Source organism: Pollicipes pollicipes, unplaced genomic scaffold (genome assembly GCF_011947565.3).
Source record: "Pollicipes pollicipes isolate AB1234 unplaced genomic scaffold, Ppol_2.1 Scaffold_5724;HRSCAF=6776_pilon_pilon_pilon, whole genome shotgun sequence".
NCBI classification, from domain to species: Eukaryota; Metazoa; Arthropoda; class Thecostraca; order Pollicipedomorpha; family Pollicipedidae; genus Pollicipes; species Pollicipes pollicipes.
This window is the reverse complement of record NW_023596746.1, coordinates 25500780-25572043: the sequence shown is the minus strand read 5'-3', so window position 1 is coordinate 25572043 and position 71264 is coordinate 25500780. Positions and strand designations below refer to the sequence as shown.

Genomic DNA, 71264 nt, shown 5'->3' with positions numbered 1-71264 from the left:
CTTATCGTGCTTTCAGGCATACACTGCTGTTAACACGACGTTGGCACGCATATTACAGACGTGTTAGAAGCAGAATATGTTCGGGCTGTCTTGCATGAGCTTAGCATGTCTCTGAGATCGTGCGGACGAATCAGGGTGGGGGGGGGGGGGGGGGTAAGGGGTGGTTGTTAATTTTTAAAACTGGAATCTGGAGCGGATAACCTTACCTCAAAATGACATTTTGAACTGGAAGGTATAAAAACGCCTTCTACAGGCAAAGCAGAGGGAGGAAATCACACGCATTAGCATACAGTTCAGATAAAGAAAGGGGACAGAAGTCATGTTAACAGTCTCCAATCTCCATAGACGTTCCGCAACCAGTGGGCATGACATGACAGCCAGAATACCCGAAGAGATGGAGGGCGGGAGACAACTGGACAGGACAAGACAGGTAAGCAACCAGGGCAGAATGAGAGAGGACAGCGCATAGAGCAGGATAAAAAGATGATAGCAAAGGGCAGGAGATAAGTAGTAGAACAGGGGACAAGGTAAGTCAGGACAGGGCCGGAGATGACATGACAAAACAGCACAGGAAAAATAGGCAGAAAAAAGAGGAAGACACAGCACAGCACAGCACAGTACATTGCATTTTGGTAGGCATTGGAGACCTCCATGTTGACTTCAAGTATTATCGTGTCTAAAAATGGGTTGCGGCGAGAAGGTGGCAGGTCACACGGTCTAACCATATGTATGCAGCTGCGGACCGATGCAAAAACTTTGGGTTGGCCTCCCCATGTTGATAGGCCTGTTCTAGGGGTTTACTTTCCTATTTAGTAGGGAATTCCGTAGCTTCGCCCCTCCCCAACTGGGGTTCCAATCCCCGCATTTTGACAAATAGTGGGCCAAAGGCATGGAGAACAACATTGCTGGTGTCAGTTGGGGGACATTTTGGTTATTTTTTACTCTTCAGCTCACTCCCCAAGAAGTTTGCTTTACTAAACCCTGGTTTGCACAGGTTTGTTCATTTCCAGGCAAGTTATTTAGCAGTCGCCACGTGCTATTTTGCCCCCACTGTTTTCATGGCTCCCCACTGTTGTTACAAAGACTTCTAGGCCAGAGAGAATGTCTCTTATATTAAACTCAAAGCATTCATGCGCGATTCACACCAATGCCCAGCATTGTTGCCCTTTTATATTCAAGCCAACTTCAAAAACTCGTACCCGTCTACGCCCCACCCTGTCGCGCGTCACAAAGGCGTCTGTTTACGTTCGGTATGTCGCGGGCCTAACAGCCCACCAAGAAAGCTTATGTCATTTAGTAGCTTTGCAAACACGTTTCTTCACGAGTGGCGAGTTTTTTATCTACAGGTAATATATACGCGCCTCCGCCAGAATGTGAAAGAAGAGCGCCTCATCCCGGGCCATCTCCATGTCTGCCAATCCTGCTGCCATCTATCGGCGAGTTTTCATCTGAGCGCATAGACACCGCTCACCAGGATGACGAGAAGTATCATCATGCATTCACGGCCAATCGTTTTATATCCATGGCTTTATGCTTATTTGAGACAGAGCACGCACGTTACACGATCAAACGATCATGCAGCGGTGATAAAACACACCAGGAACAAAGAAAAGCGCACGGGATCAACGATATCATATTATATTAATCTCGGCATGGACACTGCACGGCTCTGGGGGACAACAACGACGGGTGGTAGGCGGTTCCAGGATGAGGCATCACGATATGGGAACACCTGCGCGGCATGGACAGTCAGAAAGAGGACAACTGCAGCGAGTTGGCAACCTTCGACCGGGCACCTCAGGCCAGCAAAAATATAATTTTTTAATCTTAACACCTCAAAGGTCACAGCTTTCTGCCCGTGCGCGAGGGTAAAGGGAGTTCCACCGTATCCTGTTCTGAGATTAGGATGTCTTAACTCAGTCAAAAAGTCCGATTCCATCTTGGGTGTCCTTATTGATATCAGATTCGTCACCATCTCACATTTACAAACTCGCCATCGGAGCCCACGCTTTCCTTATCATCTCGAATTGCCTCTCAGTCTGGGCGCATGGCCGCTGCCCGCTATCTCAGCTGGTTGCAATAGGTGAATTTAGCGGCGTGGGTCGTCTCGTGGGCGCGGGGCCGGGATCACGTTTCATCGGTCTTGGAGTTGCTGGGCTGGCACGGCATGATTTCATAGTTCATAGTTCATGGTTCGTTTATTAAGGGGGCTTCCGCGTGGTAGCTATTCTGTATCCAGACGGTTTGATATAAGAACGCTCAATAATAAAAGCATACGAGAGGCATATTGCTAAGGCCGGTATAAACACACGCATACAGTCACACTACCCAGCCATAGGGCCAGCATCTTAAAACAGACAAGAAGGCACGCCGTGATGGAGCGTGGGCGACCGCCGGTATTTTAGTATAAACTAAACACACTGACAAGGAACAGATCGTTTTCATACCGTTATATACGTATGCAACAGGTTAACACCGCTATCCAATTAAGAATAAATTTGTTATATAAAAAAGACCCTTTATGGACATTTTTTAACCCATGCCATTAATTCACCCAAATTGCAAGACAAGACTAGGCCTGACAACCAGCAATGTGCGCCGGTTGATAGCGTTGGCTGCCGGCTGCAATTATTGTGCACTTCGGTACTGTGTGGAGCAAGGCGGGCTTCGAGGATAATTTCAATATAGGATAATTGATCTTGGATCATGTTAGTGTCTGTACGCCCTGTAACTTCTGTAAGTACTGCAAGCAAGCTCTGTAAGAACGGTAAGTAAGCCGGTAAGTACTGCACATCTATAAATAGGGACGCTACAAGTTTACGATAGTTTTGTTTTGTCGCGTCTGCGTCGGCGATGCCACAAAATGTTTTAATATGTTTTTTTAATCGGTGGAAAGAGATCTGGCATCATATCCGTTCGTGACAGAATGATCTTGCTTATAGCCAGTTAAACACAAGTTTATCAAATTATGCGTCTATACAAACATGTTTTGAAATCTCTGCTAAACATTTCGAGCCGAAAATCGCTGCTGAACGGATTGTGGTTGGAAGCTAAACACTAAAACACTGTTTGAAAATGTTTTTAAAAAGTTTTGAACCGTAACTCTTCGTAAAAACGGCTAGTGTGAACAGCTGTTAGACTGGCGCGCAGGGCGTTCTCGCACCACACGACCTCGTCCTGGAACTGTCTGTCGCCGGCCGTTGTGGCTTCCCGAAGCCGTGACCTGCACATGTCTGGACTTTACCAACGTGATACAGACGATAGTGCCTGCTTTCATGGGCTCTAATACGCTTTTGGTGTCTTTTAGCATTGTCACATCTGTATCTTTTGTTGTACAATGTAAACGCGACTTACTCTAATCGTACATCACGCCATAGATATTTAACGATTCGTGACGAATGCATGGTAATGATCGTGATGGTGGCAGCCAAAGTCAAGAGTTCTACTGCAGCAAGCTGCGATTAAACTAAATGATCTGAAAAATATTTGACGAATGGTAGCTTAATGGGCAAAAACTCCGTGAGGAGGGTCTGCGAATAGTCGCTCGTTGTGAAAGCCGCTGTCACCTTAGAGTAATATTCAAGCTGCAGCCGGCGTTTGTTTTAGAGACCTCTAACCGACCACCTGTGATTGATATCCTCCATTCATAATCATTTTTCTGTCCTTTCCGGGTCAGGATGCATTCACTCAATGAATCTGGGCCAGACGGTGGTGGCCATACGGTGTTGGTCAGGCTGTAGTCAGTGGTGGTTCTGGTCGTATCGTGTTGGTCAAAAGGCAGTTATGAGCGCTCCCAGTTATGTGACGTTGGTCGAATGGTCGTCAGATGGTGTTCCTGGCCGTGGTCCTGACCTTCTGCAAGCTTCGCATACTTGTGTGTCTGTTTCTGCAGTTTGGTTTGGTAGTAACATGCAAGAATTAGATGTCTCAAGATTGTTAACGCATGCTTTGAAATTTTTCACTCCTTTTCAAACCTAGCTATCGCTCCAGGTTTTTGTACTTTCTTCGCAAGAGTAGTGCAACCCATTTTTGTTGGTTGGGACAAAGTTGTAAAACCAATATGACACTTGAATAAAGAGAAATAGATGATAAATCATGTGTTGAATAACTGCCGTTCTCGTAAATGATCGTTTCTTTATGAGCCTTGGGCTACACCACCATGGGGCGCGGGAACCGGGGATGGTGTAAGGGGTTCCAAAACCCACAACGTTCTCAAAGTCTGACGTTGGCCCCTTAGGCGTCGACTGGAAGGAAATACCCCCCCCCCCCCATAAAAAATCATTCCCTCACCCTCCCAGCGTGAACCGAAGTCCGTTGCTCCACGACTGCGCAAAATATCATCGTAGTGTCGCAGCTTCTTCAAGCACAGCGCATAGTATCATCCAGACAAGTTGGCCGTACAATGTGTCAGTGTAAAGATGTGTGCATGCTCAGAGGCAAAAGCTTTACAGGTTGATGTGTCATGCATTTTATCCCGCAGTTCTACTATGGCTTGGACGCCCGATTTCAAAAGCATTTTGTTTGCCTGTGATGACATAATAACACAGCAAATCCGAACATTTATTATCGTGTCAATAAAGCATCCCAACGACACGCCGCTTGAGGGTTGCAGTGTTCACATTCTCCTTCCAGGTGTGCACCACCACTGTTTATGGTGTGGCTCTAAGCGCAGCAAAAGTTCCTTGACTTTATGCATTTAGACTGGCAAAAACGACTTCGGCATGCACAGGTAAAAAAGTTCACTCGCCTACACCCCATTTGGTGTAAGACTCAGGATATCTTCAATCCTATCATCGTACTGACATTTTTGCCATAGTTCTTAGGCTGGTAGATTGCTTGAAAGAATTTGCAACAAGTGGATTGAGTTGTCGTTCCATAGGAAGCAAGCCATATCATTTGTGGTTACATTGTGTCTTGATTCATGCAAGCAACTCATTCTTTGGTAATGTTTTTACAATATGGACACCTAGAGCATATATCATCAAAGTGATATGGGAGCATTAGGCATATGAGGCAAGAGGGACGGGCTGCAACATATGCTTTTCAGTGGCATGAATGATAGAAAATCCTTGAAGCCATTACTGTTTTGGAATTATCATAGACTTATTGGCTGACAGGAATGAAATACAGTTTAACTTCCCCAAAAATTCATAGCATGCCGAATGTACCTGAAGATATAATCACCAAGCTGCGCATTTTAGATATAGCTTCCTTTTTCCGGGTGCAGATCACGTTGACCCCTACTCTGATATGGGAGCGGGTGATCCATCCCCCTAATGTATTTAGGGTGCTTCTTCTGGCATGTTTTGCAACTGCGCCCAAATTTTCAGCAGCCTATGATCACCCATTGCTCTTATTTTGCTATCAGAAACGTCTTCTTATCTTTTCTGGTTTCGCAGCAGCGGCGGTTTTTGAGAAACACCGCACGGCAAGCTACGGCTGTCCCGGACGGCAACCGTCAATGCCGCGGTATACCCGCGACCGGCCGACATTGTTACATTCAAGAAGTCAAATAAGATAAATATACCCCAAAACATAACATATATACCATTGTGTTCAGAATAAAACAAGGAGCACGCCTGTTTCGTGTACTCATAAGTCATGCTCTGATCGGTATCATGTCAAGTTGAAAAGTGCGATTTCTGGAAAAGTCGTCCTTTAACCTGCCATAATGGGATAATGGGGTTCTGGGTTAAACTTGGAGGTTTCTACATTATGATCTTGGGGTCAAATAAGGCCAAACACGGCCAAACTTCAGATTGGCGTCTGAAATGCTCTCAGACCTCCTCATGCGACCTCTGTGAGATCATATATATCTTCTAAGCAAGAGGCCGGTGGTGTTCAGTTGAGGTCAGTAACCTTGCTTGACCCTTGTTACGTCAAGGTGGCCGAATGCATCCAAGAACCCTCCTATTTTGTTATTCAAATCAGCACCAGGAGTTACGCCAGGTGGCGTGTTCCTAAAAACCAAACGTTGACCTGAGCCGTTCAAGAACAGTGACCTAGCATGACCTTTCAAAAGCTCACGGTATATGTCTGTCGCGATCCCTGTGATTAATAACTTCGACCTGAACACCAGAAACTACCCTATAGATCAAGGTCTCAAGTCAAAAATAGGTTAGCTTTGGCCTCGGTCTAACCGTCACACCGGACCCTAGGTCAATGCAATTTGTTGTAATTTTAAATTGGATTGGATTATTGCCTAAGACAAGATCTCAGATACGTATGGCTTCATCTAACGCTTCTGTTGTTGTTGTTGATTTGAGTTTATGGGCGCGCCGACTGCGGTTGTCATTTGGCGCCCATAACGAGTTTTGTTTCACATATCTAATAGGCCGCATAAATGGTCCCAAAGTTGCTGTGTTTGAGAAACAAAAAGATCTGTTGGGATTCCAGAACTGGTGAGTTATCTCCTAGCATATTACAGAGCAAGTCATGCTGTCCAAAGTAACGTTGGCGTTCTCTCGCGAGGCGCGGACAAGATATAAGGGTATGGCGAACGGTAAGGACAGCGCTACATCGATGACAGATGGGCTTATTGGCTCCCTCCAACATATAGCCGTGGGTTGCGTACGTGTGCCAGATACGTAGTCTGCAGAGGATCACCTCTTTTCGCCGCATTTTGCGGAAACAAGAGAACCGCTGACCCAGCTCAGGTTTTATCTCTCTAAGCCTATCACCATCCGTCCGATCGCAACAACGCTGTCACTTGTTGTGCAGGAAGGTTTTTATCGCAGTTCACAGCCAGAACGCTGCTCAGAGAGTCCGTCAAAATGAGATGTAAGGGTTTGTCACCGACTGCGATGAAACATAGCGCCTTAGTGGTTGCTATGAGCTCCGATGTGACCACCGAAGCGTTTGGGGGCAGTGAAAACGACCGGATGACGCCACCGCTCACAAACGCACAGCCTACACCATCCGAAGTTTTAGAGCCGTCCGTGTAAGTATGCGTGCAGCCTTCATATAACGCTATACGCTCAAGCGCTCTGGACCTCATTATATCTGGCAGCGCGACATGTTTTCAATGTGTCTGTGAAGGGTGAGATCAAATGTCAGGGAGGACTGCACAGATAATATGATCGCTTGACCTTTCGAATGGGAATTTGGTGTTTCCGCAGTAAGGCTTGTATCCGGGAGCCAAAGGTCACAGCATGCGCCCGAGGTGCTTGGCGAACAAAATGTACAGCAGGCCGCGGAAAAACTGCGTGATATGCGGGATGCCACGGGAACTGTCGCAGCTTAAGTGCATAACGCATGCCGAGCATTTTCCTCCTCGCTGATAACGGCGGCTCGTGCGATTCTACAAGAGGCTTCGGGTAGGAGATGTATGGAACGCCCCTGTGATGGCACGTATAGCAGTGTGATGGATGGTGTCAATGCTCCGTTTGGTGGGCTCAAACACGCTGTCATAAATAAAACATGCATAGTCCAGCTTAGAGCGTATGATTGCCCGATACAGCAGCAAAAACGTGCTCCGATCTTCGCAGCAAAAGCGGCAAAAACGTGCTCCGTGCTCCGGCTTCCCTCTCACCGTTTCAGAGGCAGAACGGCTGCGACAGGTTCAGGAAAATCACCAAATGTGACAAGCTCAGGGATGGAAAATTAGAAGTAGAGTTCGCTAGTGGTCTGGAGGCAAGCGGGGCCATAGCAGCCACGGAATTTACGTATAGTGTTGGGGATGAGACTGGTAAACATGAAAAGACCGTGTCAATATCAGCAACACCACATATAACCAAAAATTCGTCCAGGGGCGCAGTCAACTGTTTTGATCTTCGTGACGTCGCCAAGGACGAGATAGTCGAATAACTCTCAGACTTTGGCGTGACGAGCGCTAACCGGGGAGGATTCTCACCAGACGGGGAGGTGAGCTGTTGCCCACCAGCAACCTCATTCTGACGTTTAGTTACACTGATTTGCCGTTCTCGATAAGTGTGGGATACGCTGCAGTGAAGGTTCGCCCTTATGTGCCACACCTATTGGTAGCACCTCATGCGGTGCTACCAATGCCAGCGATTTGGCCACACTAAGGTCCACGGTCGTAACCGCCCAGCATGTGCGTCATCCGAGCGCACGAACAAAGTTTGCACCTCTGCTGAACCCCACTGCGTCAAGTGCGGCAAGGACCACATCCCACACACGACGACGACCGTACATTCCCGGCCTATGCGAGAGAAAAGGAGATTATATCGGTCAAAGGCTCTAAAAACGTCTCTTTTCGTGAAGTTCGTGAACTTTACAGCGACAGCCACCCAAAAATATCGTATTCGTCCAAAGTGAAAACTTCGTTGCCACAAAGTGATGCCACCGAACACATCACGGCAGTTCAGTTCGTGGGACTTCTGAGGTCGATTGGCCTGTGGGTTGTTCCCTCGGTCCGAACGCCCGACTCCCAGCCGGCACTTCAAGTTCTCTCTCAGCCGATCGAGCAGCCGGTAGACGCCGCTCTGCTGGCCTCCTCGTTGCGCGCCGGATCACCAACGGGCGACGGTTGGACGACGGCTCGGCGTGGTCGGAGTCCGCGCGCGCCGCCGGTCGTGCCTTCGTCTGCGACTCAATCGGTCCCTTCGCCACAAACACCTCTTGCCAGTGCCTGTGAGCGTGTGGAGGAGACGCTGGAGCGCCAGGAAGCTGACAGGCGCGCCCGCGAGGCCAAGCGAGCGCGCTTGGCCGAACAAGAGCGCGTTAAGGCGGCAAGCCGTCTGTTTGGGGCAGACAAAGAGCCCGTCCCCCGAAACAGCACTCCATCGCCACGGAAGCCGGTGGTCCGCCGCGGAAGCCGGTGGAAGCCCCCCACTAGCCCATCGAACCCCGGTAGAGGCCCACCGATGGGCCCTGCCCCGCCTCCACCCCGGACTGGGTACGCTGGCGTAAAGTGTGCCCCAGCCGGCCCCCCTTCTCCATCTGGCGGAGGAAGCCCAAGGATTCGTCCTAGGGTGGGGCACGGCCCCCCGGAATTAAGCGGCAACTCTCGGTCTGAAGCGTATGGGCACACAACTGGCGCAGCCGAGTTCTTTTAAGCCGGGACTTGTTTTAGCGTTTAACATCTTACCGCCTTTTTAATGCGTCCTTTTACAGACGTTTTTACAGCGGAACTGTAGAGGAGTAAGGGCAAACGCCTTCGATCTCGAGGCTGTCGTTAGCAGGGTCTCTCCTGCAGCCGTGGCGCTGCAGGAGACCAAGCTAGCGTCTGAGCATTTCGCAGAGTTTGCTTGCTCGCAATGTTTCGCAACGACGTATTAACGGAGAGCATTGCTCACAGTGGTGTCCTTGCAGTTTATCATAGCGTGCCAGCGAGGAGGTTAAGCTTGCGGTCCACACTTCAGTATGTGACTGTGCGGCTTTACTTCAATCATCGTCACATCATTGTTTGTTCACTTTACCTTTCACCAGGCATCGTTTTTCCGTTGGTGCATCTTAGATGTTTGCTGTCTGAACTGCCTCCACCACTTTTTCTTCTAGGCGTTTTTAATGCGCATCACACCGCTGGGGTGTGACGTCACCAATGCTTGTGGGGGGGGGGGGGGGGCTGTGTGATAATTTTATCCACGGTGCTTCACTGTGTATTTCAAACACAGGAACTTGTACACATTTTACTATGCCATTCGGTGAGACGTCAGCGCCAGACTTAAGTCTCTCCAGTCCCCAGCTCGTCCAACACCTCGAGTGGAGTGCCGGAGATGACCCAATGGGAAGCGACCACTTCCCAGTGTGGGTCCGGTTTAAGAGAGGTGGATCGTTGGGTATTAGGCCACAACGCTGGAATTGTAAGAAAGCGGACTGGTGCAAATTTGAGACCCGGCTCGACGAATCGTTTGTAACTGAGCCTGAGAGGACGGCACCCTCTATTGAGGATTATGCTCACAGACTTTTAGTGTGCCAACAGTTGTATCCCACACACGTCTGGCGATCCCCGGCGTACTCCTGTTTCGTGGTGGACGGAGGAGTGCTAGAGCGCCATCCGGGCGCGTAAACGTGCCTTTCGGGCTTTTGACGCCAGGAGCAGTGTAGAAAACATGATAGCCTTTAAGAAGGCGAGAGCTTTTGCTCGGCGCACTGTAAAGGAGGTGAAGCGTGCTTCCTGGCATGCTTACTTAAGGACGCTGAACCGGTTCACGCCAACATCGCAGGTTTGGTCTCGGATTAAGCGCATATCGGGGCAGTTCTCATCCATGGCTCTTCCGGTACTATGTGTGAACGGACAGCCCGTGACGCGCCCGTTGGATGTTACGAACGAGATTGCCAGGGCACTGGCTCACCGCAGCGAAGGTGACAACACTTACTCACAGTTTGTGCGGCACCGAACGCAATGCGAGCAATCCGCAGTGGATTTTTCGACGAGTGAGCTACGTTCCTTTAATGATTCATTCACCCTGGTCGAGTTGGAATGGGCGATTGCCAAGCTTCGCAACGTGTCAGAAGGTCCGCACACTGTGCACAACGACACGCTCGAGCATTCGCCGCCTTGCGTGCATCGCGCTCTTTTAGCGGTATTTAATGCGCTTTGGGCCAGTGGTGACTTTCCAGCCTCTTGGCGAGAAGCTATTGTCGTTTCCATTTTAAAACCGGGTGAAAGTGGACTAGATCCTTTACACTAGAGACCTATTTCTCTCACTTCATCGCTCTCTAAGTTAATGGAGAAGATGGTTAATGTCCGTTTGACTTGGTTTTTAGAAAATTACGGCGTTTTTACAAGCGTCCAGTGTGGTTTTAGAAAGAATCGCAGCACAGTGGACAATCTTTTAGTTCTTGACACTGCGATTCATATGGGATTTCAAGCAAACCGACACATAGGCGCGGTGCCCTTTGACATAGAGAGCGCCTATGACATCACATGGCGTCAAGGCATTCTTCTAAAGCTATACAAGTATGGTATACGCGATAATATGGACACCTTTCTTCAAAACTTTCTAGCTGACCGTTCTTTTCGTGTCCGTGTTGGAAACGCGCTCTCTGAGAGGCATCTTCAAGTTAACGGTGTGTCCCCAAGGCGGCGTTCTCAGCGTAGCTTTGTTCGCCGTTATGATCAACGACATCGGGATTGAGCTGCCACAGTCTGTAGGTCGTGCCCTTTTTGTTGATGATTTTACCATTTGGACTAGCGCAGCAAGAGCACCATTGATGGAACGCCAACTCTAGTTAGCTGTTGACCGTGTTGAGAAGTGTGGTACCGTGGACGGGTTCAGGTTTTCACGTAGCAAGACTGTAGCGATGCATTTTTGTCGTAGCCGGCAATTCGGTGACCTGTCTATCCGTCTGTATGGGCAATGCATTCCAACTAAGCCTGTGGCTAGATACCTGGGGTACACTTTGGCCGCCGACTTACATATTACGCACATCTTAAGACGCTACGTGAAAGCTGTTTTGAATTTTTGAACGTATTAAAATGTGTTTCGAGCACATCTTATGGTGGAGGTCGGAGCACGCTTTTGCTGCTGTATCGGGCAATCATACGCTCTAAGCTGAACTATGCATGTTTTATTCATGACAGCGCGTGTGAGTCCACCAAACGGATCATTGACACTATCCATCACACTGCTATACGTGCCATCACAGGGACGTTCCGTACATCTACCCGAAGCCTCGCACGAGCCGCCGTTGTCAGCGAGGAGGAAAATGCTCGGCATGCGTTATGCACTTAAGCTGCGTCCCCATAAAATGTGATATATTGTTGCCGGATATATTGATGGCTATCGATATTGATGCCTGCCTCTACCTTTATGTTTGTGTTTGAACATGACAAAGGAATGCTGGCAAACTGAGAGAAACACTAGCACTTATGTTGCAGGGGTGTACAAAGGCAAGTACTGGTACTGGTACTTCATTATGATCTTGCCAACATTGTGAACCTATTGAGGTATTACGGCACGTAATTAATCCATTGCATGTCATTACATCAGCAGGTCATTTTGGCAGTAGGAGCTGGTGTGTGCAGCTCATTTATGGACATGCTCAGTATAGGCTCACATTATATGGCTTTGCAAAATTGTCTTTCCCTAAAGAATTCCGAAAATATAGAACTGTATTATTACTGATGCACGTTGTACTGTCTTCACAAATCTTGTATGCAGGCGAGCATTGCTCCTGAGTAATCAATGTCATAGTCACTGCAGCTTACGTGGGATGCTGGGTGCTGAGAAAGATGGAAAAGCATTGCTGTTGGTGTCTTGGACAGCACTTAATGAAATGTTTATCATGAGTCATTTGTGCACTGTCAACTTCATCGCTTCCTTGCATTTTGCCCATCCAGCCATTGCTACATGCACTTGTCATGTCTCCAGCCTTGTGCAAGGTCAGCATGTTTGCAGTGTCATTTCATCACATGTAACAATTTTCCTGTTATTTTTTTAGTAAAGCAGCCTGATGGCTGCAGCATGTTGCACGACCATGGAAGTAAAAGATGTGTTTGCATCTTTCTCACCTGCTTTTTTCTGGATTCCCGAAGCAGGCTGAGCAAGCGGCGCCACGTATTGGTTGTCTCCTTTGCTGAAAGTGATTTGTATATTGTATGATGTGTTTTTGGTCAGTCATATGTCAGATGGAAAGTCAGTACAAGAGCGCATCCTTGACCGATCTTTTCATGCTGTAATTTATTATGAAAGCGGCATGGATTGCAGTCGAAAAGCCATCTTGTTGTTCTTTATGTCATGCCACAGCACAGCACCGAGATAGTGCCACAATGAAGCTATTGACCAGTGCCATTACACAATGCACCACGTTGGTTGAGTATTCTATGTCAAACCTAGCAAAAACAAGTTATTGGTAGCCCAACCTTGCCATCTTTACCATGGCAATAGCAATGCTTTGACAATCAATGCATGGCAACGTTACAAATTTGCTAATTTTTGCATGACACCACATTTCCGGTCACAAACAATAAAGACAATATTTCAAATTTATTAATTTTGGCACGACACCCCATTTCCAGTCACAAATAATGACAGTGACTACTGTATACATCACGTGATATCAATGTCAGGACTACAGCACTGCGCGCAACGATGGGTCGACAATAAAGTATTAACAAAGTCATCAACAGCAGAGCAATAACAGCAGCAGCACAGCATATCGTGCTTTGATATCAATAATCTGCCATAATAGCTGGCGATCGCTACGTTGCGCATGTCAAACAGTCCACGAAAGCTTTCCTTTCGGCCAGCGCCAAGACAAAAAAAAATCCACAAATAACCCACCCACTAATCCGCCCTCCGACACAGCCCCCGCGACGAGAATGGCCGGTCGGCATCACCTTTCGTGTGTTTCGAGGTATTCTTTAGGTCTGGCAGCCAGATGCTGCCAGGTTTTGCTGTCGTCACGAACCCATTTCATGACGCCATCAAACAATGACGTAATGGGCCCATTTTTATAAACTTTGAAATTTTGCTAAGTAGCGTCGTTTTTAAACCTTGAAAGCTTACTTATAGTTACAAGGAAGCATTTCTCATAATATCTGATGCCTAATTCAATGTCTTCAAATGTGAAACATTCCCTTTAAGGAGTATCACGCATAAAATTGTTATCGGCGAGTCATCTTATTTTCCTTTTCATACTTGTCATGCCTTGCCTTGCACAAGCACTGTACCATCCAAGACTTATCGAATTTCATTTTTTGAACTGTCACTTATGATTAGGCGACTAGGAGGCCCAACCCGAAACCCAGCAACAGCACAACCTCACCTCAACGCCGCCTGAGCGGAAAATCAGCATGTCGCTGCATACGCAAAGAAACTGTGATAAAAACGTAACCGAAAGAAGCTGGGATGTTTTCCATGCTGGATAAGCCAGCAGTCACTAGAAGAAGGCTGGGAAAAGGTATAGCATTTGACAGTTGAATTAAGCGTTATGACCCCAACAACTTTTTTAGCATTTATACGTAACACTTGGCACATAGCATCTGACATAAACATCTGACTGAATACTATTGTTTTCCCAGCGCCAAACTATAATACTCTAAATAACCTCTGGTCAGAGTGAGGTGTAGTTCAAGCTGGTCGGCCTGAAAGCCAAACCAGCTACGCACAAGCTTGCTAGTTTGCCCCAGGGGCCAGAGCCAGGTAACGAATGCCTCCAAAGTCGTTCAGACACAAACGCAAGTGTGTGATAGAACGAAATCGACATTTTTGCGTCACATTCGTGACCAGCGCGCATAAATCCATCGGAACAGACCTGTACGATATATAGATATAGATAGATAGATAGATGGATATATATATATATATATATATATATATGTGTGTGTGTGTCTGTGTGTGTGTATGTGTATATATATAAGTATATGTGCGTATATATGTTGTATATGTTTGTATGTGTATGTATCTAAGTATATATGCGTATATATGTTGTATGTATTTGTATACATATGTATATGTACATAAATATATATACATATATATATATATATATATATATATATATATATATATATATATATATATATATATATGCCTAGCGGAAAATATCACCTTCAACGTGCTCAGTCGGAGCCAAGAGTCGCGATCACTGCCGACGACTACGTCAATCCCGCTCGAATTTCTTTCCCCATATCCCCTGGCGGAGCCATGGGAAAACCAACGAGACCATGCCTCAGGACGGCTGAACGGGAAGGCCGTTTGCCTCCTCCGGCTTCGGTTTTTCGGATTATTGGCGCAGCGCTTGGGACACGCCTCCCCCGATTCAACGCTACATCCGCCCCTGGCCCTACCAACTGTCGGAACTGTCGTCACGCTCGTGAGTCACCGCTCGTGCCACCGCGCAGGCCCATTACCTGGCCAGCCCACCGCTGGAAGCGAAAGTGGGCCCATGTGAACTGTACAGCTGAGTGCTGCTTGTAGCAACGGTGCGTGACGCGACCATCGGCGCGACCCGCGCGGCGCACCAGTGGACCAGCGTTCGGCGTGGCGTGACCTGGACACGCGGCCCGCCCCGCTCCAGTGGCATGGGAAACTCGGTGGCCGTCGGTAGCGTGTTCACCTCCAAGAAACAGCGGTGAGTAGACCGGTGAGAGGGTGGGCAGGTGGAGTTCTTGAATGGGCTCGGTTCGGTTTTGTGGTGGTCGGCCCGTGTGATATGAGTTGTTGGCTGTTATTTGCAGGAAATGTTCCAGGTCGTGTAGTACCTGGTCTGCTAATACCGACATCGTACCGAAATATTAACCCTAAATAAACAGACACTTGTAATAAGTTTTCAGGCAGGCCAGATTCATTTCGCTATTGCCTCACATGTCGGGGAGCAATAACCAGAGGCGGATTGCGACAGTTGCGGCATGCTTCGCACATAGTTTGGATGTGGGCGCTTCATGCCCCTGAATATTGATTTACGTAAATGAAATAGGCTAGGGGCTTCACATTCATGCACTTCCAACAAGAAGGATTTTGTTTCACGTGTGTGTGTGAATACGCGTCGCTGGTTGGTGCCGTAACACAAACATTCCGAGCATCGCAATTGGCATGAAAGTTCCATCAATCTAGGGAATGACGTTGGTGTTTCTGCGAATGCAAAACATTACCTAGCCCATCCCTGCCAGGTTAAAAGTCACGTGAAAAGGTTTTCAGTGTGGCAACGTTTGTGGTAAGTGTATCGGTGACCCCGCCTCACCTCGCTTGTGCATGTGACGAAAGCAGCATGTCTAAGCGGTTGTCAAAGGTGCTATCATTTGTGCATGCAAGCGCCCATGCGCTTCGGTCTCTTAATTTTTTACGTGGATCACTTCAAAATTGCTAAAGCCAGGAGAAGAACGGTAAAGGTTCAAACGCTGTGAATAAATCCGGTCTTCATCCCATCTTTCAAAGCATTTTGTGACGCCCCGCTTATTCCAGTTGCCATATGATCGTCAGCATGGATTTACAATCACGTAGCGGTTCCCATACACTAATGCTGTATCATGCATATCATGACCCGGCGGCTGTGACCCCGCCTCACCTCGCTTGTGCATGTGACGAAAGCAGCATGTCTAAGCGGCTGTCAAAGGTACTATCATTTGTGTATACAAGTGCCCGTGCGCTTCGGTCTCTTAATTTTTTACGCGTATCACTTCAAAATTGCTAAAGCGAGGAGAAGAACGGTAAAGGTTCAAACGCTGCAAATATACTTGGTCTTTATCCCATCTTTCGAAGTATTTCGTGACGCTCCGCTTGTTCCAGTCACCATATGGTCGTCAACATGACTTACGACCACTTAACGGTTCTCATACACTAATGTTGTATCCGGGATGGTGTCATGTTGATGGCTTGACGCCTAGGCTCACTACACTGACCTTTCCTTCCGTGCAATGTCAACACCACATATTTCAAGTTGAAAAAATTTGCTATGGGATTCTAGAATCCAAGTTATCTCATGAGACCCCGTTCTGGGCAGAGAGAACAGGGAGACATGGGGCGAGGCTGTTTCACAGGGGGACCTAGCGGTGCCGAGGTGCCCAGTTTGGAAACCATCAAGATGTTCATTACTACATTTTCAACGAGTGGCAGGATATGTCTTGCACACGCCAGTCCTTGCGCTCTTGTTCAACAAAATGGACTGCTGGCGGATCAATTCGATTCATTCCGACTCAGACACACCAAACAGCACTGAGCTCGCTTCCATTGCAATCAGCATTCTGTGTCCAGGGTGTTTTCAGAAGATTTGCGAGCATCTTTTGAACATAAGTTAGTGATGATATGTCCTTAAACCAAAATGTTTGCGCCCAACGACCCTGAGGTGTCGGGAGGTGCCGGTAGTGTAGTAGTTAAACTACACGTGTGGGAAACCAACACGGGATTTGGTTTCCACCGACACCTTGGTGTGGTGTGGTCTTGCCATGGTGAAAGGCAGGCGGCGTCACACAGCCTCAGCAGCTGAGTATGTCGTAAAGCCCCAATGACAACAAGGACAACAGAGATCCGAGCTTCTCATAGGCCAACCAACATGCTAAGAGTCCTGTCCAAATGCTTGAAAAACGTTTCTGTAGGCTTCGACTGAAAGTGACTTGAATGAAAATGTTATCCACTATACGCATTAATACGCCAAAACCGATTTCAGTTTCAGTGAACCGGAAGTGTATGCCTCTCACTATTTATACTAAGAAACAAGATAAATATGGCATAGAAAATCGGTAATTTTGAGCCACCTGATCCCTCGACTTGAAAAACTTTGAAGCAGTAGGATTTCTAGTAGGCTTTTAGCTTTGACGCTGAATCTTGTCGCAGTACGCGAGCTCCTGGCTGGAGCAAACACTGGTGTACCACAACGCAACCGTGAGGCTCAACCACGTGCGGTCCAATAGCCACGATTGGCGAGGGCTCCGTGGTTGAGACTCAAGATCAGTCGAGTCTCAGACGGTATGGACCGCACTGACCACTCCCGACCACCCACTTCGCCGAGCCGTCCGAGCATGGGCGGAAGCGAACTCATGTTACATGTTGCGCAGTACCCCCGCGTCTAGCAGCTCAGGTTGAACGCTAATTGACAAAAAATGTGCTGAAATGAAGCAACAGCCTATGATTCTAAATGTCTTATACATTACGGGCTGCGAGACAATGGCCACTTTTGCCAGAATTACTAGCGACAGGAGAAGCGCCTGTAGCAGCCCCATATGAAAGATCACGAAAAGGTCACGTTCGGGTCTATTTCGGCTCAAGTTAACATGGTCAAGCTATCTCGACACAAACAATCTGATTACACAATGCGGGGTTTTCACCCACATAATTACACAACAACGGCAAAACCAATGCAAATTAGAGCCGTGTTATTTCAGCTATGTGGAGTGCACGGCAATACGAAGGCTTAGCTGGCGAGGTACCTGTGCAGCGATGTGATGCATGAGCGACAGCCCAGCACCGGCTGAGCACCAGCCATGGGGCATACACCAGCCGTCAATCATCGGCCAGTCGAGCAGCCAAACATTAGCACTCCATTTGAGGTAACGAAGCGTCTCTACTCTTAGGCTGAATCAGAGGACTTCCGTCTCTTGCGAGGAATCGCCATGCGTTTTCTGTCGTATAACACATGCAACCGCTGCGGGAAACAACAAGCATAGCTTATAGGGCTTTCTGAGGACAAACAGCTTGGAAAAACTGGTCCAATATTGGGCCAAGGATTCAGGTGCATAGATGCCTTTACCTTTGAATTCTATCCTGTGATATTGCACCTTATTGCGCGGCGACACACCTGCTTGATTCCACGAAGCGACGAATGACTTTCCCACGTTCGGGCAGCCGCTGCGGTCTGCCCCTGTCGTCAGCGTTGATGCCCAGGCCCCGGAAGTTCCGTCGCACCACAGGCAGCGCCATGTTCTCCGCGTTGTCTGATGCTGTACTGTTTGCGTCTGTGAGTTTGCTCACAAAAACTGTCTCTCAAGCCTGAAAGCACCGGAGCCGGGAGGCGACTGGTGATCGTGTTCATCTCCATGCGGTTTTGCAGCATCTCAGTAATCACGGTGATTTATTCAACGTGCTGGATGTCGCGCTGGTTACCGCGATGGCTATCGTCCTCGACCGCGCCGACTTGATCGGTGCGATGGTTTCCGCGCCTGGTGGCCGCAGCCGACCTACACAATCCCAACTGCTGACGCTTCTTAGAGTGGCGGAGGCGGCGGCATCGTCGGCGAAGGCGGGCCATATCCGCCACGGACATCCGCCGCGTCAGCGGACGATCCGGGCGATCGTACAGCGGTCTGTGAGGCTTGCCGGGACGGTCGGCGATGATGCCCCTCCCTGACAGCTGCTGAGACGTTGGCCCCGTCTAGTTAGAGTAGCTCACACCCCTGTGACCGCGAGGCACCAACCGTCGTTGTAGGCACTCCTGAATGGTTCAGATGCACTGGCCGAGACTAGAAGGTCAAACTTTCTGGATGTTTAATGCTAAAGCAAAATGGCGACACTTAGCTCAATCGAACACTCGGCCGCAATCGGTCTTGTCGCCTGTCAGCTGGTGTCTCGACAAAAGATTACCATAACTGTTGATTGTTTGGCTCCAGTGACAAGTGCTGGAGTCTTTCTACATCAGACCGTATTGCTTATTGCATGGCTTATTAATCTTGCTGCCTCCCGGCGACCAAATGCCCGGGGTTGCGTGCAGGCTTGGCGAAATACTGTACGTAAAGCATGGACGGAAGAGTCACGGCATGAAGCTTCATTGATCGGGACACTCGGTCGATGGATGACGTCACATCACTTGCTTAGTTTGACCAGTGGCGTAGCCAGGACCTGGGCAGGAGCCAAATCAGGTCATTGGTAGGCCATTTAGCTCAGCTGGTCGTTTCAGTTGCTTTATTGGTCCTGTTTTGGATTCCGAAGACGTTTTTAGGATTGGTGTGCAATTTTGACGCCACGGGCTCCCAATTATCCGATTTTTAGAAGCCTTGTGAGCCTCTTAAGCTGCCAAATAAGTACTGGGGCTTTCGGCTTGAGGGAGGCCCGGCCACCTTACTAAGGGGGGGAGGGCATGACCCCAAAAGCTTCCCCTTGGCTACGCTCCTGAGTTTGACCTGACCGTATATCTGACCCGTCCTGTGTTGGTCGTCAGCCCGATGATCCAGCTCGTCTTGTGACTAGGCGTCGGCGCTTAACTCTGCCTGATAGGGAATGATGCATGACCGCTGATGTTCCGACTGTGCTGGTGTCTCAAGCCTGCGTCCACACTCGACCGTCCGCCGGCTGTTGGCACATCTACAGAAGCGTCGATCTACCCGTTCGTTCTGGCATTTTGTCTCGGCGTGGACCAGCAGCATTCGTCCGAACTACACTGATCGATGGGTTAGCAAAATCGCGCTTTTCCGTGCCACGCTAGCCGCCGCAGCCCACGATGTTTGTATGTGGTGTGACCGAGCTGCGCGCCACCGCACGGCGCTGCCAACCTTTCGTGCTGCACAGCCATTGATCACCTCAATTATTCAATCGGACCATGATGTAAGCGGGTAAATGCCGCCGAATCGTTATCGGTCGGCGGCGGTGTCCCCCGCCGGCTTCAGTGATCGGCTGGCGCGCGGCTGCGGGGGCCGGCGCGCGTGGGCTGTGTTATCTGCGGCCCCGTGGCTGGCGCGTGAAGTCGACGGGAAGCCTGGTCCTTTGTGCGGTGTCGTTAGTCTGCCGTAGACCTCATCGGTTCGCAGCGCCCGGTGACCGTCGGTTTTAGTTGTCAGCGCCTGTCTGTCCCGCAGTGAGAGTGTGGAATCCACAGTGTGTGTCCTACGGCACCACAGTGGGCGCCCGAGGCCCCACAGCGATTGTCTAAGGCCCCACAGAAAGCGTGCGAGGCCCCAGAACAAGCTTACACGGTGGTTCGACAATGCGTGTCTGGAGTTGTGATGGCCCCACAGCGAGGGCCTGGCGGTTCGAAAGTGAGCGTTTGACGTGTCCACAGTGAACATTTAACAATTCTCAAGTGAGCGGCTGACGGTCTCAAAGTGAGTACGTGACAGCCCAGCAGTGCGCGCCTGACGGCCCCATAGTGAGCAAATGACGGTTCCAAAGTGAGCGTCTGATGAGTCCGCAGTGAGCCTACGATAGTCCCACAGCGAGTGTCTTGAAGCTCCACAGCGAACCTCATTTAGGTCTTAGAATTTGTCAAGCGAACCCATCAGAGCAGTTACTTCAGCCCCGTCACCTGAGGTGCCGTGTAGTGTAAGCCGCAGTGTCTCCGCTCGGCGTGGTCGCGCGATCGCCCCGGAAGCCAGGTGGCGGCCAGTGCGCTCCGCGAACAGTGCAGTGTTCCGTGCCGCGGTGGTAAGCCTTCGACTCACGACTCGTGCTCGGTTCGACTCATCTCCTGGACGAGCGCCCGCGGGCAGAGGACAGGGACTGCGGCGCCCTCTGAGTGAGGGACGCAGGCAGCACCTTCCTCCGTCGGTCGGCGCAGCAGGCAGCACCGTCCTCCGTCGGTCGGCGCGGCAGGCAGCACCTTCCTCCGTCGGTCAGCGCAGCAGGCAGCACCTTCCTCCGTCGGTCGGCGCAGCAGGCAGCACCGCCCTTCGTCGGTCGCCGCGGCAGGCAGCACTGTCCTCCGTCGGTCGGCGTGGCAGGCAGCATCGTCCTCCGTCGGTCGACGCGGCAGGCAGCACCTTCCTCCGTCGGTCGGCGCAGCAGGCAGCACCGTCCTTCGTCGGTCGCCGCGGCAGGCAGCACCGTCCTTCGTCGGTCGGCACGGCAGGCAGCACCGTCCTCGGTCGGTCGGCGCGGCAGGCAGCACCTTCCTCCGTCGGTCGGCGCAGCAGGCAGCACCGTCCTTCGTCGGTCGGCACGGCAGGCAGCACCGTCTTCGGTCGGTCGGCGCGGCAGGCAGCACCTTCCTCCGTCGGTCGGCGCAGCAGGCAGCACCGTCCTCCGTCGGTCGGCACGGCAAGCAGCACTGTCCTTCGTCGGTCGGCGTGGCAGGCGGCACAGTCCTCCGTCGGTCGGCGCGGAAGATAGCACCCTCCTCTCCGTCGGTCGGCGTGGAAGGCAGCACCCTCCTCTCCGTCGGTCGGCGTGGAAGGCAGCACCGTCCGCCCCGTCTGTCGGCGCAGCAGGCAGCACTGTCCTCCATCGGTCGGCGCGGCAGGCCATGTACCGGCGGTACTTATCGGAGACCGGCACACTCAGGTGGGGCTTTGTTCTCATGGACAGGGCATGATCGCCGGTATGAACGGTTATATATGCTTACGTGGAATGCATGCGACAATGTCGCTCTCATAAACGTACCCTATTAGAAGTTCGAAGTTTTTTATTCTGAGTTATCAACCTTTAGTATGCTAGGAGTTACTGCTAAACGACGTAATCGAACAAACATTGGCTTTATGGATTTACGCTGTGTAGGACTTAATTGCTGCCGTGAGAAACCATGCCATGATCCATCGGGACCTAACAAGAGCAGAATACGTGCGACGCATTACGTTCTTGTAAACCTTGCCGTTCTTACCGTTCTTGTAAACCTACGCTATGCAGGACTTGCTTTGCTTCAGTGAGGGACCAGACCTTCATCGCCCTGGCCGGGGTGGAGGTGACTGGGCACGATTCAATTTATTCGTCTATAAACACAACGGGTGGGTCCCCGACCTCTTGAACTTAGAGAGTCTCTGCATGCCGTCTCTGTGGCCAGTTTGCGCAAGGATGGGCCCCATCTGCTTAGAAGGAACATTTTGCGTTAAAAATACTGTTTTGTTGTGGCTTGTTGATGCTTTACGACACACTCAGCTGCTGTGGCTTTATGGCGTCGGCTACTCCTCGCCCTCGCTGGGAGGACGTGCACCGCGGAGAGTCGAACCCCGTTCCAAACATTTCCTTCCGTGACGTTACTGATGACGTCATACAATGGACATGGGCTACTCGGCCGCCAATCAACATATTCGTGTACGTCATATTTGACGTTGATGTTATCACATACGTAAGTGTTTGCATCTTTTGCGACAGATAACAAAAACTGCATAGCGAAGCCCGGGAAGTACTTAACGATAGGTGTAGCTGCGGATCTGCGCTTGCACATATGAATGTGCATGGTGTGTAACATAATAATCATGCAATCTTCATATGCCCTAACCGTGCAATGGACCCGCATAAGTTTCTTGGTAGCATGTGAGCGTGAACACACTAAAAAGGCTAGTTGAGGATAAAAATCTCGTCCTCGCCAAACTATTCCCGTAACTTTCAATTTTCTAGTGAAGCTCGACTCAATCAATCATCACAGCCGGAATGTCCTGCCATGCCCGGGTAATAAAGAAAGCCTCTCACAAATGAACGGTTTGAGATATTGGTATTTGGTTTAAGGTCAGGATCTGACTTGTGTCGTGGGTGTTCATATTCGCACTTATATTCATTAGCGGGACACGTTGCGACGAAATTGCCGGCCATAAGTGATTTGCTGGGGCAATGCAGCTAATTTGTTTTAAAAGTACCTCACCACCAGACGTTGCACTTCAAAATAGCCAAATGCAAACGGTAACATTCTCTACAGAGCTTACACACCAGTCTAAACTTACCCCGTAATGGCATCTTACACAAAACAGGTCATCCCGTTTTACTGACGCGTTGTTTGACCAGCCAGGGGAATCGCGCACTCCTCCGAGGTACAGCGTGACGGTCCGTCACCCGGCTCGGGACACTCCTGAGAGCGGACGTGTGGAGCCCTGAGTAACCGAAGCCTCATGCGACGCAATATGGCCGTGTGCAGGCTGGCTGAGTACAGGTGCGCGTTGTGATCCTGTTGTAGCTGCCTTGTTGCGCCGATACAGTCTACGGTTGCAGAGCTTTCCTGTACGCCACGTCTTTGGTCTTGCTCTGCTTGCTCACTCGGGAACAGCCGACGTGACGCCTACTCCGGGAGAACACTGCTCGTGTTCTCCCGGGCAGTGCTCAGTGCTAGTGCGGGGCGAGTGCCCTAGTCCTGTTGAGAGCCATCACCTTGAAAACTGACCTCGGCTCTTATTCATAGTCCCAGCGTAGCTCGGCTTCGCAGGAAACGGAATCTTTTTGATCTCGAAGTGTATGTCAGATGGGATGAGCGGGATTTTTCGGGTGAAAACATTCGCTCTCTTGACTTTGTCTGCCATAATGACCGCCATTCAGGAGCTTGGAGGATCCAGACTTCGTAGGAGAATGATGTGCGATCCTTACCTGAAAGGCAAATGTGTGGTTGCTGTAATGATGGGTTCGGACTTTTGAGAAGGTTCAAAGAGAAGTTAACAGCCTTCCCTGGGTGTGGGTCAGTGGACACTGACCTGCAAATCCTTTTTCTCCTTGTTGCGTCTCCAGAAGCTTGCAGTTCTTAGCATCATGAGCGAAATATTTGGACGCCAGAATGACCTGCTCACTGAAGCAGCCCTGGTTTCCAAATAATGTATTTCGTAATATTTGCCAAAGAACCTCTTTGTGAACCTATCACTTAATTCGTATTTGCAAAAAAATTATCAGCACGCGGCTACCAGTTCCTTTTGCTGATCTGAAAGTTTCAAATGGAGGCGAGTTGAGATTCGCCAATGCTGATTCAACGGGGCAGGTCTGCTCGCACCGCACCAAGCAATACAGTCCGATCTGGACCGCACTGTTGTGCAAACTTTCCTCTTGTCACTTTGATTCAGTTAGTATAAGATTTTTTCGTCTAGGATCAACGGTTCTCGCGTTATTAGAGGTCAAACGGCGAAGTTCTCCATGTAGTACACAATACTGCACTGCCTAGGTTCTCTGAATCTGCAGTGTGCAAATAATGAAAAGTCTTGGACAGTAAATTTTGAAATGTGCTTTTGCACGCACCAGGGTGAAGAGGTGCATTGCATACCTCAGTAGAAGAAGCAGCTATTGGTTTATGCGTATTAGTGAGCAAAGGAAATCAACACATTTCAGGCTATTATCACATGATTGTAATTAATACCACTTCGGAATTATCAATGTGTGATCACCCTATTTCATTGCATGGTTTGAAAACGATCTATGATTCATAAAAACACCGGCCTAGCATGCATAACCGTAGGTCTGAATCACATGTTCTTAAAGCTATGCGACGACCTCCGAAGGATCCCGGCATTCCAGGAGCTCTGCCGCTCCATTGGAGAATGCCACCCGAATCTGGTGGTGGTTTATTCGAAGCAGTCTGCCGAGCATCGGTCCGTGTCGCAATGTCCACTGATCCGTGAGCACAGGGCCCACCAGACGCTTGCTGCAGGCCTCTTCGGTGACGTCTGTATAATGTGTGACGTCAATGGCCAGCAAACTCCGCCACTCGCCGCCCTGCTATCTGGGCGCTCATTGGCGCTCGGCCACGAGCTGTGACTGTGACATTTGAGGCACTTGGGAGCGGATGCACTCGTCTGCCCCCGAGCTGTTACCGACACGCGACACACGGCCACCTACGGCGCTACAGAATTAACCGAATGATATTATGCCACATTGGAGGTTAGGTAATCCAAGCTCGAGCGAAGTCAAGGGTGCAAATAAAGCAGTCGTCAAGGAGGAATTTTGTACTTTTGTGAGCGGTTTCACGTGCCAGATGTCGACTGGAAATGTGTGTCAGTGATGCAGAAGGAAAAAAGTATTATACATAAACTGAACCCCCCCCCCTCTCTCTCTCTCTCTTTCTCTCTCTCGTGGTTCTTATTTGCCATATCTTACCATATGTTATATACGGCAGGAGGGGTCTATGCAAATTAGACTAAACCCGTATTGGCCTGATTTTATGTTATTGAGACACGTTTACCAATAGACTTTTATAAGTGTGTGAAGGCTTTAGTAAATAAGGATGCGGAGTCTATGCAAATCTGCGTTTACCAGGCTTTTGTCAGGCATACATCCTGCTTGTAAAGGCAAAAAGAGGGGCAAGAATGCACCAATTTGACCGTAGTAGGATTGAATTTGGACGTACATCTAAGTGTCGATCGATGAGAATGAATAAAGAACGGACAGGATATCGGCAAGTCTTTGAAGAAGCCTCAGAACCACACATTCACTTCTGAGAATTTGCTATCACCTCTGAGTGCACTACGTGCCGTGTCGTCGTCGTTCGATGCATCGCTTCCCCCAATCTCGGATGATCACTCAACTAAGTCACCACGTCTCTAAAAGACCTTAGTGTCAATTTGTTTCTGTTTGTTTGGAATCAGTTTGTGCGTTCAGCCCACCTCCTCAGCCTCAGCCGACAGCCCACGTGAAAAAACACTTTTTGAGAAGGTAATGTAAAGTTTTCGCAGTTTAGGCTGAGCGTAAGACTGTCTTGTTGAGTGGTTGGTGCATGTGACTGTTTTACTATTAGCGTCAACACCAGTGACACCAGTGTATCTTAGTGCAGCAAATGGCCTGGCGGCAGAGGGTGTCGAAAAGTCCTCGCAGTTGTTCCAACCACGAGATAATTCGGATTATCTTTGCATGTACTGCGTCAAATCCTTTTCATTTTTTTGTAGAGCAGCTGACTTTTCGTGACACCATGTCTGCTCTGGGACTCGCTGCAATGACGAATTTTTAACGTTTTCCTGCCCGTTGTCTTCCATTTCTTCAGGATTATTTTTTAACCCGAGTGTCCGGATTGTTGGCTATGAGTTAGTCTTGGCAGCATGAATCTCAGCGCTCTCGGGTGAACTGCTGGTTTCGTGTGCGTGCGTGTGAGCCTCTATGACTTTCGTGCGTGTGCTGGTGCGTGTGAGCCTCTATGACTTCTGACTTACGACTTCCGACTCTTTCAAGGCTTAGAGAGGAGATCTCGACGACTGAAAAGTTGCTCTGCTTGTCTGGCCGGCTCATTATTCCGTAGTCCTCTGAGTACAGTGTCGTGTATATTCCTATAGTTTGAGACCATATTTGCTTACAGGAAGGGCATACTCGTTGGCACTGATGCTTCTAACCCCGTTTGTTTTGTCTCAGAATTTCAATCGGGCTCCAGAAATGATATTTCGTCTCTTGTGACACGTGTTTCTCAAAACCAAATTCATCCCACATTAGCGATGTTGGCCAGGAGGCCCAAATAATAGCAAAGCCGTGGACGGTTGCAACACTGGTACTTCGAAAAACTCTCTCTAGATGGCGGGAGTTCCGGCACTTCACGCGGCCTGTGCAGTGTCGTGTGCAGGGGGTGGGTTCGATCTCGACCGCGTGGTTTTGCCGGTCATGTAATGGACGTTCGTGTCCACGTGCTTTCATCAAATAAACAGGCATGGCCCTGTCGGGCCTGGAGGGCTTTCTGTCGGGACTGGCCCTCGGGTTGGCGATCGCCCTGTTCTGTGCGCTGCACTCCGGCCCAACCGGCGGCCCACCGGCCGAGGGGTGAGTACAACGCCACGCTCAAGGTCAGAGACCACGGGTTTAGTGCGGTCGAATCGCGTGAGTTAATACTGATTGAACCTTTTTCTCAGTAACATGAGAGGTTTGGAAGTTGTTGCTTAACGCAAGAAATCTAAACCAATATTTTTTGCCGGTCGGTGGGGATGTATCAGAATAAACAAAACATCGATATAAAAAAGTGTGCGACGGGCGCTGAAACGACCTATATAAGTATCTATGATAATTTCACTTCCATGGTACACCTCAATATGATCCGCACACCTTACACATGCATCAGTCGTACCCTGTGATACCGATTACGGCATGTACTTCAATTCCAGTTTCCGTACCCCAGAGTTCTTTGTACTATCGATAACAATTATACATCGATTTGCATAAAACCGTCTCAACGGCCGACGTAATATATTGGTTGCACGTGAGAGCACCGAGGGTTGATGTTTGGGTATCGATGGGTGGGTCACTTCCCCCTCCCTTCACATTGTCCAATTCCCGCCCCCCCCCCCCCCCACAACGGTGAGTTGCCCCAACTTCATGGAACTCACGGACAAGCGGGACATTCAAAATGGATGCTAATATCATTAAATGTAAAGGTTTTTATTATTGTTCGCAGGTAAAATGAACAAATTATATGAAAACCGCGATGTCATGTTCGGTTAAGTGGAGATTACCGGGGAAGTCACACTGAAAAAGCTTTGCGTTCGTACCGTGCCTACTGGAGTATTTTCTGTTTTTCCTGCATGCTGCTGGTTTTTATTATACGATATATATGTTTTTTAACTTCAGTCTAGCTTGATGCTGTTGTATGAGTGTTTTGGCGTTGTCAGCGATGTTTCAAGTTCTACAGACTGCAGCAAGCTGGATTATTTTGCCGCGGTGTCTTAAAGGAATATGAAAACAAACCGGCGATTATTAGCACCGAAAAACGGGACCAAATTGTCAACCCTGTACGCTCGGAAGAACCCTTGAAGTGTACCGACCTTCCCTTCGACGTAAATAGTCGATGTAACAGTCGCGAAAATCCGACGATCGACACCACGTAACAAACCGATAGCGGTAATCGTCCGACAATGACTACCAAAACAACACTACCCGTGTCGAACATGCTTTACGCGTGTGCCGCGTTGAAGGCCACATCCCACCTTGCGGCTATCGGCTTGAAAAGTATACACTGAACTGTTGCACAATTTATAGTGCCGGCGGTTTATTCTGTGCAGTTATACGATGTCCGGTTCTTTCAGCATGCTGACTTCAAAATGCAAACAGGACTGTATCTTTCAGGTGCCTGTTGGCTTGTTCTAGTTAACAGACGCTCGATTGGTTGAGCCATTTTGACTCCCTCCTGACGATTTTTAGAAAGTAATTTGGGAACGTCGCGGCGTAGCCGCGCCAAACTTGGCATAGCCATAGACATCTGAAAAGTGGATCTTTTTGTACAAAAACAGGTCTATCATATCACTTCGACGACCTATGGCAGATCAAAGTCAAGCCGTGGCTGTCAGCGAAGGCGGTTTGAAGGAAATGTTTCAGTCTGGTGTGACAGCGGAGTGTTAGAGGAAGCCGTACATATCTGAACTATGCTCTGTTTATCGTAAGAAAGAACGGAATTAATGTACTGCCAACGACTTTGCACGTTTTTTTTTTTGCGTGTGGGTCATTATTCGAGTGTGCTGTAGCCCAAAAATTACCGGTATCATGACCGGCATCGCTTTGGTGTCACGGTAATATTTTACGCAGTGAAAAGTTGTTATATTGTTTTACTTGTATATTTCATTGTCTTTTTATATATTTTATATGTTTTAGTACCTACTTACCAGTGAGTGAAAAATCTAATCTAGCGTCTGAAAGGATTCTTGAGGCACAAAGTAGGGAAATTGTTTGTAATGTGTATCAACGTTTTGCCGAAGACCGGGGCATGAAGTTGAAGGCGGGAGACAACGACGCCGTTCGGGAGAGTCCATTATTAAGAACAGCTGTAACGTTAACGTATTAAGCAGCTGTAACGGGCGTTGGGAAGACTACAGTCTACCGCATAGAACGTGAAGCCCAGAATGGTGCCAGACTGAATTCGCCAAGCCGATCCCGACCAGCTGCAGCAAGACCAAGGGTGGATCGAGATTCGTTCGATGTTTGCGCGATGAGGAGAATGGTACACCAAATGTATATCGACGGAAAACATGTTACTCTGGACACCACCACGGATGCCCTTCACGAACAGCTCGGCGTCACCATGTCTATATCCACCGCAAGAAAACACCTACTCGCGAACTGATTTAAGCACTGAAGGATCGACAAGCGCAAAATCCTGATCGAGAAACCCCATATTGCAGCAACGAGATGCCATTTCTTGCGGGAGATGAGGAGGCTGCGTAGAGACGTTCCCGATAGCAAAATCATTTATACCGACGAGACATGGTATAATCGGTACGATATGGAGGACTTGGCGTGGCTGGACGGTAGTCAAATCAACGGACGGAAGAACGCCATTGGAAAAGGACAACGTTTTATCATAGTCCATGCCGGCTCTTCAGAAGGATTCATACCGGGCGCACTTCTCCACCTCAGGACCGATGGCAAAAACGCCGACTACCATACGTCGATGAACGCCGACTGCTACGAGAAGTGGTTCACCGAGTGCCTGCTTCCGAACGTGCCAGAGCACTCCGTGATCATCATAGATAATACCTCATATCATTCCCGTTTGTGCCAAAAAGTGCCAACTTCTAGCTGGCGTAAAGCGGAAATCCAGGAGTGGTTGCAGCAGGCAGGTGTGACCATCGACGAAGACATGGGGAAGATGGAGTTGCTGGAGCTAGTCAAGTCCCAGAACCGGAAGAAGGAATATTTTCTGGATAACCTTACTAGAGGTCGTGGTCATCGGATCGTTCGCCTGCCGCCGAATCGCTGCGACTTGAACCCGATAGAGTTAGTGTGGGCACAGATGAAGCGCGTGATAAGACGGGGGAACTTGACGGGGCAGATGGAGGAGGTGGAGCGGCTGGTGGAGGCAGTTGTCGCAGCTGTCTCTCCAGAGGACTGGAGTAAGTGCTGTGAGCACGTCAAAAAGCTGGAGCAGCAGTACTGGACGAATGACGGGCTGCTAGAGGATCTCCCACCAGTTGCCGTAACAACCGATGATAGCAGCGACTCCGGCACCGACTCCGGCAGCGACAACGATGAATGAGAACAGTATGACACATCGATCATGAGAAGTGTTTCCGTTTCGTTCTTTTCAACTGACTTCGTAGCGTTTACGTGGATGTGTCATGTATTTACGTGTGGGGTGTTTGAGCTGGATGTATTGTACATATATCTACAGCTGAATGTTCAGCGTTTTGTCGAATACCTTTAATAAAACTGAGCGAATTAATTTTCTGTGTTTGGGATTTTCCCATGTTATTCATGAAACAGCACCGATTTGGAGAAATGACCGACTGAAAGTATAGCATAACTTGCTTTAAAGGTAGGCAATGAATTTAGAACGAATAAATAGCTGCCAACGAAAATAACCCCAGTGCCAAATATATATATATATATATATATATATATATATATATATATATATATATATATATATATATATTTCGACCAACCGTATAAACATGAAGTTGCTGCAAGCAATGCAAACATCCATAACTGCTATTGCTTCGAGAGATCCGCAGTGCTGTCCTGCAGGCCTTCCGACCAATTTTGTTGAGTTTGGAAAAATTTCAGCGTGATGTTCGTGACGAATTTAACGACCAGCTTTAATTCCGTTCTTTTTTACGATAAACAGAGCATAGTTTCTTAGGCAATAAAACATTCTATGTTAGGATTACAGCAACTTGCATTGACCTAGTGTCAGGTCAGACCAAGGTCAAAACGATCGGGCTTTTTTACTGGAAAGCTTGCTTTATGGGGTATTTCAAAGCTCATTTTTAATTCCGTGATAACAAAGACCGCAACAGACATCTTCCATGGACTTCTCAAAGTTTGGAGTGGGTCACTGACCTAAAATGACCCATATCAATTCATTGTCATAAACGCACCGCATATCGTAATATAGGAGCGTGCCGCGCGTTGGTGCGTATTGGAATTCCAAAATAAAAAGAATGTCGTAGCTTTTCGGTCACCATGACGTTCCAAAGGTCAAACAAGGTCATTGATCCCAATTTAATATCAGTGACCATTTGCTTGGAACAAGAATGAAGGTTCAAGGCGGTTGCATGAGGAGGTATGGTGGCACTTTGGATTGGAGTTTGATCTTTCTCAATTTGATCCTTCAAACTCCGACCTGGAGTTTGACCTTTGACCTTACCTGACTCGAAGGTCAAGGCCCATGGACCTCAAATGATGAGATAAGTGAGTTCACATACAGACCAACCCACTCTGTGAATTTTTGTAGGCCCCTCATAGGCTTCGACAGGTCTAATGATCGACGTAACTTCATAATGATCATGAGGACGCATCAATTATCAAGGATTTGGTATGGTCAGGAATGGTCGTGCCGCAGTTATCATGAATTATCTCCTGTCATTGATGAGAGGAAGCTTCACGTATGTAAGACTGCTTTGTGGTTAAGCCAGAAGACGGCAAGACGACCATTTCATGTCTGAGGGGAGGCCCCGCCCCAGTGCATTAGACGGCCCGGTCACAGATTATTTGGATAGTTTCGATGGTTTTGCATGACATGAGACATGTTTCGACGAATAGGAGATTCCATTGACTTCCAAAAAGGTCTTGTGATGAATGAGAGGAAGTCCCAAGCAATCAGACAACCATACGGTACGAGGCCCTGCCATAACCGCGAGAGAAGCCCCACACAGACCAAGATGTCTTGGAAATGGCGTTTGTGATACGTCAGTCGGCCCTCGCCGTGCCGGACATGGTCATAGCGCGGGAAGGCTAAGAGGACTAACAGGAGGACCCATCAGCCCTTCCCAAGACTAGGATCAGTTCCTGCCGTGAGTGGAAGCCAGTCTCGTTCCGGTCAAGAGGAGGCGCCAGTGATGTGGTGGTATAGGCATGTAGCCATGCATTTGGGTGATTTTTGAGCCTGTCGTTAGTTAAACTAGGATTGCTGATGTCAGCAAGCTCGGTATGCACACTCGAAGAAGCAAACACACGCACGCATTCATGTGAGCGTCGTTATCATGCCGTTGTGTGGTCCTGGTGTGAAGCTTCGTTCAATCGGTAACCAAAAGCAAGCCAAGCTTCTGAAGCAGATCGGAAGCATGATCACACTTTTAGTGGCCGAAATAATAACCGGGGCAAAGTGGAGTACTTTTTGAGCCGTGGAAAAAATACTCCGTGAGCCTTTCCTATCGGCTGAGAACCAGTAACGCACGTGTGGCCTAATCAAGGTATGAACCTGAGAACGGGCGCTGCTTTAGATGTGGTGGACCTACCAATATACAAAAAATAGCTTTTACTGACAGGGGTCTTATGTGGATTTCAGCAGAGGGTTGAATCAAAGATCAGCTCGATATTTGCATGTTCCAAATAGGGGTAAGATGGTTCTCTTGTGATTCGACGACGAAATGGAGAGGGGGCGGGGGGGGGGGGGCGTAAGAACATTTTCGCGGCGTCCGAAAAGCATCAGCTGCGTTTGGTCCGCGTTCACTTTTAAACCATTGGCACCGAACCAAAACCTAAGCGAAGCCAGGCCACATTGCATACGAGCGACGATGCTTATCGACTGTGCTTGGAGGCTGGGGACACAAAGTTGCATGTGGACGACCTCTGCGTGTCACACTGACCCCGGCCCGAGTGAACGCTGCCATGCGGCCGTACCCCCGGCCGACCGGCCGGTTATCGCGCAGCAGCGAGTAGCCAGGCGGCACTGGGAGGCGCGGCGTGTTGGCCAGCTTCGGCCGTATCTCGGCGAGTGAGAAGAGTTCGTACTCGAACTAGCTGAGCTCGTGGGAGAGCTCGAGTACCTCGAAGTTGAAATTATGGATGTTGAATTGGCCTATGAGAAGGCCCAGCCCGGTCCTGTCTGCTTATCTTCCGTCCAGCGCTGCCTTCGACTCCTCGGTGTCGTTCTTCGAGACAGTGATGCAGACTCGCTTCATGAAACTCGCACATAAATGTTCGTGGTACAATGACATCGTTTATCTATGTTGGTGGTACACTGACATCGTTGATCTGACACAGGCTTGTCTAGTTTTCTCGGACTCTGCATGACAAAGCCTGGTTTGCCGTTCTGTACACAAATAACATAGTGTATACGATTTTTTAATTGTATTATGATGATGCCGAGTTTTAAGGGTGCGTCTATTGCAAATGTTCATGTAGTGCCCAGGTAGACTATAGGTATCCGCGAACTTATGAAGTCCAGCCTTCGTGGGTATCAGTGTAGCTGGCTCGCCTTGTCGTTTGTATTGGTATGTCATTAGTTCTCTGGATGGCCTGCAGGACCATTTGTCCCATGCACCGCCCATTTCTGCCGTATGCCTCGCACCACCTCATGTGTGCCGCTTCTTCGACGGCTTTCGCCTTGGCCGTGCTCAGGGCCTAGCATTAGCAACGCAAATGCATTTCCCTTGCCAGGGGAGGCCTATTATACCAGTGGGGCCAGTTTCTGCAGACCACAAAGACCCACTTGTCAGGAGGTCGCACAGCCGCGCGGCGAGTGCTGACGCCTGCCATTGGCCACGTGCGGGGACGATGAGAAGTCTCAGTGTAGCGCAAGCGCGGCAACGACCATCATTCAAATGTTGAGTGGTTGATGTTGGGTTGACTTCAATGAAAGCTTGAGTGACCGCTGCCGCACCTGGCACACCGTATTACACCCGCGCCAGTGTCTCTGGCCAGTAAACGCTTCTGGCGTTCGGGTGATGCAGAAGCCTGGCGCCTGTCTCCATAGTCCGACCGCTGGCTCGCGGCCAACGATAGGGCTTTGCATTTAATAGCAGTGAAAGGCATCACCTCGGGAGATGCCTCACGGGTCATTAAACGGAAATCGTTTGGAGGCATCAGCATGTATTGTTTGGTTGGTACATATGAATTAGTTTCGGCCTACGTGTCATGCTCACCAACATGTCGTTTCCACGGCACATTCACAGGCACGTTAAAATCGGTAAGTTTGCAGTCGGGACTTCTTGGTTTTGTTTGCGCATCAAATTCAGGCTGCAGCCTTTTGACTAACTACATAATGGTTCGAACAGCCGAGGGACACCGCCACCGGTAGTGACGAGAAGGCGCGTGCCACAGACCAAATCATCTTGAAATTTAACGTCACGCATATGGCACGGTATAGTAAGAATAGCCAAGAAATGATATCTGCACCGTTCAACCCCCTGCCTTCCCGCAGAAATCAGCCAATGGTGTTGCCCCTGCAAACAGCAGTAACCATTACATGAATATCCCAACATCGTTTGCTAATGGCGCAAAGCGTCGTACTCAAATGCACCACTCTTTTGCTCGTTTGCTCAGGCGGATTATCAGTGACCTCTGAGTTGCGGGTTCGAAACGGTCGCATTACGCTCTCGCATAGCGCAGGTACCCTATGATATTGGCGGTATTTCACCACACGTGGCATTTAACATTCACGTAGCATTGCGTGAATCTAATGCTGTATGGCTTTCCGCGCTGACAGAGGTACTTGCCTTGAAAACAATGCTGCCGTTTTGTTTAATTATCCTTTCCGAAATTAAAAATATCCAGCTCTGTCGGACGCGTGTTCTTCGGCTCTGTGTGTAGTCGTAAATTGTCGAACGTAGATGTACCTCCCTCTGTTTATAAATTGCCCGCAGTGAGTCTAAAATTTGTCATATGTCTTGACATCAAACCATCTTCTGACGGCTTGCGAATCGCTGGAGGTCGCTCTTGCGTGAAGCCTCCTAGCCTCTGCCTTTGGTCTCCGCCATGCGCCTTGCGTCCTTCGGCCTACCGCGGATTATGGTGCGGCACGGCTCCATGGGGTGAGCAACGCTTGCCCGTCACCTGGGGGGCCTCCCCGCGAGCAGCACCCATGCCGGAGCGGCCCATGGGCGTCAAGGCCTCGTCGACAATGTGTGGCGCGGCTGGCGGCTCCGTTCATGCGTAAGTTCGCCCAGAGGCAGCCAGGGCCTCGCGGGTGACCTACGCATGCTAGCATGCATAGGTTCTCCGCGACCTTACATGACCTAGGTCGATTAGACGCGCGTGACTGCTGCTTCACAGCAGACTCGATTTTGTCGTTAGCAACTGCATAATATGATAGTGGAGCCCACGTATGCATGATGTACAGCCCAGGGACGTAAAGGGCAGGGACTGATCGAGTGGCCAAGGCTGCTGACGATCCCTTGCTACGAGACTGTGGCACCGATCCCCACGAAATCCCCACTATTTGTTTTGCTGATTTCTTTAACGCGTGCTTCCCAGTACATGGTGGTGGTAAGTTGGGTAAAGGACCGCCAAAAGCAGCCGCATTCCAAAAGCATACGTAACGGTCGAAATCGGCTGCTGCCCATCCTGCGCTTCGGTACTATAGAACAAATCGACACTAAACGTGTACAATGTGATGCACCGTGGACGGTAATATCATTTTCAGGTTATGGTGACCTGAGGTCAGGCCAGCGGTTATCATAACGCCCGAAGGCGCCGAAATCCTAGAAATTGCGCAAAACACCATGACTGCATCGAAAGGTGCAACAATCGGCACAATAGGGATCGTCTGCAGGTGATTTTGATGTTTTAAAGGGGATGTTACACATTTAGAGGCATTAAAGCAATGATCAGATGTGGTGATATAGCCCCAATTTTAACTATTGGTATACTTTGAAGTGGAAAAGACTGCACCAGATAACGTAGTTTCTCCATGTTGTAGATATGCCCTCCAATTCGTTATCGTTTGATTGGGCATCGCACCCTGCACAACATTTATTGGGAGCCAATTGACAGACGTTTTATCTGGAAATCGTCCTTACAGACACCAGATAGGAACGACCCGACAATTACATATTTCTTGGGCTTGATTACCGCATGACCAATGGACTGGCAGAATGTGAATGACGTTATGAGAGCACCATGGACGCTTTGTGATATTGAAATAGTTTGCACGAAATAGTCCACCTTTTCGCGGGCATTTAGCTCAGAAACTGGGAGGAGTTTAGGCGTTCATGAGTTTAAATTTCTGTTGAGCTGTTTTAAATTTATGTTTTGAATTTGTTGAAAATTCATGAACTGCACCGATTGATCTTCAGTATGGCTATTTCAGACTAACGCCCATACAAAGGTGAAACACTTCTCTAAAGATGATTTTCGGGACGTTTGACACGATGTAAGGTCACCATGTGGTGAAAATGATGTATTACCGACCACGACGCATCGAGTGGTGGAGGTTTATGGCGGTGGGTCAAATAGGTCCGGAGCGTCGGATTTGTAGCAAGTTTAGTCGTGTAACTGTATGCGTTTTTGGCGCATCCAATGGCAAACATTTTGTTTTGACCAGCCAGTTGGGCTCGGAGATAGGGATGTTGGTTAGCCGATAACGCTGGTTTAGGGTGCCGTTTTTGTGATCTTTGGCCTGATCCAAGGGCACAATGCTCTGAAAAAAGTGGCTATCGACCATGACGTATCGAATGGGGAAGAGTTGGTGGTTCAGCCCCACAGGTTCGAGTTTGGTCGATGATTCGTCCCTGCCTGTGAGAGTCATGGAGGGGGGGGGGGGGTCCAAGCACGATCGTCGAGTCTGTTCTTCCCATGCAGCACCGTATGGTTGATGTTGAGATGTTGAATTTGGAGGGAAATCGGGTACGTGCTCCATGAATGGAACGTGTGTTCCACACGATTCGTGCTCAGAGTCGGATTCAACAGTCATCCAAAATTTGGGTAAATCATGCTTGTCTGTCCAACTTTGTTGAGCCGACGGTTTATTTAAAATCACGTTTTGAAAAGTTATTTTAATTCAAATGATGATTCGGCTCTCAGCCATCTAAGCCGGATTCTGTTTGATTCACATGGTTTTGGAGTAGCCACAACTTGCCCCATCCCCCTATCTATGTTACAGCACAAAACAACATGTCTTTATCTACGGAGCAGCGTTTTTCCTACCCTTTCTGTGCGCCTTCCCTTCGCACTCTTTTTTCTTCAATCGCTACTGATCCGCATGTTCCCTTGGCTGAATCTCTTACGAAAAACTGCGCCATGATCCCAATCTCTCACCATTCTCATAAAAAAACATGTGTCGCCTCTCAGCCATCGCACTCCAACTAAAGATGAAAATTCGGATTCACAGGTTTTCGAATGATGCGAGTCCTGGAACTCAAACAACGCTTATTCCAACCCTGAAAATCAGGATGTTGACACTAAAGACCATGCTGAATCCTGAAAGTCATCATTAGAATATGCAACTTAAGGTACCCAATAGTATTTGTGTTAGGTGTTTGTGTTTACTTCAGATAAGATCAATTCGACACCAAAGATCGGTCCTACCGCAGGCTGAGTCGCTAATCGTCCTTTTTTGCATGGTATTAGGTCGAGATTATGATGCAAGTACTCGAATCTATCCGAGCACTTTTGAATCTCAAACCAAACTATAAATCTGAATCTGAATCTGAACCTGGATCCCAAGCCACCTACCCTAGGAAGGATGTCATCTCTAACCCGAGCCCAGCGCCGGCTGTGCCGTCGCATTGTGTGGCACCGTTCACCTCAATCTGGCGCGAGCGCTATATTTACTGCGGGCGGGCGCGTGCGCCGTGGCCGACGGGTCGATGGAGTGGTCGGCGGCCGCCCGAGCGTCGGTTGCGGTCGCCTTGCATCCCTCCGTCGAGATGTTGGGATCGCCTGCCCGCTTCGCCGCCCTGTGAGTAGCTCCAGCGCGCCGCCAGCCCCTCGCGCGTGTCCCGTGCCGCCCGGCCGGCCTGCCAGCCAGCCAGCCAGCCCGGCCAGGTCAGCCACAGGTGTCCGCTGCCGGTCGGCCCGTCAGCTGTCCGATCAGCTGCTCCTGATGGCTCGGTATTAGTGAGCGAGGTCAGGGATGGCCAGACTGCAGCCAGCCCGGCGCCGCGCTGCAGGCCTGCCGTGCACCGACTCCTGCAGTTTATTGTTCATGCATCTGTGTCGCTCACAGCCCTTCCGTTTGAATTTTTGTTCTCACTTTTTTTGTCTCACGTATCTCTCCTTGGCTTTCTTCTCTCTTTTTCGCTTTCCTCTCCTCGTTCTCTCTGCCTTCTATCGGCTTTCCTTTGCCTTCGTTATCGGTGTTCTGACAATTTCGCTTTCTTTGCTACTTACGTTGATAATGATGCCCTTTCCGATGTCTGAAGATTTTAGTTTTGCTGCGTGTATCAGTGCAGTGATCTAAGGAATTGAATTCTTACCGAATAGTCGAGAAGCGCCTGATCTCTTTCTGAGTTCCGGTCTTCTCTGTTCCCCTTCATTTGATCTCTGTCTCCATCCTGCCCCTCCCCTCCCCCCTTTCCACCGGCGGGTGGCTGACAGAGCAAATACCGACAGCTGTGTCCCGGCCAGCCTTATGACGCCGACGCGGCCCCGCTGCAGCCGTTTGGCGAGGTCTGAATACCAGACTGTGATGGGTCCGCGGCACCAGAAGCGGTCTCCGTAGCTCAATGGAGCCGTCGATGCTGTGGTTTTGATCCCAAACAGTACTGCTGACCGGTCGCGCACTTACCCACGATGCATGGGGAGAACGCAAAGTGTTTTGTTGAACCGCTTTGTTGCGTTTAGTTCTATTTATCCATCCCGAAAGGAGACGGATGCCTCGTTAGCCAGGCAGGAGTCCAAGTGATGCACGTTTTCACCGTGGCAAGTGCCTGTTCATGTCCGTGAGCTTTTGTCCCTGCTTTCCAACGTTTCAAACGAAATTTTTGATAGACCAAGAGGAAAACTATCGCTGGGAAAGGGAAACGATTGCCAGAACCCCTCGATAAATTTGTTGAATTGCATTGCTAGCAATATTCGGGTGGGATTGATAATTCTGGTATACTGTCATGTCGACCACCGCAACGCTTATGGCCAACTTTTCACACACAAATATACAGCTGATGCTGGCCAATCTGGGAAAAGCGGCTTACCTTCAGAATCGCGCAAAACGGCTTTTGTTTGTTCGAAGCGACCATCGGGCGGCATTTTGGTCGTGTGAGATGCATTAATTTGTGTGTCTGTGCGTGTTTTGTGCTTAAGCACGCTGTTTGAGCTGCAGCTCATATGGATGGGAGGCTTTGCTAATGCGTGCCACATATCAGCAAATTGGGCACCAGTCAAAATCCCTTCAATACTGGTGAATACGTTTACCGCAAAGACAAGCTCGCACTAGGTAGCACGGAGGACTGTTCGCGAGGATGGAATGCGAATGTTATTGCGCGAAATGGCCTTGAAAGCGCCAAGCGCCCGGAAAACAGGATATTGCTGAAGTCTGATAGCGAGCAGCTTATAGACGAGCAGTCGGTCTAGAACCCTCTTCTATTCTCTCTGTGATTTGAAGGCTTTACAGGCACCTCCCGACTTCCCAGCATCACTCGACAATGACTGTTACAGCTCGGTTTGTGCTGTGCTGTAACGCGAGCCATGGGAACGCCGACAGTCGGCCTGAGATGGTAGTGTTAGGTGCGTTTGGTGTAAGGCGGTAGCGGAGCTTAGAAATGCAGTGTTGCACAATCGATGATGTTGTACTCGGACTCGCTCCACGCAAGCCAGGCACGGTTGTCGCGGCATAGAAACTCGGCTGAGGCAATGCTGGGGTTTGGTTGATGCAGTTCAGCGAGGCTCCGCGTATCTCGGTTATGGAGTACTTGATTGGAGCACTGACCCAGCACTGTGCCGCCGCGCTGGGGTCTCGTCAGTCCAGTGTCCGGGATTGATTGACGCTACATTGCAGCTCGGCGATGCGGCACTCAGCCTCAGTTTATGCGGGCGGGGGGCCAGGCGATGCAGTACTGGGGCTCGGTCATGCAGAATGTGGGCGCGGCTTATAGAGTGGCGGGGCTCAATGATGTAGTACTGGTACTGGGAAAATGCAGCACTGGAGCTTGGTGGTGCAGAATGTGGGCGCGGCTAATACAGTGGCGGGGCTCAATGATGTAGTGATGAGGATAGATACATGCAGTACTAGGTCTCGATGATGCAGCACTGCAGCTTGGCAATGCAGGACTAGGGCTCCGTTATACGGACAGGGGTCTTGGTAATGGGCTACTGAGGTCCACTGATGCAATGCTGGGGATCGACGATGCAGCACTGCAGCTTGGCAACGCAGGACTAGGGTTCGGTTATGCTGACTGGCGTCTTGGTAATGGGCTGCTGAGGTCCTCTGATGCAGTGCTGGGGATCGATGATGCAGCACTGCAGCTTGACAACGCAGGACTAGGGCTCCGTTATGCGGACTGGGGTCTTGGTAATGGGCTATTGAGGTCCACTGATGCAATGCTGGGGATCGATGATGCAGCACTGCAGCTTGACAACGCAGGACTAGGGCTCCGTTATGCGGACTGGGGTCTTGGTAATGGGCTACTGAGGTCCAGTGATGCAGTGCTAGCGATCGGTAACGCAGTGCTGACACTCGGTAGGTACGCTGCGTGCACTCCGTAATAGAGCACTCTGGTTCCGCTGATGCAGTCATGGGGTTCGGTGATTCAGCACTGGGGCTCGGTAATGCAGCCTCGGGATCTCGTTTATACAGTGTTCGAGCTCGGTGATACAGTACGGGAGCTGTAAGTGGTGTTTGGCTAGGTAGAGGTAAAAAATGATTAAGTGTTCCACCAACTGACCCTTGTGTGGTGTCGCTTTTCCTTCAGACAATGATCTTTGTGGAAACTAATGAAAGCGTTACATCTGAATTTATATTATCTGTCTTTAAGGCGCTGAAGGAAACACAATTTGTGATTCATCTTTCTCTAAGTGATCGGAAAAAGTGCAATCCAGAATGAGTGATCAATTTTTAATCATTTCCTGACCCGTGATGTCTTCAGTAACCCCAGCGTCAAAAAAGTTTATGTTGGTAAAATCATCGGGCCATCACTTGCCCTTGAAGCTAGTACGATCGGCTCCCAGGTTCTGGGCGTACGACGACGTCGCAGGTACTAGTTAGCGCGGCTTGAGTCGAGGCTGAAAACGTCCCATGGCTGCCGAGTTAAGAGATTATCCCACAACACAGCGTAGCTTTAGATATGACGCCAGCACATAACGGGCGTTAGATATTAAATATATATATACATATGTATATATATATATATATATATATATATATATATATATATATATTGTCAGACGGCACGTGGCATCTTTTTTGCACGCGCAGAAACCTTTTCCGTTACTTGATCGAAGTCAGACAGATGGCGTAACGGGTTCATTTATCAGCAGGTCAGTTCCCACAGTCGATGGCGGATGAAGAAAAGCTGTGTCATACGTTACAAACAGCATGATTTGCAGTTTCCGTCACCAGGCACACGCGTAGTACGTGCGGGCAAACATGTTATGCGCTATCATCGTCACGAACATTGCCAAAATGTTAACAGAAAGCGCGTCGTGCTACGAACAGGTCCAGCAAAGTTTTACAGGACGTCACGCGCAAAGTGATATTCTTGGTGTGCAGCGAGCACACCCTTTGCCTCGGGAAGGGGACCGCGTTCGCTTTATAATAAAATGGTGCCGTGGCGGTTATGTGTTTCTTCCGGGGGCCACATTGTCTCAGCTGGAACTACAGACGCTCTTTATCTCAGCGGAGGCCGCGCCGGCTCTGTGTCTTGGCAGAGGCTTCAACACCCCTGTGTCTCATAAGTTCTCGGACATTATGTGTCTTGGAGTGAGCTTCGATGCCCCTGGACTAGGACAGCGGCCACGCCCACCGGGTGTCTGGACAGGGACCACGTTGTCTGCACGTCTCAGCAGAGATCACGCTTGCTCTGTGGCTCAACAGCTACGGCGGGACGGTTTGTCTCGGCAGAGAGCTGACAGCGCCTTGTCTCGGCTCATGCGGTTCGGGCAGGGCAGAGCTCTGTCGAACTGGGTCAGGCTCGGCGGCGCCATGGGGGCGTTCTGCCCGCTGGTCGCCGGGACGCTGTCCTCGGTCAGAGTCCGAGGTCGCGCGTCGGCCGGCAGCGTGACGCGGAGGGTACACGCCCCGACGCCAAGGTTACACGCACCTGCGAGCGCGCGGCGCGACCTTCACTGGCTGCGAGTCTTCGACACGCACGGATGTACCGCTGTTCGCACTGCAGGTCATCCGGGTCCATCGCAGGCGGCCAGGGGCTCCCCTGCCCTGCTCACTTCCAACGGTGCTTCGTTGTGCACACAGCGTCTTCAAAAGGCTCACATAACTTCCGATGGCTGCATGGTTTCAACTGGACTAGTCTCACAGGGCCCGCCGCTGCCCGTGCCGCATCCCTGCGGACACGCACCTGGCCACGCCTCGACCGGGCCCGAGCGGCCGCCCCGGCCCGTTGCGCGTCTCGTGCTGCCTGTGCCGACCGCCTCTCGCTCGAGGCCGATCCCAGGGCGTCCCGCTCCCCCGGAGACACGCTGTGTCACGCTCGGCGCTTGTTGTGCAACTGTGCGTTCGGTCTGAACAAGCGTGGGTAAGCTGAGGCGGTGAAGGTTCAGAAGCTTTTGATGAAGCAAGCCGGCCATGCTTCATTGCCAAAATGTCAGAGTGGTCCCAATTTCAGTGAGAGCCGCAGCGGCGGATGCCTCACTTGTCAGTTGCCATATTACATTCCCCGTCGATGCAGGTATGTATGTCGATGTATACAGTTACGTCGATTACAGTTACGTATACATTCCCCGTCGATGTATACAGTTACGGTTATCCATGCAGGGTATACAGTTAAAGTTATCCATGCAGGGTATACAGTTACGGTTATCCATGCAGGGTATACAGTTACGGTTATCCATGCAGGGTATACGGTTACGGTTATCCATGCAGGGTATACAGTTGCAGTTATCCATGCAGGGTATACGGTTACGGTTATCCATGTAGGGTATACAGCTATCATGATACTGAAACTGGTGGACTGGCGGAAAGCTGATCAGTAAATGAATAGCTTTCATCGGTCGGTGGAAGATAGTGTGCACAAACTAAAGACACGGGGAGATAGAACAAATGTGAATCGACAACGAGTTAGAGCACTGCCGTTTTGTAGTCATTGGACATTAACCGGAGACGTTCGAACCTGCCACAGAAGGTAGGCTGAACCTATTTTAAATTCAATTCTGCCACGTATTAGATCACCATAGAAAGCCAACATTAAAATCCATGAAAAGTTCACGGATTTGATAAATGCGCAGATGTTGGATTTATCCAGGGATGGGTCTCTGCCTAATTAAAAATCGTCAACAATATGGCTAGGGTCTATCCTGATTAAACATCTTCAAGCCCTGCCGCTTTCGGTGGATTGAAAACCACTCAAGCTATACCATAAGGGAGTCAAAAAGCCTCCAGTGTGGCACTACCTTGACAAAACACATTGTCGCTGTTTTGACAAACACGTTCCAGTGTGATACGGCCTAGACCAGCACGCTCCAGTGCGACACTGCCTGGACAGAAACAGTCTGGTGCAACACTACCTGAAGAAAATTCAACTATCAAGATTAGTTTGGTGTTTGAACGGAATAGTAGGACACTTAACATATACGAATACGTAGTGGAGTAGCCAAGATGAATCTTGTGGGGCTATTGACCCCCTGAAGGTGGGGGCGGGGGGCTCACTCTGGACCCGGGGGCCGATTCAGCACGCTCGTAGAGCTTTTTTAGCATAAGACGGACGTCGGATGCATTAAAATATTACTCTGAACCTCAAAAACGGACTAAATCATAGAGAAAACCACAAAAGCGGTGAAGATACCGCTAGAAGGTGGACCGAAATTGGCCACAGGGGCCCCTTTCAGTCCAGGGCCCATTCCCTGTCGCTACAGAACCCTATGTGTTACTCGGAGGATCACGGCAGGTTCGGGATCTTGTCTGGATAGCTTTGAGGTCCGTTCTGGGCGTTTTGGAAGCCTCACAGGCGTCTGAAACTCCCAAACAGCACTAGGGTCTTATGGCCTAGGCCCTCTCCCTCACCGCGCCGGAGCAGAGTATGGTCCCAAAAACTTCCACTTGAGAACGTCACTGTGCTTTTGTTATTGGTTCTGCTATGACAGGGCGTGAATTAAATTCCCATGTAAAATGTAAAATACGAAAAGTGCTGACGGACTACATTCAGGTACCATTTACCATTGCACTCGTTTCTCAACAAGCGCCCTTTATGTTACATGCATGTCATAGTGCGTGCCTTCCAATCGACCTTGCCTTATGCATTGCACTTAGGAGCCATATAATGAGAATTCATTAGCAAATCGTCCACAATTTTAAATGAGCAGTGTTGATCCAGCTGACAGCGGGCGAAACACCTGGAGGACAAAAGGAATTTCGCTAGTATTGTTCATGCAACTTCTCTCTCGTTTTCATAACTCCCCGTCTGTAAAAATACACGCGGAGCGCCATCAACGCTTCTTTAACTGCATAGTTTGTAAGTTTGTCCGAGACTAGGTCATTGCTTACGTCATTAGTGCCAATCGTGGCGCATTTGTATGCATGATTTTGTCTTACAAAAATGACATGGAATGTGCTTGCGGATGGCTTGAACGTTAAAGACTGGATTTCGAAAGACGATCCGCGTAGACCTCTAGTGCGGCGGTCATGACATCCTTGGCCTTTTCTCTCTATGCCTTTTAATGCTGCAGTCTTAGCAATATTTTATCAGATTAGGATGATTTTTAAGTGGCATCACTATGAAGCACCCGTGCAACCCGCACGACGGTGCCAGGGTGGCCACCTAGAACTCAGCGTGAGGCGACGGCGATGGTCGACAGCCAGCTTTTTAGCGTCCCCCTTCCTACGGGACACTCAAACAACTGGACACTTGGGCTCTTTTTGGTGACGGCCAGCTTTGGGTTTGCTCATAGCGGTGGGAAGTTGTGAGCCTCACAGTGCTGACTAGGCGCTTCGATTTTCGCGCTGTTAGCGACGTCGGCTGACTCTGGGGGGGGAGGGGGAGGGGTCTCATGACGACGCAGTTTGCTGGAGTGGCGTGTGGCCCGCCCTGCCCGGTGGGCCCACAGTCGGCCCACATCCCAGCCCGTGACGTCATGTGTCGGGTGGGATGACGTCACGAGCGTCGGGCCCGACGCGGGCCGACAGAGCAGTCTGCCGTCGACGCCGACGGCGTGAGGCTGTGCGGCGCAGACTCGTGGTCACCGCCATTGCTGGGGCTCCGGTGTTTGGAATCCGCTGGGGAGAGTAAAAGGTGCGGACGGTAATGTGTTAGAGTGGGCTTTAATGTTATTCGCAGGGCATCGTCACTTGTGAGTAAGTCGTGCTATTGGCAAAGAGTCGGTAATTGTAAACCTCGAGTTGGCTTCAGTTCGACAGAACTGGACCATGACGCGTGCACTGCTGTGGCTGGAACGGCCACTCGTTCAGACGGTCGAACGGTGCAGCGCTGTCACATCGGCTGTCAGAAGCATTGTGACGTCTGTGATGACGTCGATGGGTGACTAACGGGGGCTGGGAATGCCTGACTTCACCAGTACAATCGGCCTGTTGTAATTTCCGTTTCCGTTGGGCTTCGGGTACATGTATTACAATGCACGGGAATATACGCCGGAACCTCAACTTTAATTCATACCCGTAATAAAAAGTGAATTTGAATCACGCGATGTTTTTATATGCCGAGGCAGAAATTTTGCAGGCACCCAGGAATATGTTTTGCAATACAGAATTTTGAATTGTGCCTCTCACCCAATGCGAAGTCATGCGTACACCGCTAGGTGCTACGTTTCTTTGCTTGTATTCTTCGGCGGCAGCGGGAGCATTATGACATTCAACGTGTTATGACTGCCGCGCGTGGGTCGCAGTGTGACATTGCGGTCGTCTTTTTGTTTCTAAGCCGCATTTTCCGATTGGGTAATACGACGCTTTGTTCCCACGCCATGCCTTCGTATTGAACGATATTAAGCTGCCTAAATATCCAGCTGCTTCGCCCCCGTGTAGCAGCCACCAATATAGCGCTCTCCGTGAACAGTGAGCACCCGCCCGCTCTGCTCGACTCGCGGACTTGGTGCGGCTGCGGTCTGGTTGACGTGTAGTTTCTTTTGGCTTCACTGATATGTTGACAGCTAGGTAATTAACAAGAAAGGTGAGGAGTGAGATCACGCTCGAACCACCGCGTCGCACCAGCGGAGGGGCCTCCACCGTATAACGGGCGGAGGAAACAGAAGGCCGCTTAAAATCCCGGCTCTGACAAACCGCTGCCAAAATACCGGACACCCCTGGTCATGCGTGGCAGCGTGCGTAGCCAGCACGCTGTATGGGTTGACCTGCATGTGTCGGCTCAGCTGCCGTCGCCGGGGACTGCTGAATCGCTCGCATGGGGTAAACGGGGGACATATGTGACTCGCGTCGACCTTGACTGCCTGGCGGCCGACTGTTCGTGCAGCACAGCGCCGGCGGCTGGTGGCCGGGGGCGGCGGGGTCAGGCCTCAGAGTGTCGGGGTCACGCCGCGTGACACGCCCGTTCTCTCACGCCACAGGGGTCGTCCGACCGCACGGTGCAGAGCCGTGCTCGGGACGGCCCCGGTCGGCGGCGTGACGTCACCCGGCCCGGCCCGCTGGGTGCGGGAGGGCCTTGAGCGGCGGTGGCGTGCCCAGATTGCCGGGGCAGCTGGGGCGAGCGCTCATTCGGCGCGCGTCTCGCTGAAGGTGGGCACGGTGGCAGCCGTGTCGGTCCCCTCCGCCGGTGACGGCGCTTGCGGTGTCTGCCCGGCCGCTGGGACCGTGTGCTGAACCCTCTCCCGTCGCTGCCGCGTGTGCACGTCACCTCTCCATACGACGCTGGCTCCGTGCCTTACGTCCCTCGTTGCACTACCGTGACGCGTGTGGCAGGGGACGCGGGCGTTGTGACTGACCTTCCAGCGCCGAGTGGCGCAGCTACTTCATCCGTCCGCCGCGGCCGTCGCTATTTTTGCGCGGCGCCAGGTGGGCCTGGAGGACGTGTCGGTAACAATCGTGCCCGCCCGCGCAGGTCGGGAGCTGTCGGAAGCGGCCGAGTGCTGGGTAGCCTGCCACAGAGGACCATGGACTTCAGCCGCGACAGACTGGGCCAGCGGCCCTTCCATGAGGCCACCGGCGACAACATCTGCCCCAACATGGTGCGCGGCATCGACAACATGCGCGACCCCCGACTTAACAAGGTGAGCGAAATCGCGTGGGTGTGATTCAGTAGCGCGCGCGCTGGATCTTCACGAAACGCTGAAAAATTGCCGCCGCTCAATAAGTTCCATGTCAGCCACGTTGTGACCATCCTGCCATCGCGCGAGATCTGCCGTCGATATTGTCGACAAAAGCGACGGTAGCGCCTCAGGCCGGAGAGTAAACCGGACCAGACCGGCCCGGACAGTGTATTTGTACAACGCCAGCAATTGTCGAACGCCTAATGGCGCAGACTCAGACCGGGCATTGATAAACGGCCCGGGGTGAAAGATCGGACTGTACGCGTCCGATTGCCATGGAAACAGCCGTCGGGGGGCCGGAGACGGCGTGGTCAGACGCACCCGGGGGGTGCCCTCGAACAGCGCTTGACGGGCACGTCCGGTGGCCGCCGGTACCGCCTGCTGAACGGCTCGGCCGGACCCGGTCAGGCTGCCTGCGCCAAGGTCACACCTGAGCACGAGAGCGGAGCTAAGCCGCGCTGCCTTTCGCTAATGCCGCGCGTTTTTGGAATGCGTGCTTGGAGGATCGATGTCCATCATAAGCCCCCCCCCCCCCCCCTGTGTAAGCCGCTAGCTGTTGGCGTCCATCCCTCCTGTCCCTCTGTCTGTCTGTGTCCGGCTGGGGCCCCGTGCGCCCCTTTGTTTTTCTGTGTCCGGACCCGGCCGCACCTCTCCATCTGTCTGTGTCCGGCCGGGACCCTGTCCGCCCCTCTGTCTGTCTGTGTCCGGGCGGGGCCCCGCCCGTCCCTCTGTCTGTGTCCGGCCGGGGCCCCGCCCGTCCCTCTGCCTGTGTCCTGCAGAGGCCACTGCCCGCCCATCTGTCTGCGTCCGGCCGGGGACCCGCCCGTCGCTCCGTCTGCCTGTGTCCTGCAGGGGCCACTGCCCGCCCCTCTGTCTGTGTCCGGCCGGCGCCGCCTCACCGTTATCGGAACTTCCGACCGTCACGCTGCCGGCTTTGAGAGCCCCTCCCCCCCTCCCCCTCCCGGAAGTGGTCACCGATCGCGGCCACTTGCACGCGGCTTCAGGCCGGCGCCGATAGCTGCGCCGCCCACACTGGCAGCCTGCACGCCCGCCGACCTTACGCCATTCTGATTCTGTCTCGGTGTCTGTCTCTTTACGCATCCCTGTCTTCGTCGCTGTCTCTGGCACTGTCCAGCTGCCACTGTCTCTGTTACTCTCTCCGTCCCAGTTCCTGTCCCTGTCTCTGCTCCTGTTTCTTTCCTTGTATCCGTATCTGTATCTGTCTCTAACCTAGTGCATTCTGTTCACTTGACCGTGACCCTGGACCTTGTTCGTGTCTTCAACTAGTCTCGCATAAGTCATGCTCAGGTGCGACATCGGCTCTGGGTCGCATCATGTCCGGATCGTCCGGGCGCCGTCCGCCGGGCGCGGACTCGGCTGGCTCCGACCGAACGCGCCACCTCTGGCCGTGCCCGTAAACGCGCCCCGCAGACGGCCTGCGAACCCCGGCTCTGTGCCAAGGCCCGCCCCTGAACCTCTGCCAAGCTGGGGCCGGGCCGCCGACGTGCGTGACACTGGGAAGGCCGACGCGCTGGGGGCGCCGCCGTGCGCGCCTGTCGCGGGGCGCCTCATGCTGACGGGGCGTCTCCCGCCGCGTCTGTCGTCATCCTGCGGTCCCGGCTCACGTCTGGGTTTGTTTGACGGCTGGCGGACTTTGTTCTCTTGTTAACTGCTGCTTCTTTGCTTTGGTTGTTAGTCACCTGTTACGGATTTGTCCTGCGCAAATTGCAATGCGGAACTTAAAAGAACCCAAACAAGCAAAGAATAATGTCACGCTTTTAACGTGAGATGGTCCTCACAATCACCGCGATTAGGACTTAGAACGACGGACAAATTTACGTTAAAAAAACTTTCGTTCACCAGAACGTTGCTCATGAACACGTGCAATGACCAAGTTACCTTGGTATTTGCCCTGCTGACATTGCACCGGGTAAACATGGCCAATCGGTACAGTCTGTTTGACTGGTGATTGCGCGGTCTAAAGCAATCCAACGAGGTGCATGCACTGGTAAATGGACTGAGTATCGAAATTTAACAGTGTGGCAAGGGGTTATTAGCGCAGTCATTAGCTGGTCGTTACGGCTCGGGTCTTGTGTGTCGAGCCATGACACTCTGCCGTAGTCTGCTGCCGTCAGCTCGTAACATTGCCTTTGAACTTTCCCCAGTGCGGTTGTGGGCTGTTCAAACACAAAACTTAGCCTGCATCAGCAGTTATTTGTGTGACCGGCAAGTGTGTTTGGGCACGGAGCAGCGACCAAGCATTTAGCCACAGCTGGGCTGCGTCGAAATAGCCACTGAGTGCTAACCTATCGCTGCAAGCCTGTCGGTAAACACGGCTCGCGGATACCATCGGGTGCCATTGGGTCCGGCGCTGCGTCAGTTGTGAGCGTCTAATCAGTGCGCGAATCCCATTGGTGACGTGCTTACCACGTTCGCGGACCATTTTGTGCTAATGTCATCAATGATTTGCTGAAAAAGTTTGTTTGAAACATGACACCTGCGTTTTCCTGAGACAGCAGCAGCAGCAGTGGCACTAGTAACAGCTCCTGGCTACGGCCACAAACTGGCCTGCTTTTTTCTAATGCTGAACACTGCACGGAGAAAACTATGGCTAATGCAGGAGATCTTTAAAGGAAACGGTGGTTAAGGTCACGTTTTTTGAGTGGAGTTGAAGGAAACCCATCTCAATTCAACGCCATGCGATTTTGCGAGAGCTGCAACGGCGTAGGACCAAGCCCGACAGCAGTATCAGCAGCATTATCAGCCCCGCGGTTCGTCGAACGGCTCCTGGTCTGACCCACAGCCAGGACTGTACGGCACGACATTCGCCAGCCGTGCGCGCACGCGCCGTGACCGTGACGTCACGATCCACGTCGTTCGTGACTGAGCGTGAAGCCGCTTGCACGGCTGAAGTGGCACGCGTCACGTGACGCTGTCGTCCGGTGACCCCCGACCGTCGATAAGCTGAGTGCGAGGTTCATTTCGTGGGCAACTCAATAACGAGCGTTGGCAAGAGGTTTCCGCTATTAAGGCGTCAGCTTTGGAGTTTTGCAGAAGTATATTCCACCGTCGGAGGATCGGATCCGGCCGCACGAAGCAAGAGCATGGTTCCTGTTTGTTACGATTATTTATACATTCCCTTCTCCGCCCAATGCAAGAAAGTTCTCCTCATATGTCGTCACCGCATGTGTGTGTGATGTCAGTGACTGGGCTAGGTTAGAAGGATAGGACACGATAATTTTTAAAAAACCAAGAGTCGGATATATATTTCCCGTCATTTTTTTGGGTGGCCGGCCATTGGGTAAATGTTAAACTCCCGGGCAGATTGAAGGGCAGTTGCCACCTCACCGCACTCCTCCCTCGTCTGGCGGGGTTGGGAACCTTGCAGGTACTTTGCAAGGTCAAGCAGGTCCGAAAACCAGGGCCCTGCCACCTATACTGCAATTCCCATTAACCAATGAATTACCGAGATTATATTTTGAGTACATCTCAAGTGTCGGTCAAGCATCGCCGGCAAAAACCTTGAAACTAAGAAAAACAATGTTTTCAAAGGGTGCCAACCTGAGTGTAACCAACAAGAGAGAGAGCGGAACAGGCACGGCTTGGCTTGTAAGCGGGCACGAAGTTCCGGTTATCCCCGATGTTCCGCGCGTGATAATCGCTGTTCGGCTGACGCTGATGCCTCATGGACGGTGTCGCGTCAGGAAGAAAGCCTGTGACGTCACCGTGATCGGCCGGCGAGCGCGTGCTGCGCGAGCAGTGTGATGCGCCGGCGCTGAATCACCACCCGTCGCGAGCACCTGTGACGCCTGGTTTGCTGATACCCTGCCGGCGCGCGGCTCGCCGCGGCCCTCCGTGCACGGACGGGCGACTGACCCGTCCCCCTGCCCGCCCAGCCGCCCTCCCGCGCGGCTACCGCCACACCGCCCCGCTGTTCAGCCGCCATGGCTGCGACGGCCGTCTGATGGTCGGCCCCGACTGACTACGCTCTGACGGCCGGCAGGGCATGGCCTTTACGCTGGAGGAGCGGCAGCGGCTGGGAATCCACGGCCTGCTGCCGCCCAGCTTCAAGACCCAGGAGCAGCAGGTGCAGCTCTGTATGACGAACCTGGCGCGCTACCAGGAGAACCTCAACAAGTACATCTATCTGATGGGCCTGCAGGTGAGCGGAGCGGTGGAGGACGAGGTTGGGGTGGGGTATTGATAGCTTTGGATCTGAGACGGTGATCGAACGGCGGCGAGGGCTATGTGTTTTGTGCCTCAGGCAATGTTTTTACGGCCCCCGGCTATTTATTCTCTGACTCACGCACAAAAACAGGAAATACGAGCCCACCTCCAAACAGCCTTGATCTGAAACTTTCATTGTGTAAATTGTGCGTTCGTAAACCACTGCACCCTGGTGAATGATCACATGCCAGCCATGTGCTGTGATTCGTGATGGCTGGGGGGGGGGGGGGGGTGCTAATTATTGCTTCGTCATGCTGGGCCAGATGGCCTGAAGCATTACACACGTGTAAGAACTAATTACAGGTCCTATGGCCACGACACTGATGCCACCAAGGAGTGTTCAACAATCAATGCGTTTGAAGTTGTTGGAACCACTAGGACTCAGGGTTTCTATCTACCGATCTTAAACGGCGCCCATCGAGTGAAATAAGAGGCACTGATTGGTCAAGTCGTGCTCCTTACAACACAGTGCAAGTTCTTTGGGCAAACGAAAAAAAGTAAACTTCAACCCCCCACAGGACTTCGATTTAAGGGCAACAATATAACATGCAGAGTTGTGTTATCAAAATGGTACATGCACAGGACTGTGCAAGGCTGCCATACTGCAGAGAAGGCTTTGCCCTTGACGTGGAGTCTCCTCAACCAGAGCATGGATCAAACTGGACCGAATTTCGTTGTCCAAAGGAGAGGTGTTACGGACAAAAGACACAGTTGTCTGTGGACTAGGAAATAAGACCACTGCTCCGAATGTAGACGCATATGACCAGCTGTTCATTCAGGAGATTACCGAACCTCACAAAAGCTGCGCGGTCTTGCAGAAAGACGCTCGTGATCACAGAACCATTTGGACCACTGAGCCACATTTACTCTTCTCACCTACCAAAACCCCTTTAAGTATCTGGTTTGTTGCACGACACGTGCAAGGTAACTGCTGCTACTGTTGGCATTACAATTCCTCATACCGATTGTTACAAAGGAACGTTGAAACACTGCTGGTTGCAAGTCTTCAACCGACAACTCTGCTGGATTACAAGCCATGACCATGGCTTCAAGGCATGCTTGATGTGGGCGAGATACAGCGGCCTCTGAACACTCAGGTCGACACCTCCACTTGGCTTGATTGCCACTTGCCACTGATTCCCAGACGGGCCCTGGAGTTGCATTTTTCTGAGAGCAGTTTTATCGGAGCTCGAGCTCACCGGTCTCGAGTCCCGTGGTCGGCTCACACGCCAGCGCACTGGTCTGGAGTCCCATGGTGAGCTCACAGGCCAGTGCACTGGTCTGGAGTCCCGTGGTCGGCTCACATGCCAGCGCACTGGCCTGGAGTCCCGTGGTCGGCTCACGTGCCGTCCCTCTGCCTCGTAGGACCGGAACGAGCGCCTCTTCTACCGCCTGCTGTCGGAGAACGTCGAGGCCATGATGCCGCTGGTGTACACGCCGACTGTGGGCCTGGCGTGCCAAAAGTTCGGCCTGATCTTCCGCCGTGCCAGGGGCCTCTTCATCAGCATCCACGACAAGGGGCACATCTACGATGTCCTCAAGAACTGGTGGGTGCCATAGGGCGGTTGCACGGTCGTGTCTGCGGACCTTTAGATCGTGTCAGGAGCTACATCGGGATAATGGGGAGGAAGGGACTGTCATGTCTTGACTCATATATCGCCCTATTGGTCCAGAGGGCGTGCCTCCCCCCCCCCCCCCCCCACACACACCAGGATGGCACACAGAGGTCATTACATGGCGGGTAGGACCAGGTCTGATAGACGTGACATTGCGAATACCGTGTTGTTTATCATATAAGTACGACGGCTAACTCACGTTTTAGTGCTCTTCGGGCTGGCGTTGGGTGCAGCGTTCAACAGAGCCAGCTGAATAAATTGCAAACTGAAGTAGACAAATGGTGAAGCCTTTTAGCTTTGCATCCTGTGCATGCAGTGTCCGACGATGCAGCATTTGCTCACGGACTTAGGTGACAGGCAGTGCCGGCGATGAGTGTGCTGACACCGTTATCTGCCGTAGCGATCCTTTCACCCGCTCCTGTGGACTGCATTGATGAAGCTGCTGCCTATCCTTGTGACCTGGCCTCGTGATGTGGTCTGCCCCTGTGACGCACGCCAATGACCTCGTGGCCCTTGCCTGTGACCTGACCCGACGGCCTTGGGACCTGCCCGTGTGACCTGACATGTGGCTTACGTGACCTGAGCCGGTGACGTTTGGCAGGCCGGAGCACGACGTGCGCGCGGTGGTGGTGACGGACGGCGAACGGATCCTGGGCCTGGGCGACCTCGGCGCCCAGGGCATGGGCATCCCGGTGGGCAAGCTGTCGCTCTACACAGCCCTGGCCGGCATCAAGCCGCACCAGTGTCTGCCCGTGGTGCTGGACGTGGGCACCAACACGCAGGTCAGTCGGCACCCACTCTGCGCGCCGCTGCACCAGCGCCGTGTCGTGGCGGCGCCGTGTCCTTTCGAGAGCACTTAGATACGTGTGCACTGTGTACTGAAGGCCATTGATACCGTTATCATACGTTCGTGGAACTGCACGCAATTTGCTGTTAGGTGAGTAAATGGAAGCATACAGTTGCCTGAAATGGATGCTATTGACTAGTTCGATTGGCTATATTCGCTGTGTAGTTGAGCAGCCCGCCAATGATCGACATTTTGATGGCTCGTCACTGGTCACTTCAGGACCTGCTTGACGACGAGTTCTACATCGGGCTCCGACACAAGCGGGTGACTGGCTCCGAGTACGACGAGTTCATCGATGAGTTCATGCAGGCGGTGGTGAAGCGGTACGGACAGAACACGTTGATCCAGGCGAGTCATTTGATACTGCGGAACGCAGGATGGCGGCCACCGGACGGAAGGCCCTGGACGTGACGATGCAGCTCACTGTTCCGTTCGACCAGTGGAAGCTCCTGTTGGTGGGCGTTGCCTTTGATGGCTTGATTGCAAATGGGATCATGTGCAGCAGGGCGAGCGTGCTCTGGGGTTGTTCGTGTTATACTGGCGCAATTGCTTAATTCCGTCTCAAGCAAAGGCCGTATTATGCCAGCCAGCGGTGCCGGGCACACCGTCATGTGCCAAAATATATGATTCGCAACTCTGCTGACTTCCAGTTCGAGGACTTCGGGAACCACAACGCATTCCGGTTTCTGGAAAAGTACAGGAACAAGTACTGCACGTTTAACGACGACATCCAGGGCACGGCGTCGGTGGCGGTGGCCGGCCTGCTGGCCGCCATGAGGAAGCTGAACTCGCGGCTCTCCGACCACACATTCCTCTTCCTTGGGGCCGGAGAGGTCAGTGGCGAGCACCGGATCAGGACTTGGGGCGCGCTGCTAGATGGCGCTGGTTGACTGTCTCAGTGGGATTCGTCCGCCGTGCCTCAGGCCAGAGGCCGTACTTCATTGGTCAAAGGAAAAAAATAAGTTTTCGCCCGAATCTGCGCCGTTTTTTTTGTTGTTGTTATCAGTATGGTTGCATATTTGTGTTTCTATTTTTTTTATTCTAGGTGTATGTTATTTATTAGGTGTTGTGACATATTATTCCAGCTGTGTGTTCCGACAGCCAGGTCATTATTGTTGCGTTTTTGTGTTGCTATGATAGGTGTGTGTACCGACAGCCAGGTCATTATTGTTGCGTTTTTGTGTTTCTATGATATGTGTGTGTTCCGACAGCCAGGTCAGTATTGTTGCTTTTTTGTGTTTCTATGGTAGGTGTGTGTTCCAACAGTCAGGCCAGTATTGTTGCGCCTTTGTGTTTCTTTGATAGGTGTGTGTTCCGACAGCCAGGTCAGTGTTGTTGCGTCTTTGTGTTTCTATGTTAGGTGTGTGCTCCGACCGCCAGGCTTCTCTGGGTATCGCCAACCTGTGCGTGATGGCGATGGAACAAGAGGGTCTTTCTTCGGATGAAGCCCACGGCAAGATCTTCCTCATCGACTCCAAGGGCCTGATTGTCAAGAACCGGCCGAAGGGTGGCGTCACGGGCCACAAGGTCGATTACGCCAAAGACATGCCTCCAATGAAGGCGCTGGCTGATGTCGTGAAGAAGCTGAAACCGACGGCGCTGATTGGTGAGGAGGATGCTGTGTTGGTGTTCGGGAGGACTGCATTGGCGATCATCGGCATGGTGCAGCAGGTTCAATAAGTCATTGGCGTGCGTTTGAGATTTGATCTGAATCGGCTTTCAGTCCTGTGGACCATGACCCCCGTGGTGGTTCGTCATGTTGCATCGAGTGCATGTTCGAGTCGGCCAACGGGGCGAGACGCGTCCTTCGCAGCAGCACCCTGATGTTCTTGTTCGCCCGATGTCTAAGGCTGTGCCCGGTGTCTGCTTGTTACAGGGGCTGCCGCTCAGTCCCAGGCGTTCACCGCCGATATTCTGAAGGACATGGGCGAGTTCAACAAAGAGCCCATCATCTTCGCCCTGAGCAACCCCACCAGCAAGGCGGAGTGCACCGCCCAGCAGGCCTACGAGGCCACGCAGGTCAGGCACCGGGCGGCGCTGCATGCTGACGCCGAGTCGCTGGCCAGACCTTGAGCATCCCTGCGGCCCGCAGGGCAATGACCGAACGCGGGTCAGACACTAGACAACTCCTATGGGCTGGTGAGGAGACACGAGTCAAGTAGCGTGGGACCCCCTGCGCGCGCGGAGGTAATGCGGGCCAGCCTGCTGACAAAGCGTGCGGGGTGGCCAGAGGACACCGGCCAGACATGAGAGGGACCCCTGCAGGATGTGTTTGACCCGGTTGCGATCGGTGGCACGACGCTGTAGCCGGGCCAGGGCACAGCTCAGACACTTGTTAACCATCGCAGACTGACGAGGCATAGTGTGTTCCCCCACTCTGCAGTGTGCGTGTGAGGCTGAGACCACTCATGCCAACCAGCACCACAAGCGTCTGGAAAGTGCCGTGGACCTCCCCGGCAACCGCTGGGAGACATATATCGGCAGCTTTGTCCACGCCACATGCGGCAGTCCCGACATACCGCCGGTCACCTGTCGGAGTCGTGATTCCGGAGCCCCCGGGTCGCTGTGTTCACCTGGCCACGGCCAAGCCACGCGCCTGCAGTAGGTGACTCTGGTCGGCAGGGCCGGGCTATCTTCGCCTCGGGCTCTCCTTTTGACCCGGTCACGATCGGCGGCAAGACGCTGTATCCGGGCCAGGGCAACAACGCGTACATCTTCCCGGGAGTGTCGCTGGGCGTCATCTGCACCGGCATGCACCACATCGGCGAGGAGGTGTTCCTGCGCGCCGCCGAGGTGAGACACGCCACGACTCCCGCGCGCCGCCGAGGTGAGAAACGTCACGGCTCCCGCGCGCCGCCGAGGTGAGAGACGTCACGGCTCCCACGCGCCGCCGAGGTGAGAGACGTCACGGTTCCCGCGCGCCGCCGAGGTGAGAGACGGTACGGCTCCCGCGCGCTGCGGGGGTGAGAAGCGTCACGGCTCCCGTGTTCCGCCGGAGGTAAGATGCAAGCAAAAATATGAGTCTGTCCGGACTTAGATTTGGACTCATGACCTATCTGGAATTGGGCAAAAGTGAATCGATTCACTTTGCAGACGATTTGAACTCAGAAGCGGACGCATAAATTTGATAAACTGTGGACTCTGACACGTTCTTGAAGTAGAGCGTGCAATTTGGAATGCGGGTTAATCTCAGGCTTTCGCTCGATGCTCAACATGGTTGAGGATCATACAAATATCAAAACAAACATCTCGTCCACGAACATGGTGTGGAAGGGATAGCCACATGTTGGGTGTATGGTAAGGTATCCATATGCCTATTTAATTGTCCGAGCCGGGGTGTCCACGTTCCCTTCGTGTACGTCCGGTTGGTTCGATTGTGCTGGGTTCGGTTACTTTGACAAGATTCAGGGGAACGTTGTCAAAACTTTGGAGCGCATATTATCACACTTTTGCAGCGCGACAACTATTGTAGGGCTGACTTTTAAAGAACTCAAGTAAGGCTGCAGTGTGGTTATGGTTAGGTCAGACTGGGTTAGGCGTGACACCACACGGATCTGTTGCAGTTCAATCCAAACGAAACGTTACGGTTAAAAGAAGATGAGTTATAGATATAGTGCATTAGAAATAACGTCTAAGAACGAAATCTGTGGGACCAATTTTGGTCTCAAGCGAAAAGTAGGACTGGAGATCCAGTGAATCGGGACCCTGGCTTGGACTTAAGTTCCTGGACTCGGACCCATACTTGGTGAAAGGTCACGGCGCTTGTGTTGGTGATGCTCTTTGACATATAGTGCCTTGCGATGAGTATGCTCCCTTGCGATACGTATGTTTGTATGTTCGTTTGGTAGTTTCACGAATGCTTTTGTATCTTCCAGGGCTGTACAAACTTGCTCATTCGTGAATTGTTGAATCTGTACTCCGCACATAGCAGTACAAAGCGCCGCGTTCTTTTGTAAAATTGTCGGTACTCATCTGGCAGCAACGTTATTGGGGGAGCGAGGTGCCGTAAAACGCCGCTCATGTTACGCTCATGCGTCACTTCGAAACAAAAATATTGTTGTCAGTTAAGCGTTGTCGGTTTGTGTGACATGGCTGGCTTCTGGCCTCACAGCAGTTGATGAGAAGTGGCCCATACTATGTAAGACAGCGGTTTAAAACGGCAGCCAGCCTGCAACGTGGTGTGACGCGGCCGTTCGGCAGGCGCTGTCTCTGATGGTGTCGACGGAGGACCTGGCCCAGGGCCGGCTCTACCCTCCGCTGAGCGCGATCCGTGACGTCTCACTCAAGATCGCCGTCCAGCTGGCTGAGCACGCCTACAAGACAGGTGAGCACCCTCGGGGTGGTGAGCGCCCGTGACCCGAGACCAGTCTCTGTCAGCAGGTCAGGTGTGCGGGACAGGTGGGTGTCGGTGATCTGTGGGCACAGGTAACTGCCAGTGTAGGGCGGCTCGCTGGACAGGTGGTCGTCCGTGACGTCAGAGAATGGACTTCGACGGGAGCTGATGGCTGGCATGCATGATTGGGAAACGCTTTGACTTTCAATGAAGATCCGTGGGCAATTCGATCTTTGGTAAGCAGCGCTGTGCGTCGCTGCGTTGTTTTTGACGGAATCTTAGTGCGCTTGGACCCGTCCGGTGCCGACGCTTTTCGGCGTCTGCCAGTGAACACTTGTTGGAGCTTTCTGCACTGGCAGAAGTGTTGCCTGCGTCTGGCTTTGCCTGGCCGCCTGGTGCGCGCTGCCGTGTGCTGAACTCGGGAGCTCTTCAGTACATGCGGCGGGATCTGATGATCAAGGCTGCTGTGCGGCGGTGCGCCTCAAGTGAACGGTGCGCCTTTCAGGGACAGCCTCCACCTACCCCCAGCCGGATGACCTAGAGGTCTTTATCAGGGCTCAGTTGTACGACTTCCACTACGGAAGCTCCATCCCAGAGGCGTACCCCTGGCCCTCTAGTCTATAAGGTTGGTCGTGTGCACCCCACCCCGCCTGCCGCCACCGCTGCCTCCGTCGTCACCCTGTCTGCGAGCCCGCCGCCAGAGCCTAAGCTTGGCTTGAGACCCTCCTCTCTGGAGACCCACGTAGTCAACTGGAGGCTGTGCATGAGCACCGGTGGCTGTGTTTGTGGACTGCCGCTTCTGCAGCACAATATCGGGTATATGCGGTTACTCGCGCCTGGTTTTGTCCTGCTCGAATGTCGTGAGTGTTCCACCCGTACCTGCGATCTGTTGCGAGTGTCTGCGCCAACAATCTAGATGCAACCGGTTTGACGGAGACTAAAGAAGGCGCCTAGGGGACCCTTTGCATGTGGTGCGCACGCGCAGACAGCCGTGCTCGGTACACTGACGTCAGACATCAGTTGTCCGCATTATAAAGGCAGTTGTGCCGGCAGTCTAGGGATAACCGGGGAAAAGTGGTCTGTACCGCGTTGCACTCTGGCTCAAGTCAGGTATATGTAGGTGTGCCAGATATGTTGGGATTGACAGCTCTCAGCTTAGGAAACCAGCAAGCGTATTTACTAAATTCATTATTTCATGGGCATTCAGTAGATGTATTTTGCGGTTCAAGGCACGTTCACACCTTGCAGACGGACTTCATAATCCTGTGTAGGAACTGTAGTGAGTTCCCTGTTGTGGTCTCGAGGTCACATTTAACGTCGCAAACTGCAAAGCGCGGGTAAAAAGAGATACAAAATGGCATCCCTCTAGTCCACAACAGCCGAGATGGGCAGAATCCGCAGCGTATTCTGTAGTTGTCAGCTGTTACGGACTAGAAGGATACCACTTAAGAGCTTTTTATCCGTACTTTCGAGCCCGCGGGCCAAAATGCGACACCTATAGTCCTCAACAGCTGATTGGAGCGTTTTTACCCATACTTTCGAGCTTGCGGGCCTAAATGTGACACGTTTAGTCCTCAACAGCCGCCTGACTACCGAATCCAGCCAGCCAGTTTGCAAGGTGTGAAGAGACCTGTAGAAATGCTGGCTGATGACGTGGTGCCCCTAAATTATGCGTCGTTTTTATGCTCTGGGGCAGAATGGGAGGTGGGGCTGAAATACAATACGTACCCACTGGTCTCTTCCATTTTGGGGTTGCCCGGCCCCTACCAAAGACACACCGGTCCCACGCCACTGCACCTGCTATTTAGCTAATGGCTGATCACGAGTGTTGTGCCGAGGCATCCCTCGCAATCGCTGAGTTTTGCACAGCGTGGTCCTTTTGCTATTTTCCCAGTCGTCCACCACCACTTCTTGCGCGTGTGTCTCAGCTAAAATGTTCTCGCGTGATGTAATGCTACGCACCTTGCCCAGATGCCTTATCTAGGACGCAGAATCTTCACAGTCATGTTCATCAGTCAAGTCTTCCCGTCCCCTTTCTGTGGGGGAGATGCAGATAGTGTTCCGCGGCCCAGACCTGCTGCGCGCTGTTCTGCTGTGTGCTGTGTAACAGCCTGACACACGCTGGTGTGATAGGCACTGCGTCGCTGTATCCGGAGCCGAAGGACAAGGAGGCGTTCATCCGAGCTCAGCAGTACGACTTCGAGTACTGTAGCCCCCTGCCCGCCACGTGGAGCTGGGAAGGCGTGTCGAATGGCCAGTGAGCCCCAGCCCGACCCCGGCGACGCTGGCGCCGCCTCCCGGCCGACCACGGCCGCCATCTGACGCGGGACCGACCCTGGGCCGACCGCACCGATTGGCGGGCTGCTTTGTGTCAGGAAGGGAAGCATTGTAGAACGAGTGAAATGCAACAGGGTCAGATTATGCGTAAAAATGCTGTAGCATGTCTGACATGAAGCAATAGACTTGTGCGTTCTTCCGCCCGCGCTGCCCCCCCCCCCCCCTCCCGCCGCTCTTGAGCGGCCTCGTTGGTAGAAGATACGTCTATCAAACACGACCAACCTGTCCAAAATTATTTGCTGGTTTGCCAGCTACTAAATCAGTGAAGCGGTAGAACTCGTTTACGCATGCGTTGTTGATGTCCTAATATATCAAGTGTAGTGAATGGTGCCGGACTGAACGGGAACAAGTATAAATACACATCGTACCGTTAGTGTTCCGCTTCTTGTGCTGCAGACGTCTCGTGACCCGCTGTCTCGCGCACGGGTCCCAGCTAACCATTGTTCCAACTAACCATAACTTTGTTGTTCGGCGCCATTTCTGTTTGGGAAAGGAAAATGGCACATCTTTCTACGTGCGCAATTGAAACGTAATTCGTCACTGCATCCAAACTCTTTCAGCTGTTGAATTTACACTATGTTGTAGCTGTCGTTCTTTCCGATCTTCGAAAATGCCCGCTTATTTCTCGACCGGATGCGCTCCTAATCCTCGATTAAACGAACGATGAGTGTAAATGACACCGCAGGTACTGAGTTTGTGTGCAAAACGGCGTGTTCGCGCTCTGCACCACAATTTTTCACACTCGTTATTGCTTGCATTCAAGTATATACGTTGATGTGACCGAACCACATCTGGCATTAGGCATGACAGGGGCAGAGCCACCACCTGATGACTGGGGATAGAATGAGACCGGGGGCGGAGCCGGGTGATCGATGACATAGTTTGGAGAACATCTGCACCCAGTCCCGTATTTAACCAATCTTAACTAATCGGTATAAAATCAGGTTCAAGCTGAATCAGCCTGGCGTCGCGCGCACGCGTGCTACGACTTCTAATGCAAAACAGGCTGCCCCGACTGAGCACAAATACAAATTTGATGTTGGCGGAACCGCATCACAGAGTTCACAACCCGGACGGGCCGCCAAATGGCGATGAACTTGCCGCCCCGACCACGCTCACCGCTGCGCTTGGGCGCAAGTGCAGCGAGGTGGCAGAACCAATGGTGAACCGCAGCGTAAGGTTTGGACTTTCAAGCCTGCGCTATCTCCACATTGTGTCCGCACTATCGCCCCAGAACCCAGCTCACGCTATGCAGTTTTCAAATAAACAGACGACCAGAATTTGTCATCGTACTGGGTGTGCCTACCACTGGCTCTGTTTCCCGTTAAACTGTTGAACGCAGCATTGCGTTCTTTCAGCCTATGCTCCTATAGGGAGCCAACAAACATAGCATATTCCTCGTAGCGTAATTACTCAGAAAAAATATGGCAAGAAGTCCAGTTTATTCGTAGCGTTCATCTCCACATAATTGAGCCAGGAGCTCTCTGCATATGGCATACCTGTAGCGGAAGTGATCACCAAGACGTAAAGCTCTATACTATCGTGCTGCTCGGGCCTGCTTGTCCATTGCCATTATGGACGTCACCAGACGCTGCCAGATACACATCAACAACGCAGCACACATCGCAAGAGCAAGGAGATGACAGGCACGTAAAAGAATAGCAAACTCCGGACCAAGTACGGGTCGCACGGCCCAATCGAGAGTCGCTGAGGCCAGCCACACGGCCCAATCGAGAGTCACCGAGCGCAGCCACACGGCCCAATCGAGAATCGCCGAGGGCAGCCACACGGCCCAACCGAGAGTTGCCGAGCGCGCCACGCGGCCCAATCGAGAGTCGCCGAGGGCAGCCACACGGCCCAACCGAGAGTCGCCGAACGCGCCACGCGGCCCAATCGAGAGTCGCCGAGGGCGGCCACACGGCCCAATCGAGAGTCGCCAAGGGCGGCCACGCGGCCCGACCGAAGGCCGCCGAGAGCAGCCGCACGGCTCAGTCGAGGGCCATTGCGCGCAGCTGAGGGCCGCCGAGCGCCACCGAGGACAGCAGCACGGCCCAGTAGGAGACCGCCGAGGGCAGCACCACGGCCAAGTCGAGGGTCACGGAGAGCAGCCGCACGGCCCAGCCGAGCGCCGTCGAGGACAGCAGCACGGCCCAATAGGGGACCACCGAGGGCAGCACCACGGCCCCGTCGAGGGCCGCCGGGAGCAGCTGCACGGCCCGGTCGAGGGCCCAGGTCGCACGGTCCAGTGGAGACCAGCACTTGCGCTGCTGGCCGTGCCGGCTCACGGCTCAGCCAGCGGGTCTTGGGGCGGGTAGAGCCGGCCGCCGGCCAGCGTCACCTGGATCAGCTCGCGCTGCGCCTCGGCCGGCAGGTGCCGCCGCACCAGCTGGCGCACCTGCTCCGGCGAGTCCGCCAGGTGCGCGCGGCGCAGCAGCTCCAGCACGTCCTCGGTGGAGACGCGGCGCCGGCCGTCCAGCACCTCGGTCAGCTGGCCCAACACCAGCTCCTCGTACTGCTCGATGGCGCGCACAAACTGGCGACGAGCACGGTCAGCCGGTGTCAGAGCGAGCGCGGCACGCGTGCATGGCGTGCGTTCTGGCCGTGGGCGGACTGATCGACTGGGCGCTCGGCCGCCCCATGTACCGTACAATGTCAGCCGATGCCAGCAATCACTAATTTCAGATTAAGTTCACCACATGAAACGTCCCTGCAGCGCCATCTGTAAACGAATGGAACTCCCAGGAATGGGATGGCGGGTCCTGGAATGATAAGATCGTATCCTGTACACCTTGGATCCCACGTAGAACTTTTGCAGCTATTTGTCATACACACCTGATGAGCTAGTGATGCCACAGAGTGCCTGGTTAACATGCAATTGAATCATGCTGGTGCGCCTTGACATGTTACATAAAGCAACAGATGCCATATCTAGGGCCCATTACTCAAGTTAGAGGGATTATACGGTAAATCGCGGGGGAGCAAGTTTTTAAGTGTTGTTCTGCTATAGTGCAACACAAAGTGACCACGACAAATGTTGCCACCCCGTACTTAAGCCCGCATCAATGGCCCGGCCGGGCTTCGTCGTCATCTTGGGCGAGTGACTCACCTCACACTGCGCCTCGCTGGTGATCTTCAGGCCCGTCGCGCTCGCCTTAAACCAGCGCTTGTTGGCCGCGTCCGTCTCCTTAAACAGCCGCACACGCGCCCCGAACACATGGCCCGCCCGAGGCGGGCGGGCGCAGGGCGGCCTGCGGGCGGCGCTGGCGGCGGTGCTGGCAGTGGCGGCGGCGGTGGTGGCGGCGGTCACGGTGTCGGGGAAGAGCGCGGCGTACCGCTCCTGGCGGGTGGGTCGCCGGCCTCCGGCAGTCCCTTGCCGCGCCGGGTATTCCTCGGGCAGCGTGTCGTCCACATCACTGAGCTCGGAGTCGTCCAGCTCGCCCGAGAACTCGTCGAAGAGCGCGGAGGCGGCCAGCGGGTCACCGCCGGCCAGACTGAGCCGGTACGGGTCGCCGGCCGCGGTGGCCTCGGCACCCTCGTCGGGCTCGCATGCCTCGCTGTCCTCGAAGAACACTGTGTCGCCGGCCGGCGTCTTGCTGAAGAGACCCTGGTCACCCACCAGGGTCGTATCAGGGTCACTGGATTCATCACCCGAAGCCCGGCCAGAGCGGCTCAGGTCACCACCTGAGGCCCGGACTGAGCGGCTCAGGTCACCACCTGAGGCCCGGACAGAGCGGCTCAGGTCACCGCCTGAGGCCCGGACTGAGCGGCTCAGGTCACCACCTGAGGTCCGGACAGAGCGGCTCAGGTCACCACCTGAGGCCCGGACAGAGCGGCTCAGGTCACCACCTGAGGCCCGGACAGAGCGGCTCAGGTCGCCACCCGAGGTCCGGACAGAGCGGCTCAGGTCACCACCTGAAGCCCGGACAGAGCGGCTCAGGTCACCACCTGAGGCCCGGACAGAGCGGCTCAGGTCACCACCTGAGGTCCGGACAGAGCGGCTCAGGTCACCGCCTGAGGCCCGGACTGAGCGGCTCAGGTCACCGCCTGAGGCCCGGACGGAGCGGCTCAGGTCACCACCTGAAGCCCGGACAGAGCGGCTCAGGTCACCACTTGTGGCCCGGCCAGAGCGGCTCAGGTCACCACCTGAGGCCCGGACGGAGCGGCTCAGGTCACCACCTGAAGCCCGGCCAGAGCGGCTCAGGTCACCACCTGAGGCCCGGCCAGAGCGGCTCAGATCGCCACCTGAGGCCCGGCCAGAGCGGCTCAGGTCACCACCTGAGGCCCGGCCAGAGCGGCTCAGGTCACCACCTGAGGCCCGGCCAGAGCGGCTCAGATCGCCACCTGAGGCCCGGCCAGAGCGGCTCAGGTCACCACCTGAGGCCCGGCCACGGTGCCGCCGGCGGGCGGACGCCCTGGGCTGACGACGGCCGCTGGACAGACTGGTGGTCGGCGTCCACCCGCCGCCGCTGTCCCCGCTCTGGTCCAGGACCAGGGCGCCGCTAGACAGCGCCGCTCTCGCCTGCGGGGCGCTCGCCAACCGATCGCCGGCCTCAGAGACTGCAGCGTCGGACTCGGCGGACTCCACTCGACCGGACCCGCGCCTCTGCACGGGCTGGGACGGCGGGTCTCCCGCAGCCGGCGCCGCCATGCCGTCCGTGCAGAAAGGAGCGCTGCCAGAACGGCCGAACGAAGAGGACATGCTGCTGCCACCAACCCCGGCTGCCTGCTGTAGCGCACCTCCGAACGAGGACGATATGCTCCGAACGTGGGCAGGCGCGTCCCGCACGCCGTACGCGCCGGCCTCCTCCAGCGTCGCGTCAGAGAACAAGGTCACGGACCCGGCAGGCGAGCAGCGGCCCACCTTGCTCGGTCCAGAGTCCGAACCGCTCCCCGCGGGCCTGCGGCTGCCGGCGGCGCGGCCGCCGCCGCCGCGCGGGACGCACGGCACGGCCGCCGCATCACTGCGCTCCAGTGCGGAGCCGGTCAAGCACCGGTCGGCCGAGTCGGCCGAGCACCGGGCCGAGCCGGTTTCGTCGAGCGCGAGTCTCCGGGAGAAGGTCAGTGAGTCGGCGACGACACCGCGCTGGCAGGGGCGCACCTCCTCGCCCGGCGTGTGATTCAGACACGCCGCGCTAGCGTCGACCAGTTTCGCCTCCTCGGAGGGCTCTGCCGACACGCCTGCCTCGGTGTCCTCGCCAGTGACGCGACCGACGTCGCTGAGGCCGCCTCCGCTGTCCGCCTCCCCCACACTCTGCAGCTCGTCGCACCCCTCCTCCGGCAGCGTATCGCTAACAGCCGACGACACCAGACGGGAGCGGCCGACGTGCGACGACCGGCGCGGCGCATCGGCGCACACCGCCAGCGAGAGCTCAGCCAGTGTCGACGGGGCCAGCGTCGTGTCGCGGTCCGGTCGGCGCGCCGACAGCGCCGAGACGCCGGCCAGCGAGCTGACGTCGGACGGCGGCGAGCGCAGCCGCGGCGCCTGGAACGAGCTGGTCCCAGTGGCGTCCCCGCTGGCGACGGCGGCAGCCCGTGAGAGCGCGGGGTCCGGCGCCAGTGACGAAACGACCCCGCTGGAGCCGGCAGACGGCGGCGTGCCGGCTGCACCGGGCGAGGACGCGAGAGGCGCGCTCGTGAGGTCGGAGCGCGTCAGATCCATGTGCTCGTGGCCGGAGCACGGCGCCCGTGACAGGGGGTCCACCGGGACGTCCGTGCGTCTGCCGGCCTCCGCACGTGCCGTACCGCCCTCGGGCAATGCGGACGACTGCTCGAGCCGCAGCGAGATCTGGGAGGAGCCGGCGCGGCCGGAACGGCGTGGCGTGCTCTGCAGCAGCGGCACGGCCGATGACAGCCGCAGCGAGTGGCGCGGCGAGCCCAGCCGGCCGCCGGCCGCCTGCTCCAGACTGCCGGCCACGATACTGCGGCTGTGGTCCGGCCACACGCCCACTGGCTCCGACCCCGGCGACGCCGTCACGCTGGGCGTGTCGGACGACACGCTCAGCGGGTTGCTGTCCCCCGCCGGCTCTTGACTCGGTCCATCACCGCCTTCTGCATCTGGGGTTAGTGTTGACTCCGCCTGTACCACGGTGTCGTCGACCGACGGCTCGTCGTCGCTGTCGGAAAGCGAGCCGCGGAACGACTCGAGCTGCTCGTCCACCATCAGCAGCAGGGCACGCACGCCGTCCTCGCCCAGCCGCTGCAGTCGGCCGTCGGCGGCCGCCGGCAGGAGCCGGCGCGTGCTGTGGCGCGTGCGGCGGACAGCCGGCGAGCGCAGCTCCTGCAGCAGCAGGCTGGCGTCCAGCAGCGAGAGGCCGCCGCAGCTGCTCTCCAGGAAGGCGCGCGCCCGCTCCTCGGCGCTGGCCTCAGAGCACAGGCTCGGCTCGCTCGAGGCCGTGCTGTCCAGCGCCGAGCGGCTGGCGGCGGTGGTGTCGACGCGCGCCTTCTGCAGCAGCGCCGCCGTCAGCTCGGCTGTGCGGCGCCGGCGCCGGCGGTTTTCCAGCACGCTGGTCGTTTCCTCTGTGTCCAGGCTGGAGCTGGCCACGCGTCGGGCCCGCCCAGCAGCCGCTGACAACAGCTGACCCAGATCCACCTCAGCTGTCACGCTCAGCTCCATCTGCTGGCACACAGGAGGAATAACACACAAATACATTAGAGGTGTTTACTAAGGAAACAGAGGCAGGCATCTGAGGGATACTCAAGCTCAAACTTCATTTTTAAAATTGCACCACGCTTTCTTGGTAACAAAAATAACAAACACCCACATTGCAAACCAAAGATGACATAAGCAGCCAGGCAAGCATATATTTAAGGCAATTATCATAAACAATGTGCAAGATCATCTGGGAAAACAGATTAGGACAATCATTGGTATCATCTTGCAGCTTTTGGGGGCATCACTGTTTTGCTTGCCTTACTTCTGGACCATTGTTAAGAAAGCAAACGTAATATCTGTAGGAAACCAAGCCTGGCATACCAAGGATGTCCTCAAAGCCAGGGATAACACCAGATGGCAGACAGAATGGGAGGCCACCATCTGTCATCGAACAAAGCAAGCAAGTATACATTAATGAGCTTTATTTCATCCCAGTGCCTTCATTTTCCAGAGAGCATGTCTGCATTCAAAATGACACCCTATGGCAGGTTGGGTCCCAGCCACTTTAGGCACCTGTTATTTGGCTGACTGGGACAACCTGTGAATGGCAGCAGCTAACCCAGGAGATCCCAGAAGGGAAGACTGACCACGCTGAGGATTGTGGCCTGCCCATCCAGCTTTTAACACAAAAGTCTGGCCGTTGTATAGAAATTCCCAATTTTGCAGTGAGGTCAAGGGTCATATAAACATCAAAATGTGGATACTGATCACATCTACCCAATCTATCCAATATGAAGGCCCAACCTAAATAAAGAAACTAATGCAAACCTCAGCTGCAGAATATCATCTCTACTTCTTTAGAGGCATATCATCCAGCTAATGAGCCATGCGTTCCTGTTGAAGGGAGTGTTCCACAGTTCTATGTGGGTTTTAACTGAAGAAGCCATTTCAAAGATGATTTGGTGCAGTTCCAGTCCTGCCCTTCTTATGACCAATGTCCCTCCTGTCCCTCCCATTCCTGAGTTGCATAACCCCAACCAAAGATGTGCAGAGCAACTATTGTGCATGCTATTTCAAGGTCACCCTAGCGGTCATCATTCATATCTGACATCAATGAGCATGGTTTCAATTTTTGGATTCAACTACCATCAATTGGCTTTCAAGTAATGGTGTGCAGGGTAGGCTGACAATCAATGACATACTCAGCAGCATATTTACTCAAAAGAAATTGTGCTGCCAGAGCAGTCTTTTTCACCTAAAAGTATACTTACATACAAGTGAGACTACATCATCAAATGTGATGGCTGTTATGATATCTTCAAACATACAACATTCACTTAAGGGATAATGTTCAGGAAAAATCATATTCTAATTAAACACAAGAATGTGTGCAAATTCAAGTGCAAATACATAAATAAACCTTCATCATTATTAGCATGTAATGCCATTGGAAATGTCATCTGTTATGAGGTTGTTCCCATACTACACTCAGTTGAGGCTTGCAGTCATTGCGAATCCGCAACCTTGCCCGGGCATAACATTGCAAGGTATAAAATGTTAATTCCGGATTTCTTAATTCGACGCATCGAATGGCAACGCGACCTTGATTGCATTGATCGCTCCTTAAAGATCCGAGAATTCCCAGCGTATTTCTCGAGGCAAGGCAGCATCCATACCCTTTAATCGCGTTCTACAACAGGCTCCAACACGCTCACGAGGCAAGGCAGCATCCATACCCTTTAATCGCGTTCCACAACAGTCTCCAACACGCTCACGGTCCCAGAGATCGCGCTCACTATTTTGAAACCGGAGAGAAAGCACTAGTGGCTGCTGTGGCTGCCAAATTATTAGAAGCTTTTCTAAGGATATGTCGGTGCGGGATCTCAAGATAAACCTGGGAGTTCTAGATGACTGGGATTCCATACTGCCAGATCACTGCCAATTCGGATGGTGATGAATGCTACTAAATGCGGAGGCGTGCTACATGTATAAAGGATGCATCATCGCTAAACGGCTTTTCACCACTGAGGAAGCAAAATGCCACGTATGGGGCATTTTTTTGGAGACGAAAACAAGTGGTGCAGCGGTGTGATATGGACCGAAACAATGCTGAACATGGATGCATTTCCCATTTTGGCGGGGAAAAGGGGGAGGGAAGGAGGCGAGGGAGGCCTATGATTTCCTTACAGCCATCCCCCCTATTGAAAATATAAATATTTTAAAAATTTGAGAGGCTCAGCCTCAGCCCCCACCACCACCCCCAATGGTTTCCGCTAGATATTCTTCCATTTCCCCACAGGATCCGCATTCCGTAACCATCTCTCGACTAGCTCCACGGCAGCACAAGGTAGTCACCTGCTTCGTGGCAATTATCAATATCGTATTCAACGCGTTTGGAGATACCGGCATCTCACACTGGAACAGGGTGGAAGGAGCAGAGTGATATAATCCTCGTCAATTTGAAACTCGAGCATTACGCTCTGGTTCTGCGGAGGCGCTGCGAGCCGATGAACGACTCGTCAAGTCCTGCTCGTGAGCGCGCATGCTCGCAGTTATTCAAGATTTAGCCTTGTGCACGGCAATACAAAGTCGACATCATCACGTATCACATTCTGTTAACTTCCCGCCTCCTAGACCCATCTTCCACTTCCCGCATTTTACGTTCTGCATCTCTTACATATATTTTGTTCAATGATGCCGGGAAACAAACATGCGGACACACACATGCAGAACAAGAGACACACACATGAGCACAAGCAGGGAAAGCAACATCACATTAGGCATTGGACGTTGTCAAATTAGCTCCTGAATGAGCCCAGTTAGCCTAACATGGCAGGATCCTTCCCTGTGATGGTCCCCTTTCTGGCATAACTTGGCTGGAATTCGTTGTGGCGCCAAGTGCCGCACACAACCAGACCGTTGCCCCACGTTCTTTATATGTGTTCAGTGATGCCATCACTGAAAACGTGTGAAGAAAAACAGCACTGAAAACATGAGGTGCCATCAGCAAAGTGTCATGGTATTGCGCGGATGCAGAAACATCGTTCAGCGGTATATGCCCGCATACGGGCGATAACGTTCAAAATTTCTGCCGATTACGCAGCTGGATCCGGTTTAATGCAATGTAAGGGCCGATAATTCCTCCAGCGTTCAAACATAATTTGTACCATTCAACATACCCGCGCATTTCCACATCGCCGCACATGCACATGGTTTGATACAAGATAATGTTATATGGGGACCACACGCTGGCTGGAGTGGCGACAACGCCATCCAGTTTCATAACGCATTACGTCGCTTGGACTGGGTCGTGTGGCAACATTTGACCAGTTGACCAGCACCCAGACCAGCAGTCAGGGTGCGATGCCGGCATTTTTAAGGTGTCGATATGCCGCCATTTTGCACGCTTTCACACTCCCGGATCGGACATCACTGCCTGTTGCTCCCCTCTTTCGCAAGATTGGCCAATGAGTGTTAAGCCAGCCGGCGGTAAACCAAGCATGTAGACACCTCGGGGCCGGCACATCGGCGGGTGATGTCGAATGTCAGGGTTTGGGGTCATTGGACAACATGTATACAAGATCATGAAAGGTAGATCTGCATGGAGCACGGATAATTAGGCTGAGGCATGGAGGAAACCAGCTTCATTTAGCAAATGATAGGAGTAGAGCTATGATGAGGTAGATGCCATTTAGTCTAAGAGTAGTGAACCATTGGAATGGGTCGACAAAGTTGTAGTGAGTACTTCCCTAGCAACATCCAAAAACCGTCTGGACAAGTCCTATCGGTCTGGAGATCTCATTTATAGCTAAATTCAAGCAGGTGAGGTAGTAACATTATTTTCGAGGGCGCGTTCGGAACATGAGGTAGATCAAGGCTGGGCCAGCCTTGATGGGTCCTCGCGGCCTTTTGTCGGACAGATGTCTTCATGTCTTTATATAAGCTGCCAACGAAATGTGCGTGTGGAGGCTTCCGGGGAGCGAAAAAAACTTCATATCTACATCCTGCGCATCGAACTGGACTCACTTTGGAACGCTTATACTGGGTATCATGCGAGCAAGAGGTTACAACGCTAGACGATATAGTCACCATTGACACGTTATTTATCTACACTCAGCGTAATAGCTTCACCTGGTTCCTATTGTTATAGCTCTGCGGAGTTAGCCGCGCACTTTATCTTCATGCCGCATATCCACCAAGAGTCACATGAGAAGGTATTTAAGGTACCCATGATGCGGCAAACATAGAATGTGCATGCCAAGCAGAGGACGCTTCTAAATAAATCGCCGTGTGTTAAATAGCTACGCAAGCAACTGCTCCATCACTTGCAAAGACGGTGTATGCCTATAGTTGTGATTTGGTGCGCATGCATGCACAGCCCAACCACCGCTCCACCCACTTCCACTTTGAATTTGCC

The 71264-nt window shown here is 52.4% G+C and overlaps 1 protein-coding gene across 8 annotated transcripts; it reads left to right on the top strand.

The window, feature by feature from the left end:
• Positions 1-14898: 14898 nt before the first annotated feature.
• LOC119102581 (NADP-dependent malic enzyme) lies at positions 14899-60631 on the top strand. 8 transcript variants are annotated; one of them, XM_037225991.1, is made up of 13 exons: positions 26544-26690; positions 46688-46856; positions 50899-51057; positions 52488-52669; positions 53340-53520; positions 53805-53933; positions 54236-54418; positions 54966-55191; positions 55462-55604; positions 56208-56378; positions 57786-57909; positions 58424-58543; positions 60052-60159. In XM_037225991.1, the coding sequence occupies exons 1-12, from the start codon at positions 26581-26583 to the stop codon at positions 58540-58542; spliced, it is 1896 nt and encodes a 631-aa protein (XP_037081886.1). In that variant the 5' UTR covers positions 26544-26580; the 3' UTR covers position 58543; positions 60052-60159. The 8 variants fall into 8 exon arrangements, with proteins under 8 accessions (XP_037081889.1, XP_037081886.1, XP_037081885.1 ...); XM_037225994.1 differs by lacking the exons at positions 26544-26690; positions 58424-58543 and adding an exon at positions 14899-14982 and having other exon boundaries at positions 60052-60631; XM_037225990.1 differs by lacking the exon at positions 58424-58543 and having other exon boundaries at positions 60052-60631.
• Positions 60632-71264: the final 10633 nt, after the last annotated feature.

What these genes read in the sequence shown, in the direction of transcription:
- LOC119102581 (XM_037225990.1), top strand. Translation starts at nt 26,581, where the DNA reads ATGGCCCTGTCGGGCCTGGAGGGCTTTCTGTCGGGACTGGCCCTCGGG. An exon ending in TCTTCCTTGGGGCCGGAGAG is followed by an intron (nt 54,419 to 54,965) that starts GTCAGTGGCGAG and finishes TCCGACCGCCAG; the next exon opens with GCTTCTCTGGGTATCGCCAA. An exon ending in TGAGCACGCCTACAAGACAG is followed by an intron (nt 57,910 to 60,051) that starts GTGAGCACCCTC and finishes CTGGTGTGATAG; the next exon opens with GCACTGCGTCGCTGTATCCG.